Below are 72,089 nucleotides of genomic sequence, written 5' to 3' on the forward strand. Positions count from 1 at the left end.
TATATATAAAAAAAAAAAAAAATTGTTATCTAGGGTTTGGTCGACATTGGGTCCCTCAAGTCTTTGAAGCAAGAATATAGCCAATGCAAGGAGTTCCCTAGTGGAGTATTTAGGAGTCATGTCATGTAAAAGAAGAAGACAAAAAATAAGGATGTAAGTTTTAAAAAATATTGGTAAAAAAAGTGAAATATTTGCAAGTATATTTCGTAAGTGCTTTGATTTTGATTGTACAAATATATTTTAAGAAAATTGTGAATGATTACGACATAAACTCAAAACATGTAGCTAAAAAGATGATTGTGATAGTCCGAACTTAGTAATTTTGTTTTGAAACTTATGCGTGTGTTAAAATTCTATTGAATAAGACTAAGTAATACTCTATCTTAAACGTAACAAATCAAATAGACTATGATGAAATTTTCAACTTGCACTCATACAATATTCAAAAATTGAATCCGAGTGTGATTTGAAAAAGTAAATAAAAGTTGAATTATATATTGCCACTTCCTCTCGTGGGATAAACAATAAGCAACATAAACATTTTGCCCATTGAATATTGAAAAGACACCTTTATTCTATTACTATTATTTCAAAACCTGTGGGTGAATCGACCAATGAGAAAAGAATGAAACATTTTCCACACATCCAATATTCAGACAAGAGTGTCGTATCATCTATCAATATTCAATACTAGAAGTGTTGAACACAAGTACTTAGATAAATTAGAATCAAAAACTTTAAGGATCGATTTTACTACTTGTCTATCCAAGAACCTAGCTACCCAAAAGCATTATATTAATACAGATGCTTCAATATGGACTATGGAGTAGCCTTCGTGGGCAATTTAGTCGAAAATATAACGTGCAGCTCTAAATTTTTAGGAAAAAATATTTGTAAGAATTTAAATTTACTTAGGATCTAAAGACTAAAGCTATAAATTTGGATGTGTTTATTATGGGATTGTGTCCTACATAAAATCAAATACTATTAGTTTTACTTTATTTAAAAAACAAATTACTAAAGATATATCACTGTCATCACGTCATTAAATAGTCCAAATTATATTTTCGGCTAAAATAATCATGGAGGCCTACAAGACAAAAATAAATTACCTTTAAGAAATAAATAAGAAAAAGTGATTTTGGTGAATAGTTACTATAAACTGAGACAATTAACTCATTAATATAACGATGTCAATTACAAGGTATTGAGAAAGTAAAATAGAAAAACAAGATTCAAGAGATACGTTTACTAGCTTACTCTTTTATTTTCTTTTACGTCTGAGACTTTTGAGTATCAATTTTTCAATTGTAGTTACTATGATTTATCGAGTTCCTTTCTTTTAGTAGAAAGAAAAGAACTAAATTTGCAAAAAAAAAAAATTAGGAAGTACGTACGTAATTTGAAGGAATCTATTTTCCTCAAATTAAGTCCTTACGCCAGCAGAAGTGATGTAAGCACATGCAAATAGTAGTATTGATTTTCAAGTTGCTGCTTGGTTAAAGTTAAAGATGCTACTTCAGAGTTCTACCTAGTTCTATTTCAACTCTATGATGGCCAATAATGTGTAAAATCTTAGCCAAATGCATCACTTAAAGGTACGCCAATCTTTTACCTTGACACTCTATTTAAATCTTGTACTTGTTTGACACTTCAGCCTCTTGTTATACTCTCTCTTTCGAAAAGAATGACTTCCTTTTCTTTTTAGTTTGTTTGAAAAAGAATAATTTTTTTTTTTTGCGATACTTTAATTTCAACTTTTCACATGACATGTTTAGATCACAAGATTCAAAATTCTTCTTTATTTTCTTAAATTTTGTGTCAAATCAAAGTAGATCATTCTTTTCTAAATAAAGGGAGTAGTATATATATATATATATATATATGTGCCTATCTAAAATAAAATTAAATCCAATATCACCCATGCTGTAAACCATGAAATTTTCATCCAACCAAACTTGTATAAGTAGTTCGGCTCTAATGTTTGATACCTAAAACTATGATCCAAAATGGGGGCAAAAAGGAGCCATAGTACTTAACTTTTTGTGAAAAATTAGATTGACTTCATCTCACCAATGGGTTTGATTTAGTAGCCGTTTCGCCATCACAATTATTATTATTATTATTTTTATTTGAAAAATTATTTTACTTTAGTGGAAAAAGTGAAAATAAGATGATTTGACCATGAAATTTTTAAATACAAATTTGATTTTGTATTTGAAAAAGTGAAAACAAGTTTTATTTGTTTTCACTTTTTTTATTCATACTTCTCTCACAAAATTTTAAAAACAACTTTAATTTATATTCATGGTCAAACACAACTCCAATTTCAACTTCAATTCCAACTCAAACTCCGAAAAATTATAATTTTCATGGCCAAACGGGGCCTTATTTTATGATGCCAAGTACACGATTATTTTTTTCTTTGGAGAAACTTAAATCTAGTGTGAGTCTCACCATCACCTATTATTAAAAGAGAAAAGATATTTTTCCCCCCTGAACTTGTCTTCCAAACTCACTTTAACACTTGAACTTAACTTTCGTTTATTTATCCCCTTAACATCTTTAAAGTGAATTAATTTCATTCCTTAATATATATTATCACTCTCATAATGGAGAGTGTGTTACACTCTCCACACCTCAGCGTCACCTCAACACCACGTCATTACCATGTAAAATTTTATAATTTATTTTAAAAAAGTAATTTCACACATATATTATTTTTGTATATATATATACATATATATATATATATAAGAATTAAATAAAAATGTCCTCCCCCTCCTTTTCCTTCTTCTTTAGCCCCCCCCCCCCCCCCCTTCCCCCCCCCCCCCCCCCCCCCTCCCCCATTTCTCCCCCGCAACCCCTCCCCAGCAAAATAGCCCCCCCTCCCTCCTTCCCTCCTTTCTTGTTAATACAAAAATACCTTCATTTTTTTTTTTCAATCCCACCAGCTGCAATTCCACCACTACAAACAAGTTTGTAATATTTTCTTTTTCTTATTTCTAATTCAAGTTTAGAGTTTAAAAAAGTAAAAATTCAACAAACTTTTGTCATCATTCTCTATTTCCAACATATCTCTTGTGAATCCACGTATAAAAAACAAATCAAAGTGCAGAACTATAATCCATTTTCCTTATTTGCAAAGGAAAAAGTGAGAAATTAAAGGAGAGCAATGAAGAATAAAAAAATTTTATGTGAATTTTCTAATTATGTAGTGCTCTTGGATTAATTAAAAATTAGGAGAATGACTACAAAACGAGAAGAATGATGACAAAAGTAGAAATTAAAAAAAAAATTATTGATGATAAATGGTTCAAAGACAAAATCATCAATTTAATTTATTTTTTGTTCAAATTTTGAGGGAGTTGAATTGAAGTTTGAGATGGTGTTTAATAGAGGTTTTTTTTTAATTTAGTGTATTTGTGGTTGTTTTTTTATGGTGTTAATGGAGGAAAATGAAAAAAAATTAAAGGAGAGTGTTGATGAAGAATGGATTTGAGGTTGTTAATGAAGGAATTTGCGTGTTGTGGATGTTTTGGAGAAGAAAGAATAAAAGGCGTTCAATAGAGATTTTTTTTTAATTCAGTGTCTTTGTGGTTATTCTTTGATGGTGTTAATGAAGAAAAATGAAAAAAAAATTGAAGAAGAGTGTTGATGGAGAATGGATTTGAGGTTGCTAATTGGGGAATTTGAGTGTTGTTGATGTTTTGGAGAAAAAGAATAAAAGGTGTCTATTTTTTAATTTTTTTTATTATATTTTCAAGATAATATTAGTGTTTTTTTTTTACAAATATATGCATTTTTTTTTCTTTAAATGAATATTTAAAAGAAATTAAATAGATAGAAAAACGAATTTTAATGCGCCCAACGGCGCTTGTTTACACGCGAGCAGTTAAGGGGGATTTTAATTCACTTTAAAGATGTTAAGGGGTAAATAAATGAAAATTAAATTTAAGTTCTAAAGTGAGAGTTGGGAGGACAAGTTCGAGGGGAAGATGTCTTTTCTCTTATTAAAATAAAAAGTTTGCATATTTGGCTTATAAAAAAGAATCAACACGTGAGAGGTATGTTGTAGACATATTTAAGTAAATTAAAGTGTAATCTCTTTAACACTTCAAACTTTTATATAGGATGATTACACATTTTTATTTGTTATCAGAATCAGGTTCATCCTAATTCTTCTTAACGTAGGATGTGGGATTGTTTGATTCCTTATATAGTTTTGGATCGTCCTCGGGTTTATTATTATCACGTTAGAGGAGGGCAAATATCCTAATTTGAGTTTCATTGTCGGTCATTATTAGAAAGAACTTCCAATCGCACGTGCGGGACATATTGAAGATATGTTTATATTTACAAAAATGAAAGTATTTATGTTCTAATCGCTTCATCAAATTAAGTTTTAGATGAGATGATCACACATCTTAACAATTAAATTAACTATCATGTTTATTTTTTTTCACATTGGTTTTCTGTTGTTTTCAATTTTTCTATTCTTTTACCCAGGGAGCAAAGTTGGCTTGGGAAGAGCCAAAGGGAAAAGGGGTTTATTCTCCATAAATTCTTATGCCAAAGTGTGGTTTTTGCAGTTTCCCAGCACTTACAAAATCCTACTCGAAATATTCTCTCCCTCAATTTTACATGCACAAAGCCATTTTATACTTCCACCGTCTTAATTTATGTGACATATCTGAACTTTCAAGATTCAGATTTTGAAAATTTGTATGAACTAGGATAATAGAAGCTTTAATTTCTTTAAATGAAATTTACATATTTAAAAGTTACGGTAAAAGTACTATAAATTATATATAAGTATTAATAATTTAGATATTTAAAAGTTATAAGGGAATTTGATCAAATAAAAATTTAATTGACCTTCAAAATTATTTTAAATTTGTAATATAAATTGAGACGGAAAGATTATTAATTATTCTTCCGTAGAGTAGTGTGTCTGCTGCACCTTCACATACGAATATTTATCTACTGTCTGGAATAAGAGTACATGTAGCACTGTAAATCAGTCTCATCTCATTAAACAATAAACAAATAAGTAAATAAAATATTGGTACTATAGTTTTGATGTATGTGCTTCTTTGTCATCTTTTAAGTGGCCAACTTCTTTTCACAAGCTCAAGAACCATCCCCACTTGGAAAAAGTTTAATTTGCTTTAATAAAAAAGGTGGAGAGAAAGAATTAGATAATTGATTTTAACCCATGTGTGTAATGATTAGAGCATATGAAAAAAAAATCATAATGGAATTCCAAAAGTGGAAAGAGGAAGATGTTAATGATAAGATTAGTGAGTTCACTTAGTGGCTAATTAACTGGAGCTTATGATTGGGGATGCCAGTTATGGCAAAGCTTAAAACTCCTTAGACTAGAAAGTTGATTTTCTTTCTTAAACATAATCATGGTTTTAACTAGCTTGATTAACTTGAAATGTTGCCGTAGTTTCTAATGCTTTATTTTTTTTGAGGGAAAAAGAAGACTTCCACAGAAAAATTTATATGCACAAAGATATTATATGATATATTCCAGATAAATTATTTTTTAAAAAATAAAAATTTGAAGTTTTAAGATATTTATATCAAGTCAATTAACATAGAGACTAAAAAAAAGGAAGAAAGTATACTCGATGACTTTAAAAATGGGTGGTGTTGAACTTTTGATACTTGTTTGCCCCCGTGAACAAACTCAAGGTCAAAGTTAAAACTTGATAAACTTTAACAAATTCAAATTTAAATTTTATGAATTCTAAATTAAGTTCTTATCACTTAACTCATCATCTTAAGTCCAAATGATCACGATATTGTAATATATGTTACATTAAACTCATATTTCACGTTGAAAATATCAAGTTCAAAGAATCACGATATCGTAACGTTACATTCGCACTTGCTCATGAAACACACACATTAAAAGTTGAAGGTCACTCTCCTCTCCAGAACCATTGTTACTTAGAAATGTGTAAACAAAGTGATGAGAAGTAAAGAAAGCAATGTCCAAAAGAATAGCATCAAAATGTTGCTAGTTTCACCCAATTTCTATCTATGATAAGTATTATTCATGGTTATTGTTGACAATTGGCAACTGGTTATGGACGTGACGTAAAGGCAAATGCAAAAGCTTTGCTATCGAAAGAGCCAAAGGCCCCTAGTTACCCCTGCCTGCTATAACCCCTATTGCTTAGACCTCAAACCCCTATAAAAAAAAAATGAGGGAATAGTAGTACATATATACTCTGTCTTTGATTTATACTTATCAAATATGCAAATCTAATCTCTAAAAAATCCTCTTCATTTTCCATCAATAACTCCACTTCACTTCTGACCACCTTTTTCTTTTTTCTTGTGTACTTGTATACGTTGGTAACAGAAGTAATTTTATGCATCAATTAACGGTAGAGACAAAACTTTCACTAAATTATTCAAAATATAACAAATTAAACCTAAGAAGAAATCAAGGACATCCAATAAATATATATATAAAATTAATCCGTTCGTCTTTACTAGTTGCATTTAGCTTTATGAAAGTAAGCTTGACTAAAATTCGAGGTTAAACTGAAGAACATTAATTTAATACTTTAAAAATTTAAATTTAGATTGATGTTTGAAAATTATATAAAAGTGCTGCAAGTTGCAATTCTTCTTATATTAATATGATTAAAAATAAATCTTAAAATATTAGTTAAAGTTCATGCAGTTTAACTTTCGAGAAAAGCAGCGTAAGTAAAATAAACATAGCAAGCATATCTATAATCTATATCTATATCTATATCTATAATCTCTATCCTAATCTCTAATCCCTTAGAAAAATGATTTGAACTTTTTGTCCTTCATTAAAAGTCTTTGTTTTAGACAAAATCATCTTTTCACTATTTTTTTAATATTTAAAAGTTGAAAATTAATTAAATATATTTATTGTGAAATTCTATATATATGGTAAATATAAATATATTTTTTAAAAAATTTCTAAAGTATATAATAAAAGGAAATATTTAATAAAAGTTTTACTTTGAAAAGGTTTTTGTTGCTAAAATAGGAAAAAGAAAAACTCATAGTTATGCCAATATTATTTTAAAACGGCGTGGAGAAAAAAGACTAAAAATAGGGATGAGTATAAAATTGGTAAAAAGAACTAAGAATCGACTTTTTTTGTTTGGTTTTGTTTATTTGGAAAGAAAATATTATTGTCTTCTTATATAATTAATTGCTAAGAAATAAAATTGTTAATTATTACCTTATATAAAAAAAAATTACAACTCTATTTAACTGATATTTTAATCAAATTTTACAAGAAACATAAATATTGGCTTATTCTATTTTTAATTTTCTTCTTATTTTGATTTTGATTTGAGTCATATTATTACTTTTATTGTGATCATCTTCTTTGTCTTTCTTTATTTGATTTTTAGTTCACTTACTTTTTTTGTCTTTACTTTTGCAGTTTCCAAAACGTACGTAGGGGGGAAACAAATTCATATATAGAATTTTCTTATTCAATGAAATTTTGATAGTATTTATGATTAAAACAATAAATTTTTTTAAAATTTTAGTATATTTTTGAAGTTTACGATTACAAATACAAAAGTGATGATCCATTAACCACTTGAAATTTCTGATGGTAAAATATATATTATGTTCACATTATTATATTAAAGTGCGAAAAATCTTTGAGAAGTAAAGTGTGAAAGATTTTTGAAATGTGATTTAAATTTTTTGTATTTTATTAAAATTTTTCGTAATAGATAAAATCGTCTAATTTTAAATAATTAAAAGTTACACGTGCGCCTAAACTAGCATTATATATAAACAAGAAGTACCTTGACTTTCTACGTATTATAGTATATTTTTTCAACAAAATTCAAATGATCTTATATTAACAGGTCGATTATCTTCTTATTATTATTATTAGTATTCAAATAATAGTAAAATACTAATCTGGTTGAGAGACGTGTTTACACGACCATATATATATATATATATATATATATATATTCTCCTTCCATTTCAATCAATTTATCTTGTTTTTCTTTTTGATAAAAGAATTTCTTTTCTTTACTATATATTTTCAACTATTAACATAGTATGTTTAAGACATAAAATTAAAGAACATTTTATTATATATTGTATTTCTTTAATTTAATGTCATAAAATTGAAAAATATTTTCTATTTTCTTAAATTTCACATCAAATCAAAACCAAGTATACAAATTGAAATTGATAGAGTATAAAAGCTCTCGTTTGGCCATAAGTTTTATAAAGACAACTTGAAGTTGTATTTGTAAAACTGAAAACAAGTAAACTTTTTTCGCTCTCACTTCTCTTACGAAAATTTAAAAATAATTTTAATTTTATATTAATGATCAAACACAACTCCAAATTCAAAATATTTTATTTTCACGGGGAAATGCCTACTAAATTGCACTATTTTTCCTGTTATTCATTTGTCACGTGACATATTTTTTCAGGTTTAATGTTGCTTTTTATTCTTGTAGTAAAGCTGTTATGATGGATTCGCGTACAATGTAATGTATGAATGAACATTGGCAATTGGCATGCAGATACAATTTGGTCCTTGAAACACTTAAACCCTAGCTCCCTAATGCCACAGCTACCCACTGAACCTGTATAACCTAAGATTGATTGTGTGAGAGGTAAGTGATAACACTGCCTAAGTTCATAATGTCTACTTTTTACACACGTACTTTCCCTCTTAACAGTACTCCAGTTTATGCGCTACCTACTTAATTTCTCAATATTTTCCCTAATAATTCTCATTCCAACGTACTAGTATTTGACTTGGGCATAGAGATTGAAAAAGAGATACTACTTCAGATTTTTTAAAAATTGATATTCGATTTTTTTTAGTTGTTTGCTTTATTTTTATACTTTTATCAGTCCATTTCCTAAAATTAAATTCCAAAAAGCGGAGCCTTCATCTTTGTAATTTCGTGACTTTGATAAAAGATCAGTGTGTTCGTCTATCTTCTACATACTGTTAATTTTGGTGATCAGGAGTTACGTGACACATCCTTCTTGATCTTAAGGCTATTATTATAGCAATTGACTTAAACATTTTGCATTGCCGAACGACTAATTTACGAGGGAGAAAATGAAGGAATAATTGGATTAATTATATACACGAAAATTATAAGAGCAATCATAAAGAATTGGATTGTTGAAGCTTGTGAAAAGATTGAGGGTGCTAGCTTATTCTATGGTGTTTCTTCTTTTGAATTGTTCTCTTTGATTTGAGGGGTGGAAGAACGTATTATTCGAAAATAGTATATGCAGACCTCCTGGTACTACACTTGATCACCACCAAGATTAGAAAACACACTAGTATATATTTCAAATTTACTTGGAGTATTTTTTTCATGTCTAGAAACATTCACTTATCTACCAATTTTTTTAAAAAATTATTTATTTATTGAAGAAAATATCTTTACACCAAACACACCCATAATAATAAAGTTAAAATGAAACGAGTAATCTATTGGATACTGGCACTCCATCAAGGTTCAAGGTTCAAGGTTCAAGGTTGGACGACATGGTAGACGTGATAGTGGTTTCGTCTCTCTTTTCGTTCGATTTATTCATTACTTATTTTGTTTTAATTTACTCATCTAATTTTAATTTAATATAAAAAACAATTGAAAAATAAGATATTAAATTTTGTGATTTAAAATTATATGAAATATATCAAAATATTTTTTAATATGTTTAATAATTTTAAATATATCAGGTAGAAAGTTAAATTTAAATAAATTATTGTTAAAAACAATATATATTTTTTAAACTAACAAAAAAGAGAAGAGAAATAATATATAAATATATTTTTACATGGAGGGGTCAAAATCTAAATCAATCTAACAACTGTACGTGCTTGATTAGCAGTTAATTAGTACCATAATAAGTAAGCTTAAATAGACAGGGAAATTAGAAGGGACATTCGTACTGTCCCACGAAATAAACAGCTTTTTGAAGCTGAAACTGCAGTTATTTTTTCTTATAGGAAATAATTACACTCAGATGGGATAGATGAAAGACTGATGATGATATAAAATGCCTTTTTTTTTTCTCATTTAATTGGCTTCTTTAATTTGTTGTAAATCGAATTGGAGACAACTCGTGCTTTCCAATGTTCTTTCGATGGAGATATGCATTGTCACACCCCTTTTTCGTTTGAAGGGTTTGAGTTAAAGAATTTTTTCAATTAAAGTGACAGTTTTAAATAAGGATTATTTTATTTATAGAGTCGTCACTTGAAATTGAGTTATGGTGTTTTAAGTCACCTTTTGAATCCTAATCAAAAGAAAATGACTCTTTATATTGGTCTGCGAAAATAAAAGACCGGCTAAGGAACTCTATTGATCGAGAGAAAGGAGTGAGGCACCCCTCGAGTCCCGTGGTTCAAGCACGGTCGCTTTATTAACTTATACTGACTTAAACTATTTTGATAATTATGTTAGTAGGCCCTAAAATCGCTCATTTTATTATACTAAAACTCATCTATATTTCATATTAAATAAATCGGTGAAAGTTTAAAAAAATACTTATTAAGGTGTTGCATCCTTGAATTATTTTTAAATGTCTTGAAAAGATACGTACACCACATTTTTAAATGAAACAAATATTTTAAACAAGCCTAAAATTTTGTCTAACATTAAAGAAATTGACTACTCGAAATACTATTAAATTCAAACAATAACCTTAAAGTGTAAAAGAAAAAAAAAGTATATAATAATACTTAAAGTTAAAGATGATTTTTTTATTTATTTTATTAAAGCTATAATTCAAACAGAATGAAGTAGCAATAAAAATATGTTATTATTATTTTATTTAAAATAAAAACTATATATTAAATAAAATGAAACTAAAAATTGAAAACTTCCATCAGCAAACATAATATTTTCTTTTATTCCTTGTTCCTTCTATATGCGACAATATGGTTAGAATTCACTTAAGCCGCTGACGGTAATAGCTAATGACAATTCTGGCGAAAGTGCGCCTGAACAATACAAGAATGATCAGTTTTTGGTGGTTTTGGTTGACATATTTGCCGGCGACTTAGGTGATGGAAAAAGGATTACCGTTCAATTTATACCATTTTTCGACGAATTTTGAGATGGCCGGCCGGATCTGACATGCTTAGTCGCCAAGTCGCTGGCCAATGATGATGGAAGCGACTGAAAAGGAGAGAAGGGAGGGGGATAGCGCACTTGTTATCCTTCGATTTTCGGTGACGAAAAAGGGGAAAAAGGGTGACGTTGATGACGGGAAAGGGGAAAAACGGGGGTTGCGGCAGCAGTTGATTTGGCTGAGAGTCGTCGGACTTGTTGCCGGCAGACCTGGTATTTTACCATCGAAATTTTGCTGGTTTGAATGAGTTTTCCGATGACGGAACGGAAAATAGTGGTCTATTGTTTGCTTGCTTTCCGATGGGATATAGGAAGTTTATTGGTGGAACAATGATTCCAGCGATATTTCGCTGGAGGAATGGGGTTGTCAAACTGACTTTTCTCTGTTTTTCTCACTTTATTTTTTATTTCATCCACTTTTTCTCTACCATACGTGGGTGTTTGATATAGTATAAATGAATCAGTACGTAAACAAAAATTGAAGAATATGTATGAAATTGCATAATATTTATTTTCATGATTTTTATTTTTTTTGAGTGATGTTAACACACAATAATTAAACATTCAACACATGCGTACAAATACTTATACGCATTTTGTAGTTTGACCAACAATATACCATGATAGAAAGTGCTAAATAATACTCAAGATTACTTGGATATTTTTATTCATGTTTTTACACAATGAAGTTTACACAATAAATAATACAGGATTGAATAAAACATGTAGTGAAATAATTCAAGCAATGAACAAAGACACTGATCACCTAAAACTCCAACTTCAAACTCTAAAAATGTTCTTTCTTTTCTTTGGTTTTCTCTCCTACTTTACTTGCTTTCTTCCCTTTTTTTTTTTTTTTCTGATTTTGATATTTTTCTTTTGTCTAGTTTCTCTTTCTGACTTCTTTTTTTCTCTGATTTTCTTTCTATCTAATATGGGAAGAAGTTCTTTTTGTAGAGAGATTTTATGGGAGGGGAATGGGGGAGTAGTTATGTTATCATAAAGGATAAATATTTTTTTGAATTTTGATTTTTTAAAAATAAATTGAAGACAAATAAAATAATAATAATAATATAAATAACTAAATATAATAATAATAATAAATAATAAAATAATAATAACAATAAAGATAATAATAATAATTAATTAATTTTATATTAATCAAAACATAATAACAATTTATAAATAGACAAAAATAAATTTAATAAAATAGTATTAAACTACTAATTTATTTATTAAATTTTATAAAAAGGGAAAATATTTTTAATTTTTGTATTATTTATTTTTTAAATTAGAATAAAAATAAAATAAAATATCTCAAAATTAACTTCATTCAATTATTTATATTTTAGCGAAAAATTTATTAAAATAAAATAAGAATTTAAATAATATTATATCAAATATAAATAATTAATATCGAAAAATATATATATTAAACTCGAGAGGGTCAAAATCACGTGTATACATGCATAAATTAATTACTCTTTGATTCAATATCTTCGTTATTCTGTCTCACTTGATATAACTCTTTATTTTAGTAGTTGTTTGGCCATGAAAATTATTTATATTTTTTAAAAAAAATATTTTATTTTAATGAACAAAATAAAAACAAGATATGTTTGATCATGAAAATTTTAAATACAATTTTGAAATTGTATTTGAAAAAGTGAAAACAAGTTTTAGGCTCTGTTTGGCCATGAAAATTATAATTTTTGGAGTTGGAGTTTGAGTTGAAGTTGAAGGTAAAGTTGTGTTTGACTATGAATATAAATTAAATTTGTTTTTGAAATTTAGTGAAAGAAGTATGAGTAAAAAAAAAAGTGAAAGCAAGTTTTACTTGTTTTCACTTTTGCAAATACAATTTCGAAATTGTATTTAAATATTCATTGCTAAACGCATCTTGTTTTTATTTTTTTCACTAAAGAGAAGTAATTTTTCCCCAAAAAAAGTCATGGTCAGACGGCTACTTACTTGTTGCCACTTTTTTCACTCATGAAAATAACTTTTACTTGTTTTCACTTTTCACTCATATTTCTCTTATAAAATTTTAAAAATAATTTTAATTTATATTCATGGTCAAACACAACTCAAACTTCGAAAAATTATAATTTTCATAGTCAAACGGGGCCTTAGTCTGCTGTAAGAGAATAATATATTCTTACATTAAAGATTAAATTTTAATTATTTGTAATTTATATTTGTAATATATTAAAAGTGTGAACAACTTTAGAAATGTTGTTTGAACTTTTTGCCCTTCATTAAAAGTCTTTGCTTTATAAAAATTATTTTCACTATTTTTTTCTAATATTTTAGAGCTGAAAATTATTTAAATATATTTATGATAAAACCTTTCCTTATGGAAGTCATCAAAATTAATGATAACTAATGTTTTTTGCATTAGTTTAAGAATCCAGACCAACTAAATTTGATTTTTAAAAAAAAAAAATCTACAAATCTATAATCTATAATCTATAATATATCAAAAGTGTTAAGTGAAGACCCTTAGAAAAGTGATTCGAACTTTTTGTCTTTCATTAAAACACTTTGCAATAAACAAAGACGTTTTTTCACCTATTTCCTTCAATATATGGGAAAACCCTGATAAAATAAATATATAGAAAGATTAAGAATCCTAAACTACATAAAATATATGAATCCTAAAATATATAAAAATAAATTAACAGTCCTAAAATAATATATGTAAAGAATCACATTAAATTCTTTTTTACCTTTTTCAACGTTTTCTTTTAATTAAATAAGTTCATTTGGGGTTTTAAGTTTCTATATTTGATGCCTTTTTTTGTTTGTTTGTTTCAATTTACCTTTAAAATACGTTTATATTTTTTTATTGTTGCTTTAAATTAGGCTTAACAAAATTGAAGATCTTTTAATTTCTAAGATGATTTTTTCATAATCTTTTATTATTTGTATTTGCCTTCATAAATAAATCTTTATTGATTGATTCTTTAATATGTTTGTGCGGATGAAGAAAGATTTATGTGAAACATACAGACAAAACTTCATATCGATTACAAGTGAATTTAAGATATGTTTTTTCTATTCTAAATTTTATTTTTTATTCATATTAGTTATACTTCTTATTATGGGGTAATTCATGTTAATACTCTTTTGTCAAAATCATACTTACATTAATGAATATTATTGAGATAAAAATAAAGTTTGTGATTTCTCGTAATAGCAAACTAATCATAGTGTCAAACAAGTATTAAACAAAGTCATTAATTGGTTAGAAGATAAAACATAATGGTAATTAGAGATTTCATGCGTTAGTAAATCAAATTTATAACCGATATCATTCTTCCACCAGGGATACTTTGAATTGATCATTTTACATTTTAGTATCGTCATCAAGATTCTAAAATATATTTTCCCTTTCAAAGTATAATATTAAATAATTGATATTTCAATGTCATATTTTTTTTAAATTTTTATCCATAACTTTATTTTATAATTTATAATTATTTGTCTTGAATTAGAAGATGCATGAAATGAAATGTGATTTTACGTGCCTTGACGTGGGCAGTATGAAAAGAGAGAAATAGGAGATCTTTTGAAGGATAAGCTTTTCTTTATCAAGAAATTAACCGTACGTGACTTTAAATGGTCCAATTCATAAAGACAAGATTTTTAAAGGCGGATCAAGTATATTGTTTGATATAAATGATAGAAATTTATTCTTTTATATACACTTATTATTATCTTTATACACGCGTGCAAAACACGTATACTTGACTAGTAAAGATAAAAACGTTAAAATAAGAAAAATTTAAGAAGTATCAATTTTTTTACACATTTTATGTGTATAAGAATATAATCAATGATTTTTAAAAATTTGACTTTAAAAATAAGGAAAGATTTTGAAATGTAGAAAAAAAAACTAGAAAATAATCATACCACGTAAATGGTTCAAATTGATGTGTCTCTCTCAGCCTCTAGCAGCAAAAGTAATGATCCATCAATCACTTGAAACTTCGGGTGGTAATATATATATATATATAACGTTCAAATTTTGTGGACGTGCGTACACACGTGATTATACTAAAATACATGTTTAGATTTATATTATTATATTAAAGTGTGAAGGACCTTTGAAAATTATACTTCATTAAAATCTTTACAATAAACAAAATGATATAAATGTGTTTACATTATTATAGTGAATTTCTATCAAGATCTAGTTGATATCTATCAGGATTTGATGTATTTGTCTTTTAATGTGAAATTAGGAGCAAATTTCCCATATAAATAGAAGAACTTCCTTCATTGAAAATCATCCCTCAAGAGAAGTAATAAGAATCACTCTCTCTATTCTCTCTACTCTTCTTCTTATTCTTTATTGTTTTATAACACGTTATCAGCACGAGACTCTGCCAAACAAGGTGAGATTATAAATCTGAAGGATTTCAAGGTTTGTAATTCTTTATGTTATCTTTCTTTTGCTACTACTAATATAATTATTATTGAAATTGAGGAAAAATAATTGGTTTGGAACCATTTATATTTTAAATTTATTCCTCAAGAACAATATTATAAAAAATGATGATAATATGTTGGGTTCAAATCCCATCGATTCATGCCTAAGACGCTTTTATATGGATAAGATATTGAGTTTGAATCTCAATACACCATATTGATGATATTATGACGGCTAAGACAAAATAATGGGTGTTTAATGAAAAGTCATAAAATTCGACCAAAATAATACAAAAGAACGAGGTTTGGATGCGCTTCTGTCCTTAAAGGGAGTTCGCCGAGGGTGAGAACGAGAATCGAATCGATTGAATCACAAAGATCTATTCACTTATATATATAGAAGAAGAGGAGTAGCATCATTCCAAAGTCCTACTTCAAAGTCATAAATGGTAATAATAATTAGGTTAGGTGGCTGATCAAAAATCAAGAACATGCCCAGAAGAAAACAAAAGAAGGTGGATGTGGTTAAGGAATAAAGGTTCCGGTTGCAGTAAATGTCTCAAAGCTAGACTTGAAGCATGCTTCAAGTGGGAACTGTCTCATCCATCTGAACGGGACAACTGAATGAATGCCGCTGACCAGTGTGACCGGTCGATTAGTGGCCATGATTAAGATGCACATAAACCGAGCTATTCACGGGAAAAAAGGTCAGAGGGCCATATTGGAATCGTGGCCATCAACAAGCACTATGTCTTCCTTATTATAGGGATAATTGAAAGGAAGCTTAGTGAATATTGTTACTCTTACTTGATTACGGTGGGCAGGTTGTTGTATTCACAAGTGGATGGCGCTTGGACATACAGAGTTAACTAGGCGCCCCTCTCCAAGTAGTCAGTCTGTTCTCTCGTGGAGAAAGCCTTACTCTCGTTTCGTTCGAACGTAGCCCGCAGGAGTCAAGGGGTTGTAGGGGCGACTTCCAGAGATAATTACGGCGAGGGGAGATGAAGAGCATTCTTCCTTCGCGAATACCGACTTCACCAACCCCTAACCCGGCTAAATGGTTTGACGCCTGCATTTAAACTAACTCACCATATGTTAGTATGCTAGTGTGCGCGCCAGGTGCCGTAGGTAAGCTCTATTTGACCCGGAGTATTGATTTCCCATAACGAATAGGCTAGCTCTATCTCTCAATTACCTATCCTGTGCTCGAGAAGGTCCCTCAGTTCCTCGGCCTCGAGGTGCATTTAGTCATTGAATATGCTTTATTCCATGAAGTGAATGTGGTAGCAATGCATGATAAGTCTGAAATATGACAACTTACTTTATTTTTGAGGTGTATGTGGTAATAGTGCATAATATGTCTGAAAGAAGACAAGTGATTGAATGCACGAATATACGCGTGGAGGGACAATATGATAATGATCATCAAAAGTGATGATATTTTTTCACACGCTTATATGATTATAAGATATACGAGAGAAAAATTCTCTACATCATATGTATGTCTCAATTTGCTTCTGAAATAGCAAAATCTCGAAAGAGGTTATAAACTATCATAATTTGATAGGCTTAAGGCACGATTATATTCCATTTATGGGGAATGAGAAACTTATTAATGCAAACGTGTACTTGATTGTGATTGTATCACAACTCACCTCTGAGAGAGGTTGAATGATTTTAAAATCTACTTCTGAAGTAGTAAATCTGAAATTTACTCATATAATAGTAAATCTGAAATTTACTCATATAATAGTAAATCTAAAATTTACTCATGTAATAGTAAATCTGAAATTTACTAAAGTAAAAACACATATCATTGTAAACTTGGAGTTTACTAAATTAAAAGTTCACAAGTTGACATGAACGATTGCGATATCCCGAAAATGTGCATACTGAGTATTGAACATATATTAATGTTGCTTGTTTTCATGATAAGTTGGTTAGACCAACTAATTTTGGGATTGGATCTCTCAAAATCTGAAAAGAATAAAAGGTGAATAAGGGTTCGTTCACCTATCATGTGATATGTTCAAAAGATGCATCAATAAGATGATCACATGTACATTCATGGTCAACCTACGTTTGACATTCATAAAGTTACTTGTTCAATATAAATTGAGCATAATTTTCATATTATTTAATCAAGATAATTCATCTCGTTGATGATGGTTTAACATTGAATCCCTTCCATAAATAGTTGAACCATTACTAATGAGAACAAAGTTTCATGTATTGGTATGAAATATGATATATTGCATACAATAGCACTTGTATGCATTAGACCAATATATTATGATTATTTCTTCCTTTTCAATTGGTTCGAGGCCAGGAACCAACTATTCCATCTAATAATTTTGATGTGCGGTATACGATTAATAAATATACAATGATGCACAAAGATGGATTCCTCAAAGAAGATGAAGGATGCATGTTAGTTTTCTTAACACAAGGGGGAGATTATAAGCAGCTATGAAATATGTTAGGAATTATCATCAGATCATCATTCAAAAGATAATTCAAGTCAAATGTCGAAAGCATCTCATATTTAGCTACAAGTGCTCCTATTTTGTGTCCTTAAAGGATAAGGTCTATGCATGCGTGAAGCATGATAAACCAATCGATTCCAAATGAAATAATCCTTGAAAAGGATAAGGAGCAAATAATCATGATAAGAAGGCAATGTGTTCTTGAAGAGCCGACGACATAACACTCCATGAAACCTTATGAGAGGTTTAGGTACCTGAAAATAATGAAGTGATGAGATCTCAAAATGTTATGACGCATTGTGAAACGATACAAAATAAGAAATCGTCGACGATATCTTTGATACAATATTGGCGCAATATTGTAAAAGATTACGAGGATCTGAATTCTACATTAATTTAAGCATGCTGACATAGAAATGTTTATCAAGTGACCTGAAAGGATACATTTTGGTATACATAAAACTTATTTGATTTGCAGTGCAGGCACTTGAAGATGTCACACTTGACATGTTGGATATTGTTACTTGACAAACATCCATATGAAAGTCTCTAATGGATTCAAAATGCCTAAAGCATATAAAGTTTCTGAAAAACTTTTTATTATCTTCATAAGATATAATTTGATGATTTGAGTATCATTGAAACTCTTGGAGAGTTTTCAAAAGCGATAGAGTGTCTGCTTAAACGAGAAACATACAAAAATTGAATAAGGATCCATTCTGCCCTCAAGAAAAGAACGAGGAACTCCTTGGTTATGAAGTACCATATCTTAGTGCAATTGAAGCACTAATGTATCTTACAAATACTACAAGGTCTGCTATAGCCTTTTTTTTTTAGTTAATTTGTTCGCAAGTTTGCAGTCTCGATCTTATTGATCATGCTGATTTTGGGTACTTATCTGACCTACATAAAGCTCGGTCTCAAATAGGTTATGTGTTCATATGTGGTGGTATTTCAATATCTTGGAGATATATAAAGCAGTCTATCGTAGGTACTTCATCGAATCATGCTGAGATAATAGCTATTCATGAAGCAAGCCGAGAACGTGTATGGTTGAGGTCCATGATACATCTCATTCGAGAAAAATATGGTGTGAAATATGACAATCTACCCACAATTTTATACGGAGATAATGCATCATGCATAATACATCTTACTGGAGGATTCATAAAAGGAGATAGAACGAAACACACTTCATCAAAACTTTTCTACATACATGAGCTACAAAAGAATGGTGATATCAACGTGCAACAAATCCGTTCAAATTAAAAAGTCCTCTCTAATTATAACTTTTAAGAAGATGGTGCACAAGATCGGGATGCAAAGGTTCAAGGATGTTCTCATTAGGGGGAGTTAATACGCATTGTACTCTTTTTCTCTTACGAGGTTTTGTCCCATTGGGTTTTTCTTGTAAAGTTTTTAATGAGGCAGCCGATATGTGTATTGTTAGAAAAGTGTATTTTTTTCCTTCAATAGATTTTTTTTTCCTACTGATTTTTTTCTAGTAAAGTTTTAACGAGGCACATTATCTATCTAGACATTCAAGGGGGAGTGCTATAAATATATTTACATTATAGTGAATTTCTATCAAGATCTAATAAGATCTAGTTGATATCTATCAGGATTTGATGTATTGGTCTTTTAGTGTAAAACTAGGAGCAAATTCTCCCTATAAATAAAAGGATTTCCTTCATTGTAAGTCATCCCTCAAGAGGTAAGAAGAACCACCTCTCTATTCTCTCTACTTTTCTTCTTATTCTTTATTATTTTATAACACAAAATTATTTAATTTTAAATAATCAAACATTACATGTGCGAGGCAGTACAAGTAAATTAATTTATAGAAATGTATCAGTTGATCGATCACTCAGAAGAGATGTTGTATATGAATTACCCATGTTCTTTTAAGTTGTATGTATTCGGAAAATTAATTGCAAACATTTATATTTTTATAATTGACGCCTGAGGATAATTTGATGTATCTTTTATGAACTATATTTTGCTCATTACAGAAAATTGTGTAAGAGTTACAAGAGAAATAATAATTTTTCGCAAATGATTGAATTTCCATGTTTAGAATTTTTGCATTATATTATAATTCTTAAATAAATAATTCCTACATTTCTAATCTTATATAATTAGTCCTTATACCAAAAGACATATTAATGAAAATTTTATTATGTGTTCAGATACTCTATCAAAATAAATAATGTAGTTAGAATTTCTTCTGCATAAAATTACTGACAAATTCATGGATTTAATTTTCGATATATTCTGGCCGTGTTATTTATTTTACTTATGTTATTTTGTTGGACGTGCAGGGTTTAAGATTCTCTTTTGGGGTGGGGTATGTTGCATTTTCCATTAAAGAGTGTGAAAATAATTTAAGGCAAAGTGTCCAATTTACATTTTTGCATTAAAATGGAAATTGGTGGGGATTGTTATACACAGAACAACAAGGTGCCATCAGATAATAATAGCACTGTAGGCATCAAAGGAAATATAAATAAACTGAACAGAATATCTGTGAATAAAATGTGTTGTTTGTCAAGAATGGGAAATCCAAATTATATAAGGTCATTGGAGCTTTATAAGTGAAATACATCAAATATCATCTCTCATTTCATGAATCATGTACAACTAGAACAGGTAAAAGACAATACAGTTAGGGGCCGGTTGGTTGGAAAATAAATTATTTCGAGATTATTAATTTGGAGATTAGTTATTCTGAAATTAGCTATTTCACTTTCAAGGAGGAATAAGAAAAACACTATAATCCCCGGATAACTAATCATACGATGAGTTATCACATGTATTTTGTCCCAACCAAACATGAAATAAGCTCATTTTCTAAAACAATTTCGAAATTAATTATCCTTATTATTCCTACAAAACGACCCCTATAGTTTCCTATCTCAATTAGGTAAACCTTTCTCCTAATAATTAATTCCAAACGCTAGTTACTTTTTTTTGCCTTTTTACTTGTTCAAGAATGCAAACCGATTCTTAAAAAAAAAATCTATTAATTATTTGCTTCTTCTATTGACATAGGAGTTTGCCCATGAGAATTTTTTCCATTTTTTTTTTTAAAGATAATTCACTTTAGTAAAAATAGTAATGTTTGACCGTAAGAATAATTTCACTTTAGTGAAGATTATTTTTGGAAAAGTAAAAAATAAGTAAAATCTATTTTCATTTTTTTTATTTCTATTTCTCTCACATGTTTTTTTTTAAAAAAAAAAAAAAACTTTAATTCATATATTTATGGCCAAACACCAACTCCAACTTTAACTCTAATTTCAATTCCAATTTTAATTTCTTTTTTATTTTAATGACCAGACGGGAAATTGTTCCACATTCCCACTAAAATTTAAGTCAGATGGCAGGAATTAGATCCATTTGAGTTAGTTGATTGAAAGTGGTTGATAAGTATTGAGTGTTGAATTTTTTTTTTATTATTATTAAAATTAATTTTTATATATAAATAAAGTAACTATATATGTTTTTTGAGTCGCTGTTAAGAATCGATCTCAAATTCATGAGGTCAAGAGTTGGATTTTAGATCAAATTTGGGAGTTGGGTTTATGGTCGGGATTGAAAGTCGAGCCTCAAAATATAGAATCGGGTCTCACTTCGAATCTCTTGTCAAAATATATGTTCATATCATACTTAGATACTCTTGGGGATACTATATTTTCTTTTTATTAATCAAATATTATTATCAAAAACACGTTTTTACCATAAAGTATCTTTTAAAAAGATATTTTTTGAGAAAATATTTTTATCATTATCAAACACACCTTTAATCTCCCCATTTTCGAATGCATATCTACTGGATCACACCCTTGTTTGCCTATAATTCTTTTCTCTCCCTCTGAAAAACAAATTATGGATCAAAATTGCTATTTTGTTATATGGATATGTATTCTTCCCATTTTTATTTTTAAAAGCAGCATTTGTATGTAATTTTCTCATTTTCATTGGGCAAGACACATCATTGGATATCTAAATTTGATATTAATTTTTTATTTTGACATCTCAATTAGCTGTTTATTTTAAATACCTAAACTGCTATCACATTATGTCATTTTACAAGCTTTTGGAATGTAATACACATACTTTAAACGTGTAATGAGGCTTTTTTTTAAGAAAAAAATATTTTTTTGTGCTTCTTCTTCGCTCTTTCTCCCTCCTCCTTCCACCGGCATCCACCAAATCCTTATCGTACTATTTTTTATAAATCTTACAAAAACATAGAAGAACAAAATAAGAAAAATCACCACACTAATTTTTAAAATCTTATGGAACATGAAAGAGTAAAATGCTTAAAAAAAATCTATCATTTTTATCGAAATTTCACTGAAAATTCAGTATCGGCAATAATTAGCCCTACTATTTCATTTTTAAAAATTTTTTACTTAAAAATAATATTTGAGTTAAATATTTCATTTCAATCGCCATTTTTTTTTTTTAATGAAAAAATATCATCACCATCTTATTAGTCTGGAAAAATGGAGATCCACCATTGTCACCGCTCTCTTTTCCTCTCCCTCCCGCTTTTTTATCAAACACATTTTAATATTTTTGTGACCCAAAATATCTTATGTACTCTTTTAATTGGACAGCATGTCGCATTATCCGCAAGTGTCTTGCACACACTTTGTAATTTTCGTTGATTATATAAAAGGTGTTAAAATGATATAGTTAAAGGATGATTTAAGTATTTAAAATGAGCGACTTTTAATTAAGTGTCAAAGTAAATTTTTATGCCAAGTTTATGACGTATGAGTATGTGTTTGGCCATTTTATTACTGTTATTCACTATACTAATTTGGTCACGAAAATAAGAATCATTCGAAATTGAGTTGGAGTTGAGTTGAAGTTGAAGTTGAAGTATGGACAAACACTCTGTTGGGAGCTCTCTCCCCAAATGAGGCCAGACGCAGGGCGAATCCGGATATAGTCGGACTCCTAAAAAGTGGGTACCGAACACGGGTGGTTTAAACGAAAAAAGAAGAAGTTGAAGTTGGTGTTTTGTTTGGTCATGAATATAAATTAAAGTTATTTTTAAAATTTGTGAGAGAAATAAGAGTAAAAAAAATAAAAATAAAAAATAATTTTACTGAAATGAAATAATTTTTATAATCAAAACACAGTGAAAAAAATATTTTTTCAAAAATAATAGAAAAAAATCATGACCAAACCCAAAATAATAGTCTTTTAATTTTATGGTATATATAATATATATATATAATATAATATATTAAAAGTGTGAAGACCTTAGAAAAGTAAATTGAATTTTTTACCCTTCATTAAAAGACTTCGCTTTAGATAAAATTGTCTTTTCACTATTTCTTTTAATATTTAAGAGTTAAAAATTAATTAAATATATTTATAATAAAACTTTCAGTGTTTGAATTCATTCAAATTTAGTCCTTAAATCTTTTCTTGTTTGAATTATATACCATAAAATTAAGTAATATATCATATTTGTACGGAAAAAAGATAGCAACATCACGTTAGGATTTCCGAAGGGATGGTTCTTTCATTCCATTGATAGAAGTCTAACCAGAAAAAGACTCTCTCTATTACTTTGAGAAGAGAATCGTTGGTTTGACCGACGAACTACGTGGGAAGATAGACCTTCCTTCTTTGATTTGAAGCAAGATTTTTGAAAAATAACAATTTCATTCAGTTCGCTTTCGAAAAACTTACTGGTCGCGGATTAGTTCGTTCTGTTTTATCTTAAAATTGTAATTAATTAACAAATTAATAAAATTTCAAATGGCAAAGTCACGTTATAATTGTAAGAAAATAAAGTCATGTTAGCGAAGTCATATAACTATTTAATAAAATTGTAATTATATTTTAAGTTATTTTACTATTACAGAGGGCAAATCAACTAAATTTAGGTAATCAGACTTTTCCTTAAACTATTAGTTAATTTTAATTTTTCTACAGAAAAGTGATTTGAAACTCTTTTTAAACAAAATTATCTTTTTACTATTTTTTAATTTATTATTTAATTATTTTTTATTATATTAACTAGACTTTCTAAAATATATGACTTCTATTTTGAAATCTGTATTAACGTATTATTTTGTTATTGTTTATAAGTGGTAGATGAGTGTCGAACGACTTTGAAAAAAAATGTGTGTAAAGATTAAATTTAATTGTATTATTTTGATGTCTCTATCATTGTATTGTTTTGTTGCAATTTACAGATGATAGATGAATGTCGATTGACTTTTAAAAATATTTTTAATAAAAATTAAATTTAATAAATAAATTTTTCATCTTTACATACTCAAAAAAATATTAAATTTAATTATTATATTTATTTTTATTATTTAAATAAATATTCTATTTAATGTAATTTTAAGACCCATTAAAATGAGGTAGCGCACCCGAACTAGTATCATAATAAATCTGAAGGGACAAATGAGTCTCTAACATGAAATATTCGTAACTCACTCTGTCTGTTTTCCAATAAGCAACACCAAAAAGTAACACCAAAACAAAAAAAATAACACATAAAAACACAGAAGAAACTACACTGCACCTCGATTAGATCATCCCTCCCTCCTTGTAGAGTTGAGTATCTCAAATTTTACACTTTTTTTTTCAACTTTGTTTCTCTCTCTCTCTCTCACTAGGAGGGGAGGTGGAGTGGGAGGGATATTTTGCCAGTAATGGCAGCGTTTCAGTGGCAGTGCAAGAAAAAAGGGGTATGAGTTTTCATTGGGAAGGTAAAAATTTTGCACCCAAATACAAGCCAACCCTTTAACACCTTCATGTTTTTCTTAGGAACTCTCTTCTTCTTCTCCCCTTTTCACTCTTGCTAGATAGATTCTATAGAGAGAGAAAAAAAGAACCCTATTTCACTTAGACTTGGAGAGAGAAAAGAAAAAGGAATAGGGGTAGCTGAGGGGTGGGGTGTATTGCTTTTTCTGACTATTAGTATTGCTAACTATGTATTCCATTAAGGATTTGCTGTGAAAAAGCCTGATATCAGTAAGCATAAAACTCGGGAGATCAGTTTCCACTGCCTCTTAGCCTCCCCAAAAAGAGAGGGAAAACGATTCATCATTACTACTTATTAAACAGAGTAGTCTCTCTCTGTGTGTGTGTGAGAGAGAGGTTATGGTGTTTTCATAGGCAAAAACTAGAGGGAAGGAACTAAATTAAAGACCCAAGAAGAAACAAACAAACTGAGAGAATAATGGAAGGGGGTTCTAATGGAAATAATACATCTTGTTTGATGATGATGGGCTATGGAGATCATGACACAAATAACAACAACAACAGTGGAAGTGGAACACTGTGTACTCCTCCAATGATGATGATGATGATGCCTCCTCCTCCTACTTCTTTAACTAACAATAACAATGCCGAAACTAGCAACAACAACCACAATATCCTTATTCTTCCTTTCATGGACAACAATAATCCTCACGAAGATCATGGAAACAGCTCCTCTTCTTCTACTTCTTCCATCAAGTCAAAGATTATGGCTCATCCTCACTACCCCCGTCTCTTAGCTGCTTATATCAATTGTCAAAAGGTGAAAATTAACAACCCACCCTCATCAATATTTTTCTCAAGAATAGCTAATTATAACTTTTGTGACCAAAAAAATCAAGAGCAAAGTGGAAAAGATCATCTTTTTACATGGACTAGAATTATGGGTTTTAATATCACCTGATTTTTTGTGATTTGAGGATGCCCCTCTGCAAGAAAACTAGAGTGTGCTTTCCCAAAATCATGTATGTGAAATAGACTGTAGCTGTATATCTTTTGAAGTGTGTGTTTGTGATGAGATGAAAACCTAGTTATAGTTATGATGTACTACTACTTCCCTTCCCTATATACAGATAGGAGCTCCGCCGGAAGTGGTGGCAAGGCTAGAGGAACTATGTGCCACGTCAACAGCAATGGGCCGTACCAGTGGTGGTGGTGGAATCGTCGGAGAAGATCCCGCACTCGATCAGTTCATGGAAGCTTACTGTGAGATGCTGACAAAATATGAACAAGAACTCTCAAAACCCTTTAAGGAAGCCATGGTTTTTCTCTCAAGAATTGAATGCCAGTTCAAAGCTCTCACACTTGCAGCAAATTCCTCTCATGAATCTGGTGATACTACTACTACAACTATCAAATTACCCTCTCTTTTGTCCTTTCTTAAAATGGGTGACGTTTATTCTTTTCAGATCCCAACTGTCTATTTGAGTTCATTCACTGCTTTTCATCAGTTGTACATGTTTGTTATTCAATAAATTAATGGCCTCTGCATGTGCATGTTTCCAATGATATCAGTCTTTAATTAAACTATAAATAAGCTCAATTCCATATGCAAGTTATTTAATCACTATTTTTTGCCCTTCTACTAGTAGTCTTTTTATTTTCTGGTCTTCTCTTTTCTATGTATCTTCACGCTGAGGCACTGCTTTGTTATATATAGGTATGTAACAATGACTCTTTGTTTTGTTTCTGTCTTAATGAATCCTATTTTGTTCTCCTTCAACATGTTCATCTTCTGTGTATAGTACAAGTATTTGTCCCTTGTTAATTATTCCAACTTGATGAAAAGGGTATGCTGAAGAAGCCAACTTGTCTTGTTTCTTTATTTGGAATGACCTTGGGGAACACAAATTTTTTCGGACTATTCATGTCCAGGTATTGGTTTTTCAATCATGTGCTTATAATCTAGTTTGTTAAATGAGAATCTTAAAATTTTGCTTACTAATTGATCACTAGTTCCGGATCTAATAATATACTAACCCTAGTTTTCTGAATCAACTAAGTTATATCTGGGTGATGAAGTTTGGTTTTCAAAATTACAGAAAAGCAAAAAGAGTCAGTCCGGTACACTAAAACTCCCACTATATGTGGGGTCCTAGAAAGGGTCGAACCATAAAGGTTTATTGTTTTAAAGTTAGTTTTATTTCTCACACTCAAAAAGTAAGTTGTCTACTTTACTTGAACCCAAGGATCTTTGGAAACAACCTCTCTACCTTCAGACTTCTCAAGTTAGAGGTAAGGTCTGTGTACACACCACCCTATTTAGACCCCATTTATGGTATTACACTAGGTAGGTTCTTGTTTTATTAAGCAGATTGTTACATTTGTTTCTTTTGACAAAGTCCTTTTCCACTGTAAACTTGCATTAGAATTCAGTTTATATGTGGGTGTTCTGTTGTCTAAAGCTATTCTCATTTCTTTATTGAGTTTTAAGTTTTATGCATTGCCAGTGCACAAACTAGTAAACTATTAATTTTCTTATAAGTTAGTTGTTTGTTTCTCCAAGTAATTAGTATTTATCAGTAACCTTTAATAAATGTTAAAGTGACCTACTATATCATGTTGAATTACACATGAAGCGTTAAACATGCTTTCACGGTCGTTTTTTATAACTCAAATCATTCTTTATAACTTTTGTGGTTGGTAAACTGTGTGATTTTTTAAGGTGTGATCAATTTTTTTTTGAAAAGATTTGTTGAATCATGCATTAATTGATTTGTCTTGGAAGTGCTTCATAACTATGAATTCGTAAATGTTACCATGTATAAGCTGGATGAACTTTAAGAAAGGAACTTTCATCTAATGGTAATAGTTTGTGTATATTTGAATTTTGAACTTGTGAGCTTAGTTTGTCTAACTTTGTAAACCTTCAAATCAGCATGAGCACTCCCTTTATACTCGTCTTTGCCAGCACTATATTTTCATTTATGGGTTGTGAGGAATTCCTTAACCAGCTGAATGATTAACGTATCACACAAATAGATCCAATCTTTTGACATGATTTGAGGTCCCTCTTAATGTCTTCTTTAATTAGACACCATAAAAGAATATAAAGATACTAGACAAATGCTTGAGAAATGCATTTTGTTTTAAGAGGGGACCCATAAAATACTATAGATTAGATTTTGAGCTTTGAATGGAGTGTCTGATAACCTCTTTGATTTGTTATACTTTTGGTCAAATCATTGGATTTTCCACTAACCTGAAATGGGAAAATTGAAGAGTTGATTTCTCAAATCGTCGCTCAACTTATAGTTATAGTATTACTTAAGACAATCACTTTCGTTGTTAAAAATAAATTGAATCAAGAAGAATGACCTTCAGTAATTATTACCTATTAGTTGAGTGATCATTTGAGAAATCAACTTGAAAATTACAACTACTCTTTCCTTGTCTTTGCTGCTCATTTTCTTTATTATCTGGCAAGTAGAATGTAATTTTATCTACTATTTTAATATTTCTTGATTAATGTAGTTGGTGCATTTCCATCAAATCATCTAATTTTGATTTCTATCATACGAGTATTTTGAGTTGATTCCCTTTTTTGGATCTAGTACATGACTAATAAAATTAATTTATAAAAGTCATCTTTCTGAGCCTGCTTGTTTTGATCTCTTTGTACTATTGTTCATATGCTAGTTGACAAGTGCTTACTTACATATTTAGTCTAAGGTTCTCTGGAAATTTCTCTCCTTGGACCTTTTATCCACCCAGTCGACAAACATAGTAAACCTGTGAAGTTATAGAGCCTTTATTGGGCTAAAGATGACAGCATTTGTTGGGTAGCTGATGGGTTTTTGAAGGACCCACTGAGATGTGAAACTAAATCTTGGGGAGTTGTGCCAATGAAACTGTAGACACTTAAAATTTGTAGACTCTTCAATAAGAATTCAAATTCTATAAGAGTTCTAGAAGGCGACTTTGCCCTAAATCTCGCTTATTTAAAGGGTAACATATTCCTGCACATGCATCTTGAATATCCCATAAACTGATGGGTATTCATAAAAAGATTGGGATCTCCAATATCCCACAAAATCATGGAATATTCATAAAGAGATCAACCTATGTTCGAGAAATATGTCACTAACGGCCCTCGAATTACGGAGAAAAACATATCAAATCCTATGTTCGAGAAATACGCTACTGATCAAGAGAGAGGAATCAAGGAAGGAACAGATTTATAACCACATCGTTTATCAATAATAAATCTTGTTTCTTTATATTTTTATTTGTGATTGCAATTTATTTCTGTCACTGTAAAAATTTGTTGGAAACAGAAACTAAAAGCGAGAAGTTGAATTTTAAATAATTACGAGACAACTGAAGAAACTAGCCCTTTTTGAAATTATTCATGGCGTCATAGTTACCTTGGTTGATTATTGGTAGTAGAAATCGTTCTCAAGTTTATAGTAACTAATTTAAGTTTTTCATGAAGTTTATAAGCGTATTCTTTGTCTATATATAGTGAATCGTGAGTTCTTTTTTGTCTTGTGGTTGTGGTAACACTAGCATGTATACCTTTTATTGGTACTCTAGTTTAAGAAGCTAGTAAGAAGTTTCCAAATGCAAACCTTCGGGCAAAGAGTAATGAGAATTTGATTAAATGTAACAAAAAGATTTATGTTAGCCTAACGTTGAGGACTTGCCATAACAACAGAAATTTCCCAGAAAACCATAGCCTTACTCATACTTTGTTAAATACAATTCTGTTGATGTTGTAGTATTCTTTCATCAATATGACGAGGTTTCTTTTGCGCCTAACACTGGGAAACTACTACATTGCACTACGCTGAATCCTAAGTTTGCCCGTATGTGTTCTAATCCCTTCAGTTAAAGGCAATATCTTTCTTTATTTTAATTTAATACTGAGATCAATGGTATTATTAATTTAATACTGTTGTTGCTGTTGCGGCGGTCGCTGCTTAGTTTTGCTTCGGGAGTAGTCCCGTCAACGTGTGTGTGCCTTGTATCTCCTGGCTGCTGCTTGGATATTGCCACCGGCTATATCCTTTTACTTCCCTATTTTTTGCGTGTAGTTGTGGCTGTGGGCGGTAATGGGTGGTTAGGGTCATGTCCGAGGGGGTTGGGGCGTGGGGCTGTGGCGGGGGCGGGAGATGGGGGGAGGGCGGGAGTGGGTGGGAGGCCAAGGTTTGGCCGAGGGGGGGGTAGTGGGGGGCGCGTGGATAGCGACGGTAGGCTGAGGGTTGGGTCTTGGGATATAGGGACCCTTCAGGGGAAGTCCATAGAGCTGGTGAAGATTCTTAGGAAGAGAAGGATCAACCTTGCGTGTGTCCAAGAGACCAAGTGGGTAGGGTCTAAGGCTAGGGATGTGGACGGTTACAAGCTGTGGTACTCTGGGAGCGACAGGCGTAGGAATGGAGTTGGCATCTTGGTAGATGAAGAGCTTAGAGGTCAGGTAGTGGAGGTGAAGAGGATCAACGATAGGTTGATGACTATCAAGTTGGTCATTCGGGGGTTTACCCTGAACGTGTGTAGTGCCTATGCGCCGCATGTGGGATCGGAGGGGGAGGAGAAGATGCGGTTCTGGGAGGCCTTGGAGGACGTGGTGAGAGGCGTGCCCAGTTCGGAGAAGATTGTGGTAGCAGGGGATTTCAACGGGCACATCGGGGCGCTACCGGGAGGCTTTGGGGATGTGCATGGAGGTTTTGGTTTTGGGGAGAGAAATGAAGAGGGGGCGAACCTATTGGAGTTTGCGAGGGCGTTTGGGCTGGTGGTGGTGAACTCGGGCTTCCCGAAGAAGGACGACCACCTGATCACTTTTCGGAGCGCGGTAGCCAGGACCCAGATTGACTTCTTGTTGCTTAGGAAAGGGGATAGGGCGCTGTGTAAAGATTGTAAAGTCATCCCGAGTGAGAACCTTTCGACCCAACATAGGCTCTTGGTTATGGATTTGGGTATGAAGAAGAATAAAAAGAGGAGGAGTAAGGAGTGTAGACCGAGAATTAAGTGGGGCGGTTTGACGCCAGTGAATGCGTGGGAGATAGGGGAGAGGTTGGCGGGAATGGGGGTGTGGGAGTGTAGGGGGGACGTGGATAATATGTGGGACAGGGCGGCAGCGTGCATCAGGGAAAATGCAAGGGAGGTGTTGGGTGTTTCTAGGGGCCGGGCCGGACATCATCGGGGGGATTGGTGGTGGAATGAAGAGGTGGGGAAGAAAGTGGAGACCAAGAAAGAGTCGTATGCTAAGTTGGTGGAAAGTAAGGACGAAGAAGAGAAGCGGGTAAACAGGAAAGAGTACAAGCTAGCAAGGAAGGAGGCGAAGTCAGCGGTCACGGCAGCTAAGACGGCTGCTTTTGAGAGCTTGTATGCAGGGTTACAGGGGAAAGGAGGGGAGAAAAAGTTGTTCCGACTCGCTAAGGCTAGGGAGAGGAAGGGTCGTGACCTCGATCAGGTGCGGTGCATTAAGGGGGAGGACGGTAGAGTGTTGGTGGAGGACGGCCACATAAAGAAGAGATGGCAGTCGTACTTTCATAGGCTCTTGAATGACGAGGGGGACAGAGCTATTGTGTTAGGGGAACTGGAGCACTCAGGGGAGTGTCGGGATTTTAGCTATTGTAGACGTTTTAAGGTAGACGAGGTTAGACAGGCAGTCCGCAGGATGCGAAGGGGTAGGGCGACGGGGCCGGATGAGATACCGGTGGAGTTTTGGAAGTTCGTTGGAGAGGCTGGTGTAAGGTGGTTGACTGCATTGTTCAATGAAATTTTCAGGACAGCAAAGATGCCCGAGGCGTGGAGGTGGAGTACCATGATCCCCCTCTATAAGAATAAGGGGGACATTCAGTGTTGCAATAACTATAGGGGGATTAAGTTACTGAGTCACTCTATGAAGATCTGGGAGAGAGTGGTCGAGGTGAGGCTGAGACGGATAGTGTCTATCTCGGAAAACCAATTCGGATTTATGCCCGGCCGCTCGACGACGGAGGCAATTCACCTGGTACGGCGGTTGGTGGAGCAATATAGGGAAAGGAAGAAGGATTTGCACATGGTGTTCATCGACCTAGAAAAGGCGTACGACAAAGTCCCCAGGGAGGTGCTTTGGAGATGCTTGGAGGTGAGTGGAGTACCGCAGGCATATAGCAGAGTAATTAAGGATATGTATGAGGGAGCGAAAACCCAGGTGAGGACGGCGGGAGGAGACTCAGAGCATTTCACTGTCCTGACAGGATTGCATCAGGGATCTACTCTTAGTCCCTTTTTGTTTGCGCTAGTAATGGATGTGTTAACGCGGCGTATCCAAGGGGAGGTGCCGTGGTGTATGCTTTTTGCAGACGATGTAGTCCTGATAGATGAGACGCGAGGGGGTGTGAACGACAAATTAGAGCTGTGGAGGCAAACTCTGGAGTCTAAAGGGTTCAGGGTGAGCAGAACCAAGACAGAGTATGTGGAATGTAAGTTTAATGACGTAAGGCGAGAGAATGAGGTAGTGGTGAGGCTAGAAGCGCAGGAGGTAAAGAAAAGGGATAAGTTCAAGTACCTCGGGTCCGTGATCCAGAGTAACGGTGAGATTGACGAGGATGTCTCGCACCGTATCGGGGCGGGATGGATGTAGTGGAAACTTGCATCGGGGGTGCTGTGTGATAAGAAGGTGCCGCCCAAGCTTAAAGGTAAATTCTATAGGGTGGTAGTCCGTCCGGCCTTGCTGTATGGAGCGGAGTGTTGGCCAGTTAAGAACTCCCACACCCAAAGAATGAAGGTGGCAGAAATGCGGATGTTGCGCTGGATGTGTGGACTGACCCGAAGGGATAGAGCTCGGAATGAGACTATCCGGGAGAAGGTTGGGGTGACTTCAGTGGAGTGTAAGATGCGGGAAGCACGATTGAGATGGTTCGGACACGTGAAGAGGAGGGGCATGGATGCCCCGGTCCGTAGGTGTGAGAGGCTAGCGTTGGATGGTTTTAGACGGGGTAGGGGTAGACCGAAGAAGTACTGGGGTGAGGTGATTAGGCGGGACATGGAACAGTTACAGCTTACCGAGGACATGACCCTAGATAGGAAGGTCTGGAAGACGCGAATTACGGCAGAGGATTAGGGCCTGTTCGGGTCGCTAATGTAGGGAGGTAATTGGTGGGGGTGTATTCCTGGTATGATTCCGTATTCAATGTTCTGTTCCGTGTTCCGTGTTCTATGTTTGTTACGAATCTGTGTGCTTTCCTCTGCTTTATATTCCTGCATTCCTGCTTTACTCTGTTTTATATTCCTTATGGCTGCAGTATCTATGTTATGTCATCTGCTTCTGTGCTGTACTATGTGTTTGTTTGATATCTCGTAACTTGAGCCGGGGGTCTTTCGGAAACAGCCTTTCTACTTCATCAGAGGTAGAGGTATGGACTGCGTACATCTTACCCCCCCCAGACCCCACAAAGTGGGAATACACTGGGTTTGTTGTTGTTGTTGTATGATCTAGAAACCTATTGTGAGTGTTTGCCGTTTGTGTATGACAGTTTTTTAGTCTCTGTATATGTTAGTTGACTCACATTTAAATATGGCTGCTGGATATGATTTTATTGAATTAATTGACACCTATAGAGTACATGAATTCCCAAGGAATTTCTTTGCAGTTCCATATTTATAGGTTTTGAAATTGGTGTGTATTGATCTCAGCTTCTCCTCTATGGTTAAAGCTTATGACATGTCGTAATACCTAGTTGCATGACCCATTAATTTCCAACCCATATTCTCAACTATAGATGCTCCTGCCTGAAAGTATTTTTGTAAGGCGAATATTTAAGCTAATGTTTTGCAGTTGCAGCTCTGGGTGAGGCAATGGATAGAAATGGATCATCTGATGAGGAGGTTGACGTGAATAATGGTTTCGTAGACCCTCAGGCCGAAGATAGAGAACTCAAAGGTCAGCTGCTTCGCAAATACAGTGGTTACTTAGGTAGCCTTAAGCAGGAGTTCATGAAGAAGAGGAAGAAAGGCAAGCTGCCTAAGGAAGCAAGGCAACAACTGCTCGACTGGTGGACCCGACATTACAAATGGCCATACCCATCGGTATTACCCTCCTCCCTCGTTCCAATTAATCACTTCACATCTTAATTGGGACACGCTTTCCTTGTAGTCTTGTTCCAAAATGAATAACCCTTCTAAATTTCGAATCAATTAACTCTACACTTCATGTTTCACCATTAATGAGAAGCTTTTATAGCCAAATGTCATGATATATTTTAGACCATGGTTTTCAGAATTCTTTTTTTCTCAACACACTGTCGATTCAAACTAAATCACATAAATTGGAACACAAAAGTACACATCCCTACTAATTAATGTGTTGTTACATAAACCCGTCATTACCTCAATATTCTGTTCTATTGGAGTGATCATTTCATTCCAAGTCCTTTTATCTTGTGTGCACTGATGACGATGTTACATGACCGACAACAATAGCTAAGTAACTGCCTATATTTTTCCGAATTCAGTAACCTTGTAAATGCAGTAAATAGCCTACTTTGTCTGGATTAAACATTTCTTAATTCCAATTTCAGTTCCTTGAGTTTTTAAGTCTATCAACTATCACCCTACTTTTATAAAAGTATTTCTTTGAAGAATGGCCCAGGTATACTCCTAAAAAGGCGATTCTCGCTCTACTACTGAATCGAAAGAATGACTCCTGCATTATTTTGCTCGGTGTGTTTGTTAACAGGAATCCCAGAAACTGGCACTTGCTGAGTCTACAGGATTGGACCAGAAGCAAATAAACAACTGGTTTATCAACCAAAGAAAAAGGCATTGGAAGCCATCCGAAGATATGCAGTTTGTGGTGATGGATGCTGCTCATCCACATAATTACTATATGGACAATGTTCTGGCTAACCATTTCCCGATGGATATGACACCATCTCTCCTCTGAATATTGTGGAGTTATCTACATGGCCAATTCCAACTTAATTAAGAAAGTGAAAGTGAAATTTCAAGATTTGTGTAATATTGAGCTCTAATATTATCAAGAATGTTTTTTCATATTACTTGTATGCATGTAGTAGTAATTGTGACATGATCAACACTTAATGGTATGGAATTTAGATTGTAATTTTATCTTTGATCCAGCGTCTATTTTTGAGTCCTGGTGCTTTATTATTCATGTTGTAAATAAATCTGAACAGCTTTAAAGTTGCTACAAATTGTAGGTTCATGTATTATTACCATGACACAATTTGGTGTGCACCTTGAATAGTTTGAGCTTTTGCCAAAAGGAGAATAAAGTTAAGAGTTTCAAAAGTAATTTTTAGAATTTTTTAACCTAGTATTTCCTTCATTTGTAGGTTGGGAAACATTAATTGATATGGGTCAAAGGGCTTGTTTGGATTGACTTTTAATAAGGAGATTATAAGCCAAAAACAATAAGTTGGTTAAATAAGTTCTTAAAACACTTTTTTACTTTGCCAAATACCAACAAAACTAAAAAAGTGCTTAAAAGCTAAGTACACCTAAAAATAAGCTTAATCCAAACACCCACAAAGTTTTGACATAAAATTATATATTCGATTTTGTCAACTTTATCTCATTTATATTTTCCTTTTTATGTTGTGAATGTAGTGTGCATTTAAGTACATAAAAACTTTTCATATTGTTAATGATATAGCAAGGGAAGTTCAATCGAGCAGTTAAATCATTGAACTTGACCTCGTGACTTTTTTCATCTCAGCAATTAGACTTGAACTATAGCTTCAAGTTGAAAAATAATTTTGTTCAAATATTAATTTTATATGACAATATGTATAAAATTCAATTGTTTTGAAACTACAACTTATTTTCAAAAGCAACAAAATACTACTTGTGAATTTTTCCCTTTTATAGAGTTACTCACGGTGGTAGTTATCAATTTTAACTGTGAGGCCCACTTCTGAGGAAGACTTTCCTTATGGGCTTCTTTTCCAAATGTGGGTTAGGCTTTTGTTAGTGTTATCACATTCATATTGGATACCCAACTAATTCATTCAACTAGGCATCTTATTATGAGTCCATTTTTATAGTCATTCCTTTTATATTTATGGCTGTCGGGAGTCTCTTTGTAGGATAGTTGGCCAAATACATACTCATGCATGTTTTTTATTGTGATATTATCATAATTTGGTCATTAAAGATCAGAATGATCATGATTGTCACAACATAACTTCTTACAATCTGATGACTGTATTGCAGATAATGCGGGAACATAAGCTCTATGCTATGTTCTCAAAGTGCGAATTTTGGCTCGATTCAGTATTATTTTTGGGGCATGTTGTCTCCAAAGATGGTATCATGGTAGATTCTAAAAAGACAGAAACAGTGCAGAAATGGCCTAGACCTACTTCTCCTACAAAGATTCGCAGCTTTATTGGTTTGGCTAGTTACTACAGGCATTTTGTGCAGGATTTCTCTAAAATTACAGCTCCATTGACCAAGTTAACACAGAAAAATGTGAAGTTCTAGTGGACGGAAGAATGGTATCAGAGCCGCTCCTGTGTCAGCCCTGTCAATGTGGGCCAGAGTTCAAACTAAGTGTAGGCGAATTCCGGTAAGGCAGGGCAAACCTCAGTCCTAAGTCTAGGCAAATCCTATTTGGTGGGGAAACCTTAGCGAGGACGCTGAGTCCATAAGGGAGTGTATGTAATACCTCAACTTAGGATAAGGAGTCTCACATCGGCAAAACATATGAGGGATACTGGTATATAAGTAAGAAAGCCGTACTTCCTAGAGACGCGTTTTAAAGACGTGCGGGCCTGGGCCCAGAGCTGATAATATCACTAGTGGGTTAAGGAGTTAGAGGATCTCTCAAACCTTCGTGATTCGAGATGCCCGTCGCGGCCAGAGCCCCGGCTCGGGTTGTGATAAGGAGTTATGTTGTCGTATTTTGCGACAATCAAAAAGACAAAGAAATATATTCATCATTTCAATAAAATTAATTCGAAACCAGAGAATGAACTAATGCCTTTTCCAGGTATCTCAAAGCTACAGAAATGCTTCTTGATCTCATGTAATAAGGCATAATTTCTGACAAAACTTATCACTGTGCATACTGAAAGAAATCATGACCAGTAAGTTGGTTCTTTACCGAGTATCATTGTTGGTTCATAAACTTTTCTTGATAACAAAAAGGAGAGGCCTGGGGATGATAGAGGTGACTAATGAATTAATATCTCTGTAGACGATAGAGATAATACATAAATATGACCCTAAACTTGACGTCAAATTATAACTTTGACCTTAAACTTTGACAGTGCAGAAATATGACCTTTAACTATTCAAAACTGCACAAATATGACCTCCGATTCTACGTGACAAAATGCGTGTTCAACATGCAAAACTGGACGCGTCCAGCTTAAAATCTAAGGGCATAATACATAAATATGACTCTAAACTTTGACAGTGCACAAATATAACCTTTAACTATTCAAAACTGCACAAATATGACCTTTAAATAACTTTTCACTATTATTTTTTCATTATTTTTGGCTCAAAGATGAAAATGCATCTAATTTCTCTTGTCATTGCGGAAAAAGAGCAATATTGAAGATTTATTAATTAGGTGGGTCAACCTCATGCGAAAAAATCACGCGGGTATGTATATGTATTATAAAGCAGAGGGCGAGTTTAAGTTATATAATATATCTAAATATTAAATTAAAGATGAAACTATACTAATAATAAAAAAATTATAATTTTAATAAAACTTTATTAAATTAATGTTATTAAGGATAGTAGTAGTAATCTATTAAATTAACGTTATCAAATTAACGTAATTAAAATATTATTAAATTAACGTTATTAAATTAACGCAGGAGCTGGCCTACGTGGTTGCATGGGGTTCACCCGACCCCCTCAGTAAAAAAATTACGTTGTATACATATAAGGTAGAAAATGTATATTTATGTATGTATATTAATGTTGAACCACATGAAACTAGACACTTAGATAGCCCAGACACTTAGATAACTCGGTGGTGTTATTTTCTCTTCTTGGGCGCTTCCTTCAGCCTACAGCGCGGGTTCGATCCCTGCTAGTGACTGTTTTTTTTAAATTAAAAAAAAAACTAGGTACTGCTGCAATCGAAATAAATAAATAAAATTATTATAATAATAATAATAAAAAAAATGATGCCTTTTTAGCACAAAAAGCAAAACTTTGACAGTGCACAAATATGACATTTAACTATTCAAAACTGCACAAATATGACCTCTCTCCAAGTCAGCCCTTTAACGACGTGGCACCGTGTGATTGAATTACCTTTCCACGTAGGTGCGAGTGAGACTCACACATGGGGTTGCAAAATCGGAAGTCATATTTGTTCAGGTTTTGAATAGTTAAAGGTCCTATTTGTGCACTATCAAAGTTTAAGGTCAAAGTTGTAATTTAGTGTCAAGTTTAGGGTCATATTTATGTATTGTCTCTGGACGATATGTTCACAAAAATCATTACATAATTATATATGATTGTTTTGATGTATTAATTAAGGATTGGTGGTAGGAGTGTGCAAAAAATGAATCGGTCGATAAATCGAATCAACAACAACAACAACAAACCCAGTATATTTCCACATAGTAGGGTCTGGGAGGGTAGAATGTACGCAGTCCATACCACTACCTCTGAAGAAGTAGAGAGACTGTTTTCGATAGACTCCCGGCTCAAGACAATCGATAAATCGAATCAATAAAATATAATTGGATTTTTGGATTAACGATTTTTTATTGGTTTTATAAACAATGTTATTGGGTAAACGGTTCAATTTTGGTTTTAGCTTGTTGGGTTACCGGTTAAATTGATAAGCCAATAAGGATATACAAAACTTTTTTACCTTTTCTCTCTATATATTACTGATTCTTATAGTTAATAAATATAATTAATATTACCTAATTATTGTACAATAAATTAGTACTCCACTAACTTCTACCTAATACTAATTAAGTACTTTACTAATTTCTACCTACCTTGTCTTCAAACCTAATGACCCTCAATTAGTCCAACCAAACGAAGCAATAGTGTTAGCATTAACCCCACCCACCTCCACTCCCCCAATATCCAAAAAAGAAAATGAAATAAAAAAAATCTAGGGTTTATAAAGAAACCTTGATTTTAGTGGAGAAATAAAATCATCGAGAAGCATCCATGGGAATGCAGGTATATTTTAGTCTTGCATTTTGAATGCGTAAAGATTATCTGAAAGATCTGGGCTTTACCTTTTGTTGGAGCACAACTGCTTAGTCCTAAACCTAACACAGCCACACTGAAAAATCTTGCTTGGTTCAGATGGCAAAGAGCAGACCTGGTAAACGAGACTTGGACTCTTATACCATTAGAGGCACCAACAAAGTTGTCAGAGGTATCTATCTATCTATCTATCTACATTTTACAACCCCCTTTGAACTATCTATCTACTTTCACTCTTTACATTTTTTCAACTTTGGTCAGTCCACCAGTGTAGGTGTGGTCAGAACTTTTTGCTAAGATGGGGTAGGTGGGCTCTCTCTGGAGCTGTTTGAACGTGGGGTTTGGTTTTCTTTTTTTTTTTTTTTTAGAAAAACTGTTAGGATAGGACGGTTAAGGGAGCCTTAGAGTAAGTGAAAGTTGCTGTCACAAAAATGCTAAGGTAAGGCTAGGTACAAAAGATCCTTGTGGTCCAGCCCTTCCCTGGACATACCCTGCGCGTAGCGGTAGCTTTAATGCACATTCTTAGGCAATTAGGTGTTTGCTGTAGGTTTTGTAGAAGAAGAAAATGGGGATTTTTTTGATAAATGCAAGTGTATACCTGTTTTGGAGTATAATGGGTATGTTTTGATGATGTTGAGTGTTTAGAATTGTGGCTGCGTTTGTTTCTGGTGAATTATATGGATGGTGGCTTAGAAGAAAGATTGTTTCTTTCTTATGGTGAAGGTGTGGGATTTTGTGTTTGGTGGATTATGGGTAGTGGATTAAAAGAAAGATTGTTTCTTTCTTATGGTTTGCAGCTGGGTCTTTTGTGTTGGTGCTGTAAGGATTCAGATATGGCCCTAATTTAGCGTTCCTATGTTGGTATTTCTAATATCTCTTTCCTTTATCCGGTGTGCATGCAGCTGCTATATCTGTTTTTCCTTGTAAATGGTTTAGTTGTGTATATTAGTCAGATATTCTCTTATGGATGTCTGTTTGCCGCTCCTAAATATACACATTCATATGAACAGTTATGCTGGAATTACCTTGAATTAGATGGATTCTTGATTCTGATAATGTTTTGCACCATTGAAAAGGGAAAAGAGTTTGAAATGGAAAAGAAAAGAAATCTGATGTGCTTTAACAAATGTGCAGGCAGGGAGAACTGTGTTCATGCATGCCCATTGGACATGTTATATGCCATTTGGAAAGCATTCAGCATCATTTTACGGCCATTAGATAAGAGAGATTGTTGGGGGGTGGTAAAGATGCTAGTTATGATTTTCCTGTGTATGTTTGCAGAAGTATCCAGCTGCTTTATGCATGGTTGCTCCTGCACTCATTCCTAACTGCGGAACCACTTGAATGAGCGTGCTCATTTTTTATTGTCTGTAGTATTTTAGATTTCCATTAGCTGCTTAATTATGTTGTGATTGTTGGGAATTTTAGAAATGGAATATGATCATTATCATGTAGTTGTGCTCTGTGAATTGCATAACTGAATTTGGTTTTTGATTGCTATGACTTGTGAAGCTGGGGACTGTGTGCTGATGCGGCCATCAGAAGATGATAAGGCTCCATATGTAGCACGTGTAGAGAGAATTGAAGCTGATAACCGCAACAATATAAAGGTGCATGTTAGATGGTATTACCGGCCAGAGGAGTCATTGGGAGGGCGGAGACAATTTCATGGATCGAAGGAGCTATTCTTGTCAGACCACTATGATGCTCAAAGTGCCCACACTATAGAAGGGAAGTGCATTGTTCACTCTTTCAAGAACTACACTAAGCTTGAGAACGTCGATCCAGAGGATTACTACTGTCGGTTTGAGTATAAAGCGGCAACTGGATCTTTTGTGCCAGATCGTGTTGCAGTGTAAGTGTATGAGATTTTGTTTGGTTGCTGATTGAACCTGAGTAATGTTCTTCCTGCTCATATTTTTTTTTCTTTGCTCTGAAGGTATTGCAAATGTGAGATGCCATATAACCCAGATGATTTGATGGTACAATGCGAGGAGTGCAAGGACTGGTATACACACATTATTCTGTTTAACTTGCAGAGTACAGTAATGAGTTACTTGTATTAATTTCCTATCCTCTGAAGACTGGAAAACCAAATTATAAGGATTACTAAATAAACAGGAGAGGGAACATAGAAGTGTAGAGATCTTCTTTCTTGTTGTCTGTTTATGGCAGCTAAAAGAGCCTCTCAACAGTTGGGCTAATCCTGCTCTGCCTCCTTAGAGTTCTGTTATTTTACTAGTTTTCTTCTTCTTCTTTTTTTTTTTTTTTTGGAAAGGACTAAAATTGCCCCTAAACTATGCGAAATGGACCATTTATACCTTCCGTAACATTTTGGGATCAAAAATGCTTCCGCCGTTACCCCAAGAGACCACAAACGCCCTTTAAAGTTGACAGCCTAAAGTTTAAATAACGTGGCAAGTCACTCGGGACTTATCCTTCCACCTAAGCATTTCCAACTATAGGATTTCCCCCCCTTCCCTATGCCCGCTCTCCAACATTCTGACTACCTTTGATTCTCTCTCTAAATCTTCTCATAAATCTTTAAAATTCTCCAGTTATGTCAGTTTTTAATTTCTTAACCCTCAAAATTTTTCCACTGAATTTTTAAATGTTGACTGGTGCTGTGTTGATTTCTTGCTCTGCAAAATTCAAAACTGCTATGAGATTTCCTGTTTCTTTCTTCAACTAAAATTTTCTCAGTGGGTATTAAATCCATGCTGATTCAGAAACTCCTTGGGTTATCTGAATATGGATTTCTATTATAAGTTTTTATATCAAAATCTGTTCTTGTTACTTGCTACCCTCTTTATCTCTGTTTTCTTATATTTGCTTCTTCTGTTCAGTATCTTCCCTACATTGTTCCTCAGGTATTAACTTTCATTCTTTTCAGTAATTTTAATTTAAACTTTTTCCTTCTAATTTTCAGTTTTATTTATTTATTTTTGGAATTGTAGATTAAGAAGGGGTGATGCTCCTTTGTTCGATTCAGAATTTTTTGAAGTTCTGGCTGAAGAAAAAGACCGAAAAGAATCCGATAATGTGAGGGTCGAGGAAGAGTTAGAACTGATTTTGAGGATGTTTCTGAGTATGTGGATTCAGACAAGAATGAAAATAAGCAGAAACTTTAAAGGGTGTTTATCCTAGTTGGCAACGCTTAGGTGGAGAGATGAGTTCCGCATGGCTTGCCACGTCATTTAAAATTTGGCTGTTAACTTTAAAGGGCATTTGTGGTCTCTTGGGTTAACGGCAGGGGCATTTTTGATCCCAAAATGTGAAGGAGGGTATAAGTGGTCCATTTCGCATAGTTCAGGGGCAAGTTTGGCCCTTTTCCTTTTTTTTAGCTTTATTCCAGGGGATATTTTGTCTCCTGCTTATATTTCTTTAATATACATTATGTGCAATATATGAAGAGCATATCTGTGTGGTGAAAGTCGTGGTTGGTCTTTGCTCTATGGATTCTTGTGTAAAGCACTAGATATTCCACCCCTAGCAACTTATCGGGAAAGAACAAGAAGAAATTGGCTTAGTTCGTATTGGTGTCATTTCCTTAGTTTTCTGCCTTGAAAATGTAGTAGGCCTATAGGTTTTGAATTGGTTGTCATGCTGTGCATGCATAAAAGAAATAATCACAGCACCCACTATATTAACTTAACCCAAGATTTTGGCAAGATGATTGAGATGTGGAAGTCTTTTATGTTAGAACCAGTGATATGAAGACGAGACTGTACCTTCAATCTTAATGTTCAACCAAAAAACCAGCCAGGGTCTGTTTCCAGTTTAATATCACTGCATACTTTCATTTCTTACTATTTGTTCCCTTGATCTTTGTAGGTATCATCCGGCCTGTGTGGGCATGACTAGTGAACAAGCTAAACAACTAGCTGACTTTGTTTGTTCCGATTGCTTATCCGAAAAGAAGAAGTCTCAGAATACCTATGCTGCATTTCCTCTGTCTAATGGCAAGGTAGTATGTTGTTGGCTAGTTCATCTGTTATTGATTGGCTTTTAACGTTTGAAAAGGTGGGAATTCGTACTTCTCCATTAGTGATAATGAATGGAAGGTTAGGAACTCATCGTTAGAAAACTGGTCATTGAATTTAAATTACAACATGAAACCACATCTGCACATGTCAATCAGAAATTTAAATGGCCAGTGCTCAGATTGATTGATGACTGTGACTGGTATATCCAACATTGTATGTTTTTCTGTACCGACTCAGTATATCATGAATGAGATGTATCTCTTTGTTTTGTGTAAGAATAAAAGAAATGATATGATGTGAACGTTATTTACTATTTTTAATCCACTTCATTTTTTTCAATTCCTTTATGTTTATCTTTTTTGTGTATATAGTTTCTTTTCTTTTGTTATCAGGTAAAGTGAATTTCCTTAATCAAGCGTCCGGTAAATGCATTCAGCTTACAAAAGTAGGGTAACACTCATGTACTGTATGTAGTTTCTTTTCTTGCATTGCTTGTATATTATTTGTTTTTCTTCTATGTGCTACTTTATTTTAACTAAAGCATGTTTTTGATTATGATGTGAACTTAGGGATCATTTGGCTGGAGGGATATATTAATAGAAATAATCTCAGCATACTATAATACATTGTTTGGCTGAAGAAATTTTAAAAACAATCTCCGCGTAACTTAGTGTTTGGTTGGCCCTTTAAGAAAATAATCTATGCATAACTAGTGTATTGTTTGGTTAGTATTGTAAATTAAATAATACAAGCACTAATTTATGGAAGAATCAATATATTATTTCATGTGGGATTAATGTGGAATAAGAACTACATATATAGAAAGTACCCTAGGGTGTGGCCTCGTGGACAATAAGTGGGTCGAGACCGTGAGGTCTCAGGTTCAAATTCTAAATTCTAGCAGAGTCAAAAATACTAGGTGATTTCTTTCCATCTGTCCATGCCTTGGTGGACGGAGTTATCCGGTATCTGTGCTGGTGGGAGGTAGCATTTACCCCCCTTGATTTGGCCAAGGCGTGCACAAGCTAGTCTGGACACTGCGGTTGTAAGAACATGTATCAGGAATAAGGAGTTATCAGGAAAGTATTCAATGACAAATTTCTCTGAGAGTCATCCCTGGTTAACATTTATTGTGTTATTATTCACTGTAAAACAATTCCGATATTGTTAATCACTGTATAATGATACTTTCATTATTATTTGCCGCTTAAAACATTTTTGTATTATAATTCCCACATAACTAATATGTGAACCCAACAACTCTTTAAAGAGGTAGCAAACCTTTGGTATTTGCTATGCTTTTTGCATTTAACAATATTATTTAGGACACAGTTGTGAGGTTGTGTTGCCATTTCTCCTTCAACCTGCCATTCTTGAATAATCAACTAGTGCCCATGTATGCCAGTGCTTTTAACATTATGACCGCTACTTCCCCATTTGTAGCATTACCTTGGATTTAACACTTCTTTGAGTATAACCCTTACTATGCCGCCATTGGAACGCTATTACTATATCTTTGAGCTTCCCTTTGATTATGCTGCAGTTCCATTCTCATTTGACCCTCACTTTGGTTGTTGGTTATTACAATTCTACTGGACATCTATGTCAAATTGCCTCTTTAAATTAGGACCCTCATCTTCACTGATGTCCTTTGCTTGTCATATAGTCATCGGTGCTTTGTTTAATGTATGAAAATACCATGCAAACTTGCTAAATACGTTGAGCATATGCAAGTCTGGTACATACTTGTATCATATGTAAGTCTTTGTAACATGCTGCATCTTTGTGAGACTCTCATTGCCAGAAATGCTTAATGATTCTTCATTGATTTTACAGGTTGAGCCAAAGCGCCAGAAGAGGTAGGCGGAGCTGTTGTAAAGATGGATTGAAGCTAGCTTTCATGATGTTTAGGATGCTCGTCAGGATTTTGTACAGTGCAATGAACTGGAACTAATGCCGGTTCTTTGCATAGATTAGCTGTTGTCTGTTATGTGCTCCTTTTATCAGGACTTGTATGTACCTAGTATTAGCAGATGATGACGGTCTTTTGGCATTTGAAACTGAAGTAACAAGGCAGCCTTTTGGAATGTGAATCACAAAATTAGTTTAAACTTTTACTCTGCATTATTTATACATTCCAGATGGTACTTTTCCCTGCATATTCGCTGGAAAAAAAATATATATATTTCAGCATATTACCCGTTGAATATCTATAAATTATACACGCTTTTAGGATGTAGTATTACACACCAGCACTTGCTTTTACGACTGTGCTTAAGAAGCTTACTCTTAGGATGTAGTATTAGCTAACACCGGATATAACTAGATAAAACAAATTAATGTATCTAACAAGAAATATATCTTTTAACATTCAGCTTTACTCGTAGACTAGCCCTTTGATAATTGATATTGATCAGGAAGTGGAATCCATGGCTGAAAAGCTATACTAACTACTACTCAACAGTTAAATTCTGTAAGCTCTTAAATGTCTTGAATGCTCAAATCATATAAACCATTCTACTTCATTCCACACAGCAACTGTTCTTACACGAGATGAAGACAATACCATGACACAATTAATAGGCACTGGCACAACATATGGCTTTAGGAAATTTGGGTTTTAAACAACACTGGCCATCTTCTTACAACTTTAGATTCACAAAGATTAAAAATAATACCCAGTTGCAAATCATATAAAAATATCCTGCATCAGTACGGTAATAATAAATGAAAAGAAATAGTTTCGGCAGCTCATTAAAATTTTTGTATAACGACTGAATTCGCCAGTCCTGCTTGCTCAATTGTTTGGGTTGGGTCACTCAGCATTTTAGGAGGGAATCCGACTGTTTGTAGTTGATAGGCCCTGGTGTCACTAGGTCTTGAAGCATCAATGTAGGAGCGGACGTCACCAACAGTCTGGCCTAAATTGAAGTGTGCAACCATGCGAGTTCCATCTGCTAATCTAATTTGAAGCGAGGTTGAAGGCAATGATTCATCCAGAACACTTGTAGAAGCTGCAGGGGCTGTGCTTGTGGGAGCAGAAGCAGATGGCTCAGAAGTTGCTGGAGTTGAGCTGCTTCCAAGTGTTCTTCCAACACCCTGAAACGAAACTTGGCGCTTTGCCGGTTCCTGCAAGTGCATTGCACACGTTTAGTGACATTAGTGTAATGAAGTCCATACCAGCGGAGGGATTCTGTAACGGCATTATAAACTGTTAATCAGGGGACCAAAAGTGACGCACATCTACGGATAAGGGGGAGATACAGAAGAATAGCCAAACAAATTCATTCCTATGTTCTTTCCCTAATCATATATATCTGAGTACACATCAAATAAGAACCAAAGGTACTATGGCATGTATTAAGAACCGAAGGTACTATGGTCAATGCCTTATATGTGCGACTCGTTAGCTTGGTCCCCTTTTCACATTCATAATCAGCGGAGATGGAAAATGAAAAAAAAAGACAGAACATGCAATACTCACAGGACAGTTCTCATCCCTCCTTATGAGGTTGCAGTGCACCTGGGACCTGTTATCTGCAGGAGCCAACTCTCTTGGACATTCGGACTTTGTGATACTCTGCAAATGAAGAACCAAAACGGTTAAGAACCCAAAATCATCCAAAATAGAAATTTTATCATCAAATACACCATGGAAAAGAACCAGCAAAAGATTTAGAAAAGAGTAATAATTTACATATGAAACAGACAACCAACAACACATTGGAGCTTCAGAGCATGATGCTTAAATGGAAATCTAGCTATGGCCAAATCCAGGCAATTATCCCAAATGGGGAGTCAAGATTAGAAAAGCCATCTACAGATGTCATGCCCCTAATCAGCTAATAGGAGGATAATAGAAATTACAACAACAACAAACACAACATACCCAGTGTATTCCCACGTTAGTATTCCCACAACGTGGGGTCTGGGGAGGGTAAGTGTACACAGTTCATACCACTACCTCATAGGTGAGATAGAGAGGCAGCAGGATAAAAGAAACTGTATGATATAAAGGGACAATTAACATTAGCAGGAGGTAAATTTGCAAAGCTGAAATACAGACTGACTACTGATTATCTAGACGAATTGAGCGATCCATGGCGATTGTTCCTATTCATAAATTTTAAGTTCAGTTATCACTAAAGTTACCTCCAGAAAAGATGCATTTTCAGGATCATCCAGCCTTCTCAAAGGGCCATCATTTACAGTGAAACCATTTCTCCAAAAGATAATATTGTGCACGATGGACTCAGGCGGTTGAGGAGCTGATGTTGGTACTGTCTCCCCTGCAAGAGTTCTCCCAGCTCCAGTAAAGCTTGAACTAGGGACACCGGTTTCCAAAGGACCTTGCGTGGCACCCACTTGCCTAGCTCGGTCAAAGATGGCGTCCACATCATTATGCTTTGAAGGATCTTGAACAAGCATTCCACTACAAGCATGATAATAGCTCCAATTAGTGACACAGTTGTACATAATAGGCATGCTAACCCTATCATTCCTTTAAAGTTTTATATATCAATTCATCAATATGCAGACAATAACTAAAGGAAAGAAGATGATTCAGGATTCGACAACTAAAATGAATCAATTTTTAGAATTCGAGTAGTGACACATTCAGCAATAACACATCCGACTTGCTCAAAAGCTACCTTAGATTGAGATAAGAACAACATTCAAGGTGAATGGTGGAAATCAGCATACAACCACAAAATATAGGTATAATAAACAACAAATTGACATGCAGTTTTGGAAAGGCTTGCTTATTAATGTATAAATTATATACTTGTCATATACAACCTGAAAACGAATAAATGAACTAAGATATATATGCAAATAGCAAGTGGAAGACAAGTTTAAAGTCTGACATCATTGAGTTACAACGTTGATATAACAATTATACCTTGAAGGGCTGAAAAGAAAAATAAAGGAGCAGTAAGGAAGGTAAGAAAAGAAAAGATTATATAGTACAAGCTCGTGATTCCTAAAATCAGAGTATAAACAAACATATGATTGCAGAGGTAACATAAAACCAAGCACATGTCAGCCGGCACCAGCTTTTCTCCTTCATCCCATCCCCTTTTCCTATAATCATTTCTTTGCATCCAGCAGATCAACCACTCCTTTTAGCCAATGACGACAGCCACACCAACACCTATGTCTCAAGCTAGTTGACATCGGCTATAATAATCACGGAGCCTAAAGATCCTCAACCCCCCCACAACCCAAACATGCACACAAAATAAAAGAAACACGTCCTACCCTGACTCCATTACAGTATTTCCTATTTTCTCTATAAGAACATGACCCAGAGAGTCACTCTGAAAATATAACAAAACAACAGACTATATTTCTCTAAATCCACCAGTTCAGTAATAGCAACAAAACCTTCAGACTACCTGCGACAAACAGTATCCTCCAATGAAAACAAACTCACAAAGTCACCAGGAAAAAATGATACAAGAGACTGCCTTTACCTGAGTCTAAGATAGCAAATATTCAATCAACATAGAATACATCAGCTTTAGCAAACTCTAACACATCATTCCTCATCAAAACTTGCAATTTATGAATGCTGTCAATGTCAGTTGAAGAAATTTATGAAACAACTTGTGTCAAGGTAGGCCATTTTTCCGTAATATTTTTGACTAATATAACTGTGAAACAAATTATATGGGTAGACAGATGTGCATTGCTTTGGCTACTTTGAAATCCTTTGTTATCTTGTGATTTTTGGGTGAGAAGAGTATTCGATTAACGGTTTTAAAGTAATAGACCACACAGTATTTTTTTGATATGTCGTTTGTTTGTTTGTTATGCTTTTGTTAATCTTTTTTATGTAATTTCTGTGGATATTAATAATTATACGATGTTTTAAACGTTATTTGTTTGTTTGTTGTGTTTTTATTGATCATTAAAGGCACTTCAAAGATGAATGCATGAAAAAAAAATTGTTTTATATCTTGCCAATGATCTTGATGTCGCTCAGGATCGTTTTGATGTATTGATGTCTTATGAGTGTATTTTTGATTGTTCCTCTTACTTTTGGTCTACCAAACATCATAAAATTACATTATGCTCCCTCCGTTTCTTTGTGGTTGTCAAAATTCATTTTCAAGAGTCAAATTGACTTATATAAGAAGTCGAGCAAACGGGCAAACTTATTAGAGGTACAAACTTAGGTTAATTGTTTTCTTCTATCGAGTTATACATTATCCACGAGCAAGTGTTCGTTAGTATGAACACATTTTTGTTCTGTTTGTGTATCATATGTGCCAGAGTACTACGCTTCTAACTTTTAACGGATGGGTCGCATGTAGAAATGAAAAAGTTGCCGAATGGATAAGGAAATTTTTTTATCTTCAAAAATTGAATTAACTGTTTTACGACAACCTCTCTGTTTGCAAACATATATGATATGTGCATATTCCTTAAAAGGAGTTGTATTTAAGCTTCAGAAGAGACTTCTATAGTCCTTCATAACAACAGCATGCCCATTGTAATCCAATAAGTGGGGGGTATGGGGAAAGTAGGGTGTACGCAAACCTTACACCTACCTTTGTGGAGTAGTAAGACGGTTTCCAATAGACCCTCTGCTCAAAAGAAAAGTTTTTTAAGCATGTTTGCTAAAATTATTTCCGCATCAGAGATAAGGAGGTCACTATGTTGAGATGAGATAAATTATCATCATTAAATGTGCAAACTGTCAATAATCAGTTCGAAACCTAACATTTCTTTATATGTTATCTTTATTAATATTTTGGCTGCTTTTCTTTCAAGAAAAAAACCAACTGCAGTCAAGTTCGGCTTTTTGCATTTCTTTTTGAAACAGAAGATTGCATCTAGCTTGTCCATGAACTCTATAAGTAGAACAATAACATAATAAATGTGCTGACACTTTCAAGATTAATGGAAAGTCTTTTCTTTTCTAAAAGCTTGAGATTTCTCTCTTTGGAAGGATGTTCGTTGCTCACGACAGAAGGATTAGATTCGGTAGTTCAGTCATGGAAAGATCTTGGGAGGCTTAAAGTAGCCTCATGTAGCGATATAAAGGAGAATTAGCAACTTTGTTTTCTGGTCTCAAAGAGATGAAGTGGAGGTCAGACTATCGGTCTTTGTTGTCATCAAGTCTTAAAGGGACTGAAATTGGGCAGAAATGTGGTAGATCGTTGTGGAGGAAGTAGAGCGCGGACAAACTGATGCCAAGAAATTCATTCCTTAGTACACTCTGGGAGGTTTAGCCATGCAAAAATATCATGAAAATGCAGGTAATAACATTAAACGGCTTTGGCATGTGCACTCTATCAAAACTCTGAAGATGCTTTGGTAGATCTTTTGTTGGTTAATAGCCAATCAACCAATTCTCCTTAGGTTTAGAACACTAAATTTTTCTCAGTTTTGTACGTGGGTTAGCCTTTTTGTACCAAATAGCAAATACAGTGTTAGCTCTAGCTATGTGTTTTATATATTAAGTTTCTTCTTGAACATATAAATGATATTAGAAAAATATCATTTTGTTTTTGCCGGTGTTGGTAGATATTGGTGTACTACTAGGCTGCTTTTCTACCTATAATTATATCAAGATGAGTGTACTGATGGATATAAGATATATGCTACTTAGTTGTTTAGCTATAAATTAATTCTCTTATGATAATATTAGAACTCCATAAATGAGCACAAGTTACAGGAATCTATCCTCACAAGTAAACATGGTAGAAGTTGGCACAATAGATAAAGACCGCAAAATGAAAAAAATTACCAAAGTTAATGAGAAAAATATAATCAGAGAACTATTAGATCTCCCTTTTATCAATGAATAGGTAGAGGACTACCTAATGCCTAACCTCCTAAGGTGTTTTCGATTTTTTTGAAAAATAAGTATGACGAGTTAATATCTTTTCACTCAACTTATGACACAAAGTCACTCAATTTTGACTTTTTATCTCAAAGTGACTCAAATAAAGACTCTTCTCTCAAGAAGTCGTTCAACCAAATCAATAAGATATGTATTATTGATTTTCGATTAAGTGATTTTTGGTCCTTGTAGAACTTTGTTTCAATGAAAGTAATTAGAAGTTACATCTATGCTGTAAGATTTTGTATTAATGTGATTTTATTTTATAGCTTAATGCACATGCACAGCACGTACCTTAAACTAGTTTCTCTACACCCACCAGTTCAGTACTAGCAACCAAACCTTCACACTACCTCAAAAGACATCCCAACCTCTTTTCCCCAACAGTACCCGCTAACGAAAACAAACTCAAAAAGATAGCAAATATTCAATTCACATAGAATACATCAGCTTTAGCAAACTCTTAACAGATCATTCCTAATCAAAACTTGCAATTCAATTTAACACACAAACTGAGGCAAAGTAAATAAACATAATTTGAATACAAAAAGTAATCTAATTAAGATACGTCAATTAGAAGATTCCTATAACCAGGCTGATTAATTTATGGAAACGACGATAAATACGTAAAATCCAGAGCAAATTAATCAATTAAGGCAGAGAAACTAATAGCGAGAATTGAGCTAGGGTTTGAGTAATTGAAAGTACCTTTTTTCACCACCGGTGTAGTATTCTTGGGGACCATCGGAGTCGCTATCGGAATCGTGACGGGATGGACGATTCAGATCGGAAAGTGTACGAATCCCACCGGCACGGTTGCCGGACGTTTGCCTTGACGGTTTCTTCCCATCGCGTGACGACATTGATTATTGATTATCTCTACTCTGCTGCGGCTACTTGGTGAATGAGGGGAATATAGATTCCATTCAATGATTAAACTATAAGTATTAACTATTAATTACTAAACACCTAGTCTACCCCGTATAATTTACTTGTATTTATTTTGTCTTCTTTTGGGGTGCCAATTTCAATCACTCTTGGGACATTTTTTTTTAATAGTACTTCACAAGTAGCCCTAATTTATATTTAAAATTGCTATAACATACCTAATTTTTTTCATAACTTTCTAAATTTACTTTTTAGCTTTTTGTGCTTCTTCTTCCTGATGTTAGTGAAATATTTTTATATTTTTTTTGTGCTGATTTGATATATACTTCAATATAAAAATACAAAAAAAATTAAAAATAGGGGTAATAGAACTCGTAAAATTTTGTATCTGTTATAAATGTATTATATATAGTGAATGTCTACCTTACCATATATAGTAAATACCTAATTTATCATATATTGTGTATGTCTATTTATGAAAAAATTACAAACCTCAAAGTTAGTTTTTCCCTATAAATAAAGGGGTTTTCCTCATTGTAATTCATCTCTCAACAAAAATAAAGAAATCTCTCTCTTCTCTCTCTCTTCTTCTTGTATTTGCTTTATATTTCATATCACGTTATCAGCACGAGACTCTGTCAAACAAGATAAAATTATAAATTTAAAGGTAATTTCAAGATTAGTAATTCCTTATGTTATCTGTGTTTTGTTACTAATAATATAATTATTGTTGAATTTGAGAAAAAATAATTAATTTAAAACCATTTATGTTTTAAATTTAATCCCCAAGAACAATATTATCAAAATGGATGATAATATGTTGGGTTTAAATCCATCGATTTATGCCTAAGACGTTTTTATATGGATAGGACGTTGAGTTTGAATCTCAATGCACCATATTAATGATATTATGATGGTTAAGACAAAATAACGGGTATTTGGCGAAACATATCCATTGATATGTTTCATGAAGTGAATATGGTAGCAATATATGATGAATCTTAAAGTTGAAAACTTGCTCCATTCTTGAAGTGAATGCGGTAGCAGTGCATAATATATCTGAAAGAAGACATGTGATGATATTTTCACATACTTATAGTGATTATAATTAAAAATATGTTGGAGAAAAAAGTTCTCTACATTATATGCATGCCTTAGTTTGCTCATGAAGTATCAATATTTTAAATGAGTTTATAATAAGCTATCATAATTTGATAAGCTTAAGGCACGATTATATTTCATTTCTGGGGAATGAGAAGCTTATTACAATGCAAACGTACACTTGATTGTGATGGTACCACAACTCACCTCTGAATGAGTCAGAATAACTAAGAATAATTATTTTGAAATTTACTTATGAAGTAGTAAATCTGAAATTTATTCATCTAATAATAAATCTGAAATTTACTAAAGTAAACTTGGACTTTGCTAGAATAAAAATTCATAAATTGACATGAACGATCGACATCCCAAAGATGTACATATTGAGTATTGAACATACATTGAAGAATTCAAAAAATCTTCATGAACTTTAATGTTGCTTGTTCTCATAATAAGTTGGTTGGACCAACTTATTTTGAAATTGGATCCCTTAAAATCTGAAAAGTATAAAAGGTGAATAAGGGTCCGTTCACCTTTCATGTGATATGTTGAAAAAATGTATCAATAAGATAATCACATGTACATTTATTGTCAACCTGTAGTTTGACATTCATAAAGTTGCTTGCTCAATAAAATAGAGTTAAGAGCATAACTTTCAGATTGTGCAATCAAGACAATTCATCTTGATGAAAATGGTTTGGCATTGAATGTCTTCAATAAATAGCTAAACCATTGCTGATGAGAACAAAGCTTCATGTGTTGGTCTGAAATATGATATGTTGCGTACAATAACACTTGTATGCATTAGACCAATAAATTATGATTATTTCTTTCCTCTCAATTGGTTCAAGGTCAGGAACCAATTATTCCATGTAATAATTTTGATGTGGGTATATGATTAATGAATATACCATAATGCACAAAGATGGAGGATATATGTTAGTTTTCCTAACATAAGGGGGAGATTATAAGCAGCTATGAAATATGTTAGGAATTATCATCAGTTCCTCATTCAAAAGACAATTCAAGTCGAATGTCGAACGCATCTCATATTTAAGCTACAAGTGCTCCTATTTTGTGTTCATAAAGGACAAAGTTTACGCATGCATGAAACATAATAGACTAATCGATTCCAAATAAAATAATTCTTGAAAAATAAGGAGCAAATAATCATAATAAAAAGGCAATGTGCTCTTGAAGAGCTTACGACATAACACTTCATGAAACCTTATGAGAGGTTCAGGTACCTGAAAAATAATGAAGTGATGAGATCTCAAAATGTTATGTCATACTATGAACCGATACGAAATGATATATCATCGATGATATCTTTGATACAATATTGGCGTAATATTATAAAAGATCATGAGGATCTGAATTTTACGTTTATTTAAGCATGTTAACGTAAAAACATTTATTAAGTGACATGAAAAGGTGCATCTTAGTAAGTGAAAACTTATTTGATTTGCAATCCAAACACTTGAAGATGACACTCATGAAATGTTGAATATTGTCACTTGACAAAATTTACATGAAAACTTTTAAGGATTCGAAATGTTTGAAGCATATAAAAGTTTCTAGGAAACTTATTTATAATCATTATATTGTATAAACTTATAGCTTGAAAATTATTGAAACTTTTGGACTGTTTTCAAAAGCAATAGGATATTTGCTCAGATGAGAAATAGTTCATTCCGACCTCAATAAAAGAATGAGGAACTCATTGGTTATGAAGTACCATATCTTAGTGTAATTGGTGCACTAATGTATCTTGCAAATACTATAAGGCATGACATAGTCTTTTTAGGTTAATTTGTTAGCAAGGCATGTCTAGTTCTGCTCCTATTAGGAGACATAAAAAATGTGATCAAATATATGAGTTTATTTTATTCTAAAGATTGTAGTCCCGATCTTGTTGGTTATGCTGATGTTGGGTACTTATTTGATCAATATAAAACTCGATCTCAAATAAGCTTTATGTTCACATGTGGGGATACTGCTATATCTTGGAGATATGCAAAGCAGTCTATCTAGCCACTTCATTGAACCATGCTGAGATAATAGTTATTCATGAAGCAAGCCGTGAATGAGTATGGTTGAGATCCATGATACATCTAATTCGAGAAAAATGTGGTGTGAAATGTGATAATGTACCCACAGTTTTATACGGAGATAATGCAACATGCATAGCACAACTTAAGGGAGGATTCATAAAAGGAGATAGAATGAAGAACACTTCATCAAATCTTTTCTACATACATGAGTTACAAAAGAATGATGATATTAACGTGCAACAGATTCGTTTAAGTGACAATGTGACTGATTTATTCACCAAGTCTCCTCCAATTGCAACTTTCAAGAAGATAGTGCACAAGATCGGGATGCAAAGGTTCAAGGATGTTTTCATTAGGGGGGAGTTAATACGCATTGTACTCTTTTTTTTCTTATGAGGTCTTGTCCCACTGGATTTTTTTTGTAATGTTTTAATGAGGCAGTTTATATGCGTATTGTTAGAAATGTGTACTCTTTTTCTTTCACTAGATTTTTTTCCCACTGAATTTTTTCTAGTAAGATTTTAACGAGACATATTATCTATCAATTAGACATTCAAGGGGGAGTGTTATAAATGTACCATATATAGTGAATGTCTACTTTACCGTAGTGAATACCTACTTTATCATATATTGTGTATGTCTATTTATGAAAAAGTTATAAACCCCAAGGTTACTTTTCCTGTATAAATAAAGGGGTTTTCCTCATTGTAATTCATCTCTGGTAATCCCTCAAGAAAAATAAAGAGCTCTCTCTCTATTCTTCTTATATTTGATTTATATTTCATAACAGTATCATGATAATTTCAAATATATTTTGAGGGTACTTGTGCATTATTTCCCTTTTTTTTTTTACTTACTCGTTTATTTCTATTTACCCATTTTTTTTTAGAAATAAAGTTACACTTTTACTTATCGTTTTTTGAATACTCATGTCGATTTTATTTTTTTTTAATGTTGTACCGCTAACTTATTTTTCATATCATTTTTCAATAATTAATAGTAATAGTAATACTCAACATCAATTGAAAAATGTGATGTGGAAAAATAGTTATGACATCGTAATTTTTTAAATGAGCTTGTCAAATACAAATATGACAAGTAAAAAAGTAAACGAAAAGACTAATTAATTTATTTTGAAGTAATGTAAACCCGTGTAAATTTTTCTCGGGAAAGATGGAAGTAGAGTCTATTACACTTGAAAGACTGAAATGTAGATGACGAATTGACCCTCCAATCTATTAGTGAATTTTTTAAAATAACTTTGAGATGAAGAAAATATTAGTACTGATTTATGGTGTGTGTTTGTATAAAGAAAGTATTTTCTCTTTTTTTTCATAAATAATATGTTCATTTTCAAGAAAATATTAACATTGTCCGCTTAGCTTATATATCTTGCCGTCGGCAGGAAAAGGTGTCTTTGGTAGATAATATAATTAATTATGTTAATTGCATCTTATCTTTTGATTTAGACTTTGGTGGAATTGAAAGGGAAAGGACACCCACCAAGGTAACAACGGTCAGGAAGTTACTAGATTTGAATTATATGAATATGCACAATAAATACGACTTTTAACCTTTTATCTATTTCCCATGTAGTACGTGAAAATGAAACAACTAAAATAACTTTAACTGTAGATGATCCTTTTCTCATTTGATTGTTGAGCCATTTTATTTCTAGTGAAGCTCATCCTTTTACTTCTATTGAGGTTTGACAAGGAGTAGTAGCCCATGAGCATCTAAAATCAACTCTTTCGGCCCAGAGCATGTAGTTGGACTTGGCCCACACCAAACACAAGGCTCCTTTCCACTTCTTTTCCTTATTTTGTGCTCGTTTTTAGCTTTAATTTAGAGGAAAGGACACTCAATAACACTTTTTAAAACAAATAGCCCAAATTTGATATCTTTTCAAAAAGTGGTCAGTCGGATATACTTTTTTCACTCTATAGTCATTTTCTAATTTGGGTCATTTTGGCCCACGTAGTTCAGATACAGTCCATACACAATATTGATACAATTTCCAACTTGGCTCATTCAACCTTTTTAAAAATACTTTAGTTTTTTTTTTGCTATAAATTTTTTAACTGAAAAAATATTCTATTTTTTTTATTGTTTAGAAATAATAATCAGATATAATTATTATATAGAATATGTATCTATATAAGATATATGTATGAAATATATATATCTATAAAATATATATATATAAAGTGTATAAAAATTCTACAATTATTGTATAAATTGTGTATCAAAACTATATAATGTTCGTATAGAATATTTATATGTATAGAAACTGTATAGAAGGTGTGTAGAAACTGTATAGAACAAGCCAGCAAATTGAAATGGCTAGAAAGTGAAATTTAAATTCCATGGCCATCCATTTTCGTGGAAATAGTTTAATTTGAAGTGTCGTTTCTGTCATTTTTCCTCTAATTTATACCACCTCACAACAAACAATTTTTTCACGAGACATAAGTCTACATTTTCGTATCACAATATTCTACAAGTTATGCTTCGAACTTATTTCAATTTCTAAAGAACTTATGTCTCACTAGGCATGAGTTCGATTGCTTAAGATTAATAGTTACGAATCAATCAGAAAAACTAGCTCCATTTAAAGGGCAAAACATGCAATTTGATGCACTTTCAGCTCTCAGAATGTTTGTTATATGTTGGTGGGGACAAAATCAATAGTGTTACCACTTGTATTAGAACCTCAATTCGCATGTCTCTTATGGTAGTATAATCTCGTTACATTACGCATTCCGTAAGTACGTGAAATACAAATCTCATCCTTCGATGAGGACAATGAAAATTTGCTTGATATCAGTTGGAGATAAAATGTAATTCCAAATGAAATAAACAAGAGTAAATGAAGTGAGGGTTTTGGTTAGGGCCCAATAAGGAACAGATGGATGCAGATATTTCATCTGCCATGATACAACTAGTTTATTGATGATTTTGATTGAATGAAATGGTATAATAAGGACCAGAACAAGCCAAAAAAAAAAAAAAAAAAAAGAAGAAGAAGTGAAAGTTTATAAAATTCAAGAATGTACGAACAAAAGCACCTGTAAAAGTAATTTCCTTGAAGGCCCTATGGATGTAACGTAACGAAAGAGGGAATGAGAGTAATGTCCAACGCCTCATGGGGCCCGGCATTGTGTAACGCCCACTGATGTCACTCTTTCTTCTGGGAATAGTTCAAAACCTTATCACGTTGTCTGATTTTGTGCCTTAAATTCTCAACCCATACTCCGTTGCACTGTCACGTGTTCACAATGATGATAACTACTTCTTTATTCCTAATATAACCTTTAATTAGGTCCGCGCCTATTTAGGTTCGAGTTTGAAAATGAAAGTGACCCGGATTGGGCTGCCTCTTGCTTATAGTGAGACTTACTCAAGTTGTTTTGGCTTCAAGAAATGAACACACAATATGTTGGGAGTACAACAAGAAATCACACGATATCCCAATCAGGATGAAGATTTCATGTAACATAGCACAGCTTAGCAAATATCAACACCGTTGAACTGTCAAAAACTTGACAATATACTAGAGTTCATAACAAGTAATTACTGAGTAGGCAAAATAATACAATCACTTTCAATAGCAAGAGTGTACGAATACTGAACAGTAGTAATTAGTTGAGCAGACAGAGGCCCAAATATTACACAAACGCAGAGTTGCAAACGTCAAAAGTTAGGACTTTACATTACCCAAAAAGTTTCTGAGAAAAAAAGAAAAAGTTACATACGAGAATATAGATGACGATAGATAGATGGATACACTAACATATTCAAAAAGTGTGTAATTAATTTGAATTTACCAGTATTAAATTAATAGACTTTCTTTGTAAATAGGCTCTTAATATTAAATATATTACTGCCACGTACCCCATCACCGGTCACCGTGCTGGTACCACTCTGATCACCACCGACTCCGGCGGCGGCGATGTTAATAGCACTATTTTCATCACTTCTGCAACCTAACTGATTCCTGTAACCAATGCACGTAGGGACATTCAGGTTCAAAACTCTGGCTTTAGGTCCACCCCCGGCAACCGATGACGTCACTTTCCGGCGACCTTCAACGCCGTCTTTTTTAACTACCTTTTTGATGTTGCTTTGTGATTTTTCAGTAGTTTTCACTGGGTTATCGGAGCTCCGACTACTAGATCCTGGGGCAATGTTTCGTCTTACCTGCCAAACTGGGCTGCTTCGGCCTAAATGAACCCCACCACGGCTGGGACTACTGGGCCATTTACGTGACTTGGATTCACCGGCGGAGTTGCTCCGGGAACACGGAGCACTACTCACCTTTCGGGTCGTTAATCCGGATCCACCTGCAACCCGAGGTCTACTTGCTCCGTTTCCGGCGGATCTACTCCTCGAAAAAGGCCAAATATTAATATTCAGCTCAGCTCCAGTCACCCCATTACTTCCCCCAACAAGCTTTTTCTCTTTCCTCTTCTCCTTCTTCTTCTCTCTACAATTCTCCTCATTACTCACCCCTGAATCTTTCTTCTCCGTTTTCTTGAAAATATCCTTCCAACGCTTCGACGACGTGAAAGAACCTCCACCGGCAGCCGAGTTGACTATCGCAGCAGAAGGTTCAACCCCAGATTCAGTTTCGGGACGACCCGACCCGGATGGTTCAGGCTCCGTTTTATTAAAAAATGGAGCATTTGACCCATTTGGTTCAGATGGGTCATCAGTAGTAGGGCATTGAAGAAGGTCTAAAGGGAGAAGAACACCATGGGAGAAGAGCTCATCGGCAGAGAGCTGATTAGGCTGAGGAAAAGAGGGGTTTCGGACCATCCAAAACTCGAATTCGGGTGAATGGATAGAATCGGAGCTTCTCCTTCTTCCACTGTTGCATGGTGTAAGTCTTTCAGGCTCTTCCATATTGACTCAGAAAACCAAAAAAAATACTACTACTCTTTTTCTTCTTTCTGTTGCTACTGGCAATAAAGAAATGAGAAGATGAGTAATACTTAATAAAGAAGGGAGATATGAAATTTGTAAATAAGGAGGTTGGTTGAGTATTTGCATGTGGGGGGTGGGGGTGAGTGGTAGGGGGTACGAGGGTGATGGGGTAGAGGTTGGATGAACAGAAGAAGTTAATAAAGAGGTAGAAACCTTATCACTTTACCTTGGAGAAATGACAAATTTTTACATAGGTATATGAGACTCTTGACAGAGATTGTTCTTTCTTATACATGTGGTATATATATAATCACGAATGAATAAATAAATTGCTGGGTATTTATTGTTATTTTAAAATAAGTGAATTATTAATTTTTTTTTTTTAAATTATTCTTATAATTTGACAATCAATTAATTTTTAAAAGGATATTAAAGATCAACTTTTATTTTTTGAGGGGGTAAAAATAAAAAATTATATTAAATTTATGTTTTCATTATTTTTTTCTTAATCTGTGTATCAAAATTTAATAATATATTTATTATGAAATATACTGTAATAATTGACTATGTATTTTTATAGATAAATGAATATCGTGATTCATGTCATATACGTACAAGAGTATTCATAAAATTATTCTCCTCTTGATTACGGGGTTATTATTATATCACCAAAAGATATTTAGTCATAATCATCCTCAGAAAATAGGAAAGTTCTCATAACTATGACTATAACATATATATGGTTACAAAGTACGTACTAATGAATACACCATTGATAATGGGATATTTATTAAAGTATATCCATTTCAATTTTTTAACCTTATTTTTTTCATTTCAAATCGAGTGCTGGCTTTTTTTCTTTTCTTTTTTTTGTGCTTACTCTTTCATTTTAAATTTCTACATGACTTCAAAATTTTAAATTTAAATTTAAAAGATCTAAAAATTTGCTTTATTTTCTGAAATTTTCTGTCAAATTAAAATCACAAAATTAAATTAAAACGGGAGAATATAACTTAGTTCTCTGTATATATATATGCTATAGCATTTTATGATAGGAAAATCTTAGCACGATGAGTGTACATATAATTAATTTAGCCCCAAGGGTTTTCCAATTTTCACTACTAAGTTCAAACACACCCCATAGTTTGGTCAAAGTGTTGGATGTAAGACTCCTAGAGAAAACGAAATGGTTGGTTAAGAGAAAATGAAAGTTTGACATAGTACAAAGTCAATTTTATGTTTAGGGCACGATGGCCTAGGAGATTGTCCCATTAGTATGGTCAACATAATATAATGAGTTTAAGGCATGCTAGTACAACATTATTTACATATTAGTACATGATTTAGGACCTATTGAATAAACATCGGCGAAGAGGAAGAAAAGGAGAGTAGAGTAACTTCTAAGTCCTACTGAATCATATAATAAGCATTTTGAGATTAAATTTTATATATATATATATTTTATGATAGTATTTCTTCCAAATTTATATAGCAGAATTTCATTACAACAGATTAAAATATTTAAACATATAATGATGCTATAAAAAGGTTTAACCATACATTATTCCTAGCCAAAAATCTATATCTAAGGACAAATTTTTTTGAAAAAAAAATAAGAAAAGAATGCATGGAAATAAAAATACAACACATATAGTACTAATATTCAAATGCCATTCACATGTTGCCAACAAAAATAAAGGTCCTCCCTTTTTGGCTGCTCTAGTAGTAAGTTCAACCCAAAACAATGAATATTTGTGTACTACTACTACCTGTGAATTTTAAGGTAAAAACTTTAATGCAAATTATTAAGATTTTAAAACATATTTTTTTCCCTCATAATTGATAAAATATGTAATCAAATATATGCATATGGTAGACTAGGTGCTAATAATTCCATATGAAATCAGGGAAAGTAGAATTACGTAGGCAATATTCACAAATCTAATCAAATCAACTTAATTGCTACCACTAAAATAGACTGGGAAATGAAAAACATAAAATTAACCTCGACTTATTTAAGTTGCATCATAGTGCTGAATACTTTGCATTTATAATAGCTGCCTGTCAACAAATTATAATTATAGGATGTGACACTATTTGAAAAATTAAATAATCTAACATTCAACTTGCATTTTTTGACACTTTGAAGTCTGAGAAGTTGTTATTATATTGTTTTTAAAAAAAAATAAAAAATTATGTCTCAATAAATCAAAAACTTATGACTTAATACATCACGAATTATCTACTTTTTGGATTTCTTGCTAGAATTTGAATTCGTGACATCATGGTTTCAACCCACTTCATTGACCCCAGTTCTCGGGTGCAAGAGTTGACATATTTTAAGTATTTTATAACTTATCAAGAATGATTGAGAACACTCACACAAATTTTTTAAAATTTTTGAAGTGAACGCATCCAACAAATACACTTTATCATATATATATATGTTCAAGTTCTCAATTAGAATGTGTCATAATTTACATATTTAAATAAAATTCATTTCTAAATTTGAAGGATCCTCAACGTATGCATATTCAGAGAATTACAAATTGAATGATGAGTGGGGCGAATATATATTCCAAACAAGAGCAAAGAAATTCAAGTAGCAGTAATGTGTATGATTCTTCATTATTATTATGTTGAAGAAATTAGCAAATTAAAGGAGATGAATGAACCAAAATCCATAGTCATAATAAAGTGGTAGTGTTTTGGCAGATTAAAGCTGTAAGGCTTGATTTGTTATTTGTGAATAGATAGATGTCATGTCATTGTTTCACAAAAGGGAATCATATATATCATCATGCTTTTAACTCTTAGTTACTCTTCAACTTTCACTTTCAGTATCACCTTTCAGTTATTCTCCTTTAACCTCTCACATAATTTTGATGTGTTGATGATGCAAAAAATAAAATTAGTATTATATATCAAATGTTCCAAAATAAATTCACATAATTATTATTTGAGGTTAAAAAAAATAAAAATTTGAGGAGAGGATATGGATCAATATATATATAGTGAAAATATTTGTATTTAATGTCGACAGATAAAAAAGTTCCTTTTTATAATTACAAAATTAAGAAGAAAAATTGTTAATCAGATGGAAAATATGATAGCGTTGACAATCCAGCTTCATTATTGTGCTTTTTTAAAGTGTACAATAATTTCCTTCCCATCTCACATGTTCATTGCATTGCGACTTTGGAAATGGCAGACCTTTTCTTTTAGCATTCGATATTTTGATTTAATTATATTGGATTCTAATCAAGAAGGGAAATTTTCATATTCAATATAAAATATTTTCTAATAAAAATGATTCACATTCATAAAAATTTAAATAAATCTCTAGTTAAAGATGAAAAAATAATTATTATTTTTTCTCTCTTACACGCGTGAACAAACGAAAACCGAAAAAGAAATAAAGAGTAGTAGAAGCAGCAGCAACATATATCTAATGAGAATTAATTTTGCATATATTCTTAGTGTCATAATATTCTTTGTACATTTTATTCTCATATGAACTTCAAATATGTTTGTTGTTTTCCTCTTCTAGTGAAAAAGATGTAAAAAATAAAAAATTAACTTCATCTTTACCTCTTACTCTCTTCATTTAATAAAATATACTAATAATCTTTAATAGTTTACAAAATACGACCTCTAAAATAATAAAATTGGAGGAATAACATGGAGTAAGATTCTGTTTAAAGCAATTAATAAAATTATTATTTACCACCAAATCCCTCAAGAATATGGGCCTTACGTTCTCCCAAAGAAATTGTTGTTCATTTCTTCTTATTTACTGCCCATTGCTCTATGCAATAATGTTTATACAATTAAATCATTTAAAAAAATAATTATAAATAATTTTTTATGATAAAAATTACTAATTAATAACTTAGTGAAAATAATAAATAATTTGCTACTATAGATTAAAGTATACTGATGACAAAAACAGAATTTTTATACCATCGCGATATGCAATTTAGATTCCTTTAAAGGTTAATATAATATCTTTTTTGATCTTTTAGTTTGTTGATAGATTTTAATTTTAGTCCTTATAATAACTTTGATCACTAGTTAATTCAATCATGCACTTTGATCTATTTGCTTGTGAATATTCACAACATTACCATCGATTACCAATCATTTCATCATATAATTATTCATATATTATATTAAAATCATATTTTTAATATTTAGTGCCAACAACAACAATTTTCCGAAATAATCTAAATATAGTATATTTTCTACATAATAAAAGAACCCGAAACAGGCATTCAATTAGTGGAAGGTTACTACACGTACTTTGTCAAGTAGTACAAGAAATAATAACAATATTTATGAATAATTGAGATCTCAAAAGTTTTCTCATCTCTTCTAGTAATTTGTAAGAAATAATAAAATGGGGAGAATGAGATTAAGTGCACAAGATGCTAAATAAAAATGTCCAAAATATGACAGCTCCATTGGCCATGAAATATGAGTAGTATCTAAATCTTCTAAGTGTGAGTAGGGACCAATTAATCTAAATAGCGATATGTTTGGTTAATGGTATTTGTTTTTGTGGGCAAAAATAATTGGACTCACATGTACAAATTAAGGCCAAAAATATAGCATCATTTATAATAATCAATTAAAATTCCATTTATTGCTTTTGGGGCCCTATCCCACAAACAGTTCCTTGTGTGATAGCAATTGCCACGTGCCACCATTATTGTCTCTTCTTTTGTTTCTTCATATTCATGAAAAATTTGTTCCTTTACTTTATACCTCTAACCCATCCTCATGGTAATTATTTTTCCTCAAGTTTTTTGTTTAAAAAAATATATTATATTTTTCTTTGCCAATAACTTAGCTTGTGGATGGATATGAATAGGTCGATGGAGTTGAGTAGGCACGCATGCAGGTTGTATCCGTTAGCTTTGAGCTGTTGAGTGACGATTGTTCCATCTCTTAAGAAAGAATGCAAGAATTTATTTATAACAAAAGGGGTACTCTCTTTTTTGATATGCACTATATTATTTAGTCCTATTCTTTAAGGAGTGATCCTGAACTAAGGGCGATATCCGTCGAAAGAAAGGAAACCTTTCGTATTCAAATACATACGCAGATGGAATGATTATCCAACACACTGAATAAGGTTCCATATATATTCATGAGAAGCTAGATATTTGAACCACATTTAGAACCAAGAAAATCTACCTTACTAATACTCCATAAGAATTGGTTAAGGACCTCCGACGCCTATAAATAGAGACTTCTTACCTACCTTTTATTGAGTAAGATTGCATACGATAAACTCTTACGATTAAACTTTTTTCTAACCATGCGGATAATGGAATCTTAGTGCACTGAGTGCGTTTTTACCTCCCTTCTATTATCAAAAATCAAAATAAAACTATTACCACAAGTGACTTAAACATCCTATCTTGGCATATTAAATCTGACTCCCAGATAGGAAAATGACCTTCTGGACCCCTGTACTATGCCGGTTTTGTAAGTTGGACACTTCTACTTACATGTTTGTCATTTGGACCCCTGAACCCACTAAAAAACAACATTTTAAATCATTTTTTGGTGAGTGTAACACACTCTCCCCCACGTCAGCCGTCACGTTTGTCACGCCTGACACTTCTGCCACGTCATCTACCACGTCATTTAAAAAAAATAAAAAAATATTACATTAAATTTCAAATCATTTTTAAAATGCTACATAACAAATTAAATATTAAAATTAATTTAATTAAATAAGAAAAAATTATAAATTGTAGAAATATTTGAATAATCATGTTTTTATTTTTGCTCACAAATTAAACATCAAATCCATTCCAAATAATTAAAATTCTTCTCCAACTAATTTAAATTTTTAATTATAAATTTTTATATACAAACATGATAAATTTTTTATTTTTAAATTTGAATATTTTTAATAAATTCACAAAAAGTTTAATTTTTTTCAAGCGAAATTCACTAATTTTTTTCAATATTCACTATCACTCATTTCAATTTAAATTTAGATTTGGCAAAATGACCTTCTGGACCCCTGTACTATGTCAGTTTTGTAAGTTAGACACTTCTACTTACGTGTTTGTCATCTGGACCCTTGAACCTATCAAAAAACAATATTTTGCACCCTTTGACCATGCCACTCGCCTGATGGTGCGAGTGGGGGTCAATTTTTGGTCAATTTTACATAAAAATAATTTAAAAAAATTAAAAAAGTATTAAAATTTAAAAAATAAAATAAAAAAGGATCCTTTTTTTTCCTCCATCTTTTTTAATTTAAAAATATTTTTAAAAATTTTAGAAAAATAAAAATATATTTTCCCCTCCTCACCCCAGCCCGTCCCCAACCCCACAACCCACCCAGCCCCGTCCCCCCCACCCCCCACCCCCAGCCTCCCCACTCCACCCCAACACCTGTCCAGCCCTTCCCCACCCCCACCCCCACCCCCACCCCCACCCCATACCCTACCCAGCCCCTTCCCACCCCACCCCCAGCCCCGTCCCCACCCCCTCACACCTCACCAGCCCCGTCCAAACGTTCCTCACCCCACCCACAGCCCCCATACCCCTCCCAGCCCCGTCCCCACCCCAACACTCTTCCAGCCCCCCTCCCCCCCACACGTTCACTTTTTATTTTTTATTTTAATTTTCCTTCTCAATTCAATTCTTTTCATTTTTTAATTAAAATTTAAATTTGAAATCCTTTTATTTTTTGGGGGATTAAAATTACAGTCCGCACCTTTGGTTTTGTCAACACTGAGAAGCGAAGAGCTCAAGGTCGCAAGGCAGTAAGTGAGTGATAGTAAATATTGAGAAAAATTAGTGAATTTCGCTTGAAAAAAATAATTTTTTTGTGAATTTGTTAAAATATTCAAATTTAAAAATAAAAAATTTATTATGTTTGTATATATGAATTTGTAGTTAAAAATTTAAATTAGTTGGAGAAGAATTTTAATTATTTGGAATGGATTTGTTGTTTAATTTGTGAGAAAAAATAAAAACATGATTATTCAAAATTTTCTACAATTTATCAATTTTTCTTATTTAATTAAATTAATTTTAATATTTAATTTTTTATGTAGCATTTTAAAAATGACTTGAAATTTAATGTAATATATATTTTTTAAAAAATGACGTGGCAGATGATGTGGCAGACGTGTCAGGCGTGGCAGCTGACATGACAACTGACATGGGGGAGAGTGTGTTACACTCACCAAAAAAGGGTTTAAAATGTTGTTTTTTAGTGGGTTCAGGGATCCAGATGACAAACATGTAAGTAGAAGTGTCCAACTTACAAAACAGACATAGTACAGGGGTCCAGTAGGTCATTTTGCCTTTAGATTTTAATCCCCCAAAAAATAAAAAGATTTCAAATTTTAATTTTAATTTTAAAATGAAAAGAATTGAATTGAGAGGGAAAATTAAAATAAAAAATAAAAAGTGAATGTGTTGGGGGGGCTGGAAGAGCGTTGGGGTGGGAGGTTTGGAAGAGCGTTAGGGTGGGGGGGCTGAAAGGGGTTGGGGGTGGGGTGGGGATAGGGCTGGGGGCTGAGGGTGGGGTGTGGGGGGTTGGGGATGGGCTAGAGTGAGGATAATGATGGGTTGGACGGGGCTGGTGGGGTGTGGGGGTGTGGGGAAGGGCTGGACGGGTGTTGGGGTAGGATGGAGGGTGAGGACGGACTGGGGTGGAGTGGGGAAGGTTTTTTTTTAAAAAAATATTATTATTTTTAAACTAAAAAAGATGGAGGAAAAAAAAGACCCTTTTTTTATAATTTCAATATTTTTTATTTTTTTAAAAAAATTATTTTATGGAAGGGGCTGGGGTGGGGTGGGATGGGGTTGGATGGGGGGTGGGGATGGGGACCGGCTGGGGTGGAGTAGGGAAGTGTTTTAAAAAAAATATATATTATTTTCATATTTTTTTAAAAAAAATTAAATTAAAAAAGATGGAGGAAAAAAAGATCCTTTTTCTAATTTTTTATTTTATTTTAATATTTTTTATTTTTTAAAATTATTTTAATATTTTTTATTTTTTAAAATTATTTTAATGTAAAATTGGTCAAAAATTGACCCCACTCGCATCCACAAATGAGTGACTACACTCTCCTTGTCCTAGTCACCATTTCAATGCCACATAGACGAGGTCAACAATCAAAGGGTGCAAAATATTGTTTTTTAATGTGTTTAAGGGTCCAGATGATAAATATATAAGTATAAGTGTCCAATTTATAAAACTGACCTAATACACGGGTTCAGAAGGTCATTTTGCCTAACGTAAATGATGAATACTCATACATCCTTAATAAATATATGTCGTTGCTTGATGAATTTAAGGCCCACATAGACAACATATTTTCACCAAATACTTCGTCTAAATATAGTTTCATTTTACTTCGTCGACTTTGTTTGTATATGAATATGAATATTATGTTATGTTATTGACCATTCAAATTGAATATTGAGGAGACTGATCACATTTTATAATATCTAGTCTAGTTACTAAAAGGGAAAAAAGAATGACAGATCATCTCTTTAGGGGGTAGTTTTTTCAATTAAGTTAAATGACTCGAGATTAACTTGCTTTACAATGATCAATGAATAGTAGGGAATATCTAATTCCAAATAAGTGTGCTAATTAACACCATTATTAATTAATTGATCGATATAGACTCATTCTAATAATTAGAAGAAATTATTTCACCCTCAAATAGAAATTGCCAGCTCTTTGTTGGATATTTGTTGTTGAATCAAGAAATAACAAAGGACCATCCTACAATCATTTTCCTTTTTTCTTTTTTCTTTTTATTAAGAGAGTTATATTATCACTTTGTTTGGTATTGATGCAACATAATGTGTAACGATATTATATTATTGGATATTTACGCATCTTTGCTAAGTACTTTATTTAATTTATAGACGATTTAATAAAAACTTATAAAAACAAGGGAGGGGAGAGATAACACAAAGGTTCAATGGATTGATTAAAGTGTCTAAGAAAAATTAATTCAATTTGATAAGATTACATTAGTAAGACTAGAAGAAAGTACTACTCATTAAGTACTTAAAAAGTCGGCTTAGTGGAAAAACATCACAAAAAAAATCCGATTCTGAGATATTTTGTTCAATGGAAACCAAATTATTACAAATATGTATTTTTCATGTATAATAATTTATTAATATGTTTATACACATAATCTTTTTAAATACATATATAAAACCAAAAGTGTACCAAACGACTTTTAATAAATGAATTTCTAATCTCATAACTCTATGCAAAAGCTATTAAATATACATAGTCTCAGAACCCAAATTGGACAAGAAATGATTCAAAATTAAATGTGAATGCAACACTTTTGTATTATTGACGTGATACCCTATGGTGGCCTCATCATGCAGGTGGTTGAGGTTCCCATGGCTCATCAAAATTCCATACATAAAAACAAAAACCGTACATACTTTGTATGTGTATAATTATATTAATAAAGTTTGGAATAGTTAATGAATTATGAAAAAGTTATATAATTTGAATAAATTATATGCCGCACGAGACATCAGGTGGAGATGAGATGAGATTTATGGGCGGCAAATTCCTGCCAAATCTTCAGAAAAGATGCAAATAATTAATAATGACATACAATTCGTACATATCACAAAATTTCCAACTATATTTATTTTTATTTTTATTTTTAAAAAAAGAAAAGATAATGCATTACGTGATCAGATTAATTATATTTTTCATATTGTTTGATTAATCTTGGCGGTACGTACTTTCCTTGGCATTAGTACACATGGGTGCGACTTCGATTGTTAATTAATTAAAATCTGAGTTTGTATTTATGTTCTTTTAATTTCTTTTCTCGTTTTATGTTACAGTTTCAAGTTAGTAGCTATTAATCTATTATTATGAAAATTAAATCTGATATTTAAACGACGAAGGATAGAGGAAATTAAATGAATTCATTATTCTCAAATTTTGAAAGCTGTAACTAGCTCTACGAATTGACGATAGATGATTTTAAGTTGTTACTCTGACTAGCGCGCTACCTATAATTCTTATGTGACAATGGGGTTTTGACTTATTAGCATGATTCTATATACGTGTTTGGTTCTAAAAATTAAATATTGTATGTCTAAAATTTGGAGTTGAGTTTTCCTATACTCTTTGTAAAATATTTAAAAGTTACAATTTACTTTTTTTTAAATATTATACGCTTCAATTTCTAAAAATTAACTAACACAAAATCATCTAACTTGGCTAATTAATTTATCTGACATGTACAATCAAATTCGTTTTAACAAATATTTCATAATAGATAATAGCAAAATGTCACTAGTTTTTTTTTAAGAAAAAAACAATTTGAGGGCAGGAGATCGAAAGAGGAAACGAGGGAGGAAATTATAAATCGGAAGAACTCTTAACCAATTTTTCTTTCCATGACCCCCACTCCCCCACCCCACCCACCCACCCACACTCCAAACAAGTCCACAAGCATAAAAGAATTTCATACAAATTATATATTCATGGAATTAGGAGAAAATAGATGTTTGGTCGTAGGAGGAAAATGTTGAAGATTATATGGATCTATTCATGCAATGAATATAAACAAGTATCACTGTGACTCACTTTACGTACTATTTTTTCTTGGTGATTGCATTTTTCTTGGCATTATGGTTTGTCCTTGGATCTAAGGAACAATCTTTGAACCCCAATCTCAAAAATATTTCAACTACCTTTACATAAAGGTTCAAGGTCAAAAACAAAAATATTGTACAGTATGATTTTTCGGGTAAAAAAAAAAAAAAGTTTTTTATAGAAGTACAAATGGTCAATTCTATGTGGTCAAGAATTTTAAACAGATAAAAGATTGCTCAAATATAAACTTAAGAACTTGGTCATGCAAACTAACTAAAGTAATTTTCTTTGACATTGTACGTTGTAGAAACTTCTTCTATATAGAGGAAATTAAACAATTTATATATATACAAAAAAAAAACGTCAACTATATACCAATATTTTTCTAGCTATGCAAATTAAATTAAACCCCATCTGATAACGTATTAGCTCTCATCTCTGCCATTGAATCCTGTCGTGTGTGCTAACTGCTACCTAAACATATTGAAAGTGTAACAACTAACAAGTTGATCATGACGAAACCTATTTCAGCTAGCCATCATTTAGGCAAGCCACTCTATAATTTATCATTTCGTTATTTATTTATTTTTTATTATCAAATAGTTCTTTCTCAAAGCATTAAATTTACTATAATAAAAGAGAAATGCAATAAAATTAATTTTTATTTATTTCTTCCGAAGTGCGGGAAATCAACATTGGTACAAATAAAAAATAACAGAACAAATAATAACTTTTGAGTAATGTTTATATTGTCAATAGATAAAAGCCGTTTTCCAAGTGTCCAAATCAAAATAGCCTAAAACTCATGTTTTTATTCTAGATTCTACATGAAATTAATCTATTTAATTTTCTTGTTTTTCAGATATTTGCATAGCAGTAACGGCATGGACAATTACTGATTAAAACCCTCTACCAGAACCAAATAAATAGTGAGTGTCACATCCCAAAAATAAAAAAATCTGCAACAAATTGGACCCAAAATCAGCTGCCTATTCCTAGGTGCAGCCTTACTGCGGATCTCACATATTTATGGTGGCAAAACACTGTTAAACCTAACCGACTTTTTTACTCTAAAGATTTCTTTTATCCATAAATACTATTATTAAGGTTTATTTTAAGTCATAAATTTTAAATATATTATTTTCTCCGTTTTATTTTATGCGTCGCCTTTTTTTGATCCAATTTAAAAAAAATATTATTTTTTTATTTGATAACTATTTAGTGACAATATTTCTGTTTTACCGTTAGTGAGTTTCACTAATTAAGAAAAGACAACTAAAAAATAATATTAAAATAACTTTAAGAGGAAAAAATTTGTAAATTTTATAAAATCATTGCTTATTTCATAAATTTCGTACCCGATCAAATGACGACACATAAAATATGACAGAGAGAGTATTTAATTTTAAATCAATTTAGAAAATATAAATAAAATAATGACAATATATTTGAACTATCATAAATGATATATATATTGTAACGACCCTCCCGGTAGTTTGTGAAATTTTCTCATCATCTCTATTTTAGCGCTCACCGTAGTTTATATACGTGGATTATGACTTACGGGATGAGTAATATCAATTCTTAAGGTGTTCGAAAGTAATTAAGTCATTAGTTGGGTATATTT

General features: G+C 32.7%; 4 protein-coding genes across 8 annotated transcripts; 2 read left to right on the forward strand and 2 right to left on the reverse strand.

Annotated features, from left to right (window-relative positions):
* Nucleotides 1-24,522: 24,522 nt before the first annotated feature.
* On the forward strand, nucleotides 24,523-34,931 carry LOC107859627 (homeobox protein knotted-1-like LET6). 2 transcript variants are annotated; one of them, XM_016704682.2, is made up of 4 exons: nucleotides 24,523-25,631; nucleotides 25,942-26,200; nucleotides 33,633-33,883; nucleotides 34,533-34,931. In XM_016704682.2, the coding sequence occupies exons 1-4, from the start codon at nucleotides 25,290-25,292 to the stop codon at nucleotides 34,737-34,739; spliced, it is 1,059 nt and encodes a 352-aa protein (XP_016560168.2). In that variant the 5' UTR covers nucleotides 24,523-25,289; the 3' UTR covers nucleotides 34,740-34,931. The 2 variants fall into 2 exon arrangements, with proteins under 2 accessions (XP_016560168.2, XP_016560169.2); XM_016704683.2 differs by having other exon boundaries at nucleotides 33,639-33,883.
* Nucleotides 34,932-38,772: 3,841 nt separating this feature from the next.
* Nucleotides 38,773-45,119, forward strand: LOC107859629 (chromatin remodeling protein EBS). 4 transcript variants are annotated; one of them, XR_001671425.2, is made up of 7 exons: nucleotides 38,802-38,986; nucleotides 39,116-39,188; nucleotides 40,529-40,871; nucleotides 40,956-41,024; nucleotides 42,851-42,983; nucleotides 43,395-43,468; nucleotides 44,839-44,976. XR_001671425.2 is itself a non-coding variant. In XM_016704686.2 (7 exons), exons 1-6 carry the CDS (start codon nucleotides 38,975-38,977, stop codon nucleotides 43,401-43,403), a joined length of 639 nt encoding a protein of 212 aa, XP_016560172.1. In that variant the 5' UTR covers nucleotides 38,802-38,974; the 3' UTR covers nucleotides 43,404-43,447; nucleotides 44,839-45,119. The 4 variants fall into 4 exon arrangements, 3 of the variants coding, with proteins under 3 accessions (XP_016560171.1, XP_016560172.1, XP_016560173.1); XM_016704686.2 differs by having other exon boundaries at nucleotides 43,395-43,447; nucleotides 44,839-45,119; XM_016704687.2 differs by having other exon boundaries at nucleotides 43,395-43,452; nucleotides 44,839-44,977.
* A 386-nt stretch (nucleotides 45,120-45,505) lies between these two features.
* LOC107859628 (plant UBX domain-containing protein 4) lies at nucleotides 45,506-51,914 on the reverse strand. The gene is made up of 4 exons (XM_016704684.2): nucleotides 51,566-51,914; nucleotides 47,155-47,434; nucleotides 46,487-46,582; nucleotides 45,506-46,131 (listed from the first exon to the last, which is right to left on the reverse strand). The coding sequence occupies exons 1-4, from the start codon at nucleotides 51,718-51,720 to the stop codon at nucleotides 45,757-45,759; spliced, it is 906 nt and encodes a 301-aa protein (XP_016560170.1). The 5' UTR covers nucleotides 51,721-51,914; the 3' UTR covers nucleotides 45,506-45,756.
* Nucleotides 51,915-58,517: 6,603 nt separating this feature from the next.
* LOC107859630 lies at nucleotides 58,518-60,050 on the reverse strand. The gene has a single exon (XM_016704688.2). It carries the CDS (start codon nucleotides 59,803-59,805, stop codon nucleotides 58,738-58,740), a length of 1,068 nt encoding a protein of 355 aa, XP_016560174.2. The 5' UTR covers nucleotides 59,806-60,050; the 3' UTR covers nucleotides 58,518-58,737.
* Between the last annotated feature and the right edge of the window lie 12,039 nt (nucleotides 60,051-72,089).

Source organism: Capsicum annuum, chromosome 2 (genome assembly GCF_002878395.1).
Source record: "Capsicum annuum cultivar UCD-10X-F1 chromosome 2, UCD10Xv1.1, whole genome shotgun sequence".
NCBI lineage: Eukaryota > Viridiplantae > Streptophyta > Magnoliopsida > Solanales > Solanaceae > Capsicum > Capsicum annuum.

Coding starts and splice junctions, on each gene's coding strand:
- LOC107859627 (XM_016704682.2), top strand. CDS start 25,290: ATGGAAGGGGGTTCTAATGGAAATAATACATCTTGTTTGATGATGATG. Junction 25,632..25,941: donor CTTATATCAATTGTCAAAAG/GTGAAAATTAAC, acceptor CCCTATATACAG/ATAGGAGCTCCGCCGGAAGT. Junction 33,884..34,532: donor ACAAATGGCCATACCCATCG/GTATTACCCTCC, acceptor GTTTGTTAACAG/GAATCCCAGAAACTGGCACT.
- LOC107859629 (XM_016704685.2), top strand. Junction 39,189..40,528: donor CACCAACAAAGTTGTCAGAG/GTATCTATCTAT, acceptor TGACTTGTGAAG/CTGGGGACTGTGTGCTGATG. Junction 42,984..44,838: donor TTCCTCTGTCTAATGGCAAG/GTAGTATGTTGT, acceptor TTGATTTTACAG/GTTGAGCCAAAGCGCCAGAA.
- LOC107859628 (XM_016704684.2), bottom strand. CDS start 51,720: ATGTCGTCACGCGATGGGAAGAAACCGTCAAGGCAAACGTCCGGCAAC. Junction 47,435..51,565: donor TACACCGGTGGTGAAAAAAG/GTACTTTCAATT, acceptor TCATGCTTGTAG/TGGAATGCTTGTTCAAGATC. Junction 46,132..46,486: donor GGAGGGATGAGAACTGTCCT/GTGAGTATTGCA, acceptor ATGCACTTGCAG/GAACCGGCAAAGCGCCAAGT.
- LOC107859630 (XM_016704688.2), bottom strand. CDS start 59,805: ATGGAAGAGCCTGAAAGACTTACACCATGCAACAGTGGAAGAAGGAGA.